A 72089-nucleotide genomic window follows, 5' to 3' on the forward strand; every position below is an offset into this window, starting at 1 on the left:
ATAGAGGGAGAAGCAGGCTCCCCGTGGGGAGCCCGATGTGGGACTTGATCCCAGGACCCGGGTCATGACCTGAGCCAAAGGCAGACATTCAGCCACTGAGCCCCCCAGGCGTCCCTACATCTCTATATTGTTAATAGTGATTAACTGTTAACAGGTGCAGAGGGGGTTATGGAAGATTTTCACTTTACACCTTATACTTTTTATTTTTTTATTTATTTTTTAAATCTTTTTTTTATTTTTATTTACTTATGATAGTCACAGAGAGAGAGAGGCAGAGACACAGGCAGAGGGAGAAGCAGGCTCCATGCACCAGGAGCCCGATGTGGGATTCGATCCCGGGTCTCCAGGATCGCGCCCTGGGCCAAAGGCAGGAGCCAAACCGCTGTGCCACCCAGGGATCCCTACACCTTATACTTTTTAAAAGAAAATCTTAAACAATGAGAAGAAAAATAACTTTAAAAAAATCAGTCACAAGCAGTACATTTAGGATTAATAGGTACTTTAATAAAGTCTTTGAATCAACTTTAAGAAGTAAGTCCTAAACATATAAATATTATTTTTGTTTTTGAGTTTATATTAAACTCAAACGAGGAACATGGAGGTTACTGATTAAACTGAAATTATTAACATCTCCAAGATGATGGTGAGACCATATTCATTTCCTTCAAATTAATATCAAAAGCAAATAAATGTATGTTTTTCTTTTTTTTTTTAATTTTTATTTATTTATGATAGTCATACAGAGAGAGAGAGAGAGGCAGAGACACAGGCAGAGGGAGAAGCAGGCTCCATGCACCAGGAGCCTGATGTGGGATTCGATCCCGGGTCTCCAGGATCGCGCCCTGGGCCAAAGGCAGGCGCCAAACCGCTGCGCCACCCAGGGATCCCTTTTTTTTTCTCTTTTTTTTTTTTTTTTAATTAAATGTATGTTTTTCTATGTCATTTGTTCTGACAATACATCTCACAGTGGTTTTTGTGGTTTGGTAAATAAATAGATGCAGAAATATATTTGTTAAATTAAAAAATATCTTTCTAAGTTGTGCTTTATGAAAAGACTATTAAAGGATGGTTATTTCTGAGCACCCAAATTATGGATTCTTATGGATTATTTCTATTTTCTTCTTACCCCCTTTCTATATTTTCCCAATTCTCCATAATAATCATGAATTACCTTTGCAATCAGAAAAAGGGTTTCTTTTTTTTTTAAACTGTTACATTAAGGGTGCCTATAAATATAATATAGTAAACATGATACATTTCAAGCTGCTTGCACTTTCTATATGACATCCAGTAGTTCTCTTTCCCACAGTGGCTGAAGTTTGCAGACTTTATTTACAAACTGGGACCAAATCACTTGCATAGTGATCACCTTGATCCCCATCTCTCTCCAAAATGACAAAGCAAGGTCCACTGAGCACAACCTGACAGTGTTTTAAATGGCATTACTAAAACAACTATGCAGGCTTTTCATTAGAATTCTACAGAACCACAAAGAAAGGTCAAAGCAAAGAGAAGCTGACTGTTAGAAAAACTGTAGCCTCTTACACCTTCTCATAGCCACAATCACATGGTATGAAGCAAATATTTTTAGGTTACATGGAGAAAATCTGAAGCTGCAGCCTTGGTGTGCAATGGGATGTGCAAAGAGAGACAGAGAGAGAAGAGGGTTTCTTAATGATTAAAGTTTTTGTGCAAAGGGTTTGAGATCCTTGGATAAAAGTTAAGTAAATACTGCATGACATGCACATTGTATGACAGCAAGTCATAATTATAGTTTGCTTTCAACCAACTGAAGCCTTTCTGTGTTTTCTGGTTTCAACTTCTAAGACTTATAAATTATTTCTGACTCATCAGCTTTTCACCCTAGGGGCAACTCACAAGCTCCATAAAAATGTGGATATTTTTCTTAAATCTATTTTCTAGCAAATGCATTCATTTTTTTTAGCCTCAGAATGTAAATTCCCACAATGAGGGGCAATTAAATAATACTTCTCTCCCTCTCGTATCTTCTCCTTTCTCTAAAAATGTCTATTTTTAATTAAAAGCACATATCCAAAGATTGGTTCTTCACTATAACTGGGGACCTGAAGCTAAGGAGACAGTTGGGAGCAGGATGGTAACAATGCTACTACTAGGTCAAAGTGCCCAACCTTGGCCCAACCGACACTTTGGGCTGGATAATTCCTTACTGTGAAAGGCTGTCCTGCACATTTTAGGATGTTCAACAATATCCCTGGCCTCTACACACCAGATGCCAGTCCCCAGATGTGACCACCAAAAAGTATCACCAAGATATTGCCAAATATCTCCTAGCACCAAAATCAATCCCAGTTGAGAACCACTGCACTAGGCCCCGAACCCTACAAAACCAAACGCTTTGTACCTTTGCCAATTCAAATTGTTCCTTTGACCTCAGAGTCAACCTCTACGTACCTACCTAACTACCAAACGTAAAATGAAGACACTCACAAACACCTTCACACTTTTCAAGTCGAAGCCCTTGAACATTGTCTAGAGTTCTTCCTCTGAGCCCTATGTAGTCAATTTGGCTTGGAGGAGAGAAGCAGGCACTGGTAACTTTCCCACCCTCCACAGACATCAGTGTTCATGCTTGTCACTTGCAATGTGCCTAAGTTCATGGTGTCTTGACTACTGAAGCTTATAAATACCCAGGGTTTTTTTTCATCTGCTAGTCACACTGAGACCCCAACCCATGCTCCCATGTGAATATTGTTTCAACCATAATTTGAATTCAATATGTTTATTTCGCCTTGCAATTCTCTCATTTGGTCCTTATGTAGGCAATTATGATCTAGGCTCAACATATTTATTTCCTGAAATTATCCTAGATTAGAACTAGGTAATGAAAACTGAGGATGGGATTTATAGAATAAAAAAAAAATCAATTCCTAATTCATTGCACAACAAAGAAACACATATCAGCTCGAATAAACTGTATTTTATGCATCTTAATATATGCAAGGGATGTTTATTTTCCCTACTTCAAATTACCTGGTATTTGAAGCACCAAGGAAAATGGGCAGAGGGAGTGATTCCTGTATGGAAGAAACATTATTAACAAATTCTGCTCTATGGGTAGCCCGGGTGGCTCAGTGGTTTAGCGCCACCTTCAGCCCCAGGGCGTGACCCCAGTGTCCCGGGATAGAGTCCCGGGTCCAGCTCCCTGCATGGAGCCTGCTTCTCCCTCTGCCTGTGCCTCTGCCTCTCTCTCTCTCTCTGTCTCTCATGAATAAATAAATAAAATCTTAAAAAACAAAAACAAACTCTTCTCTATGGAGAACTGTGACAAGTTGATTTACCATTACTAAATTAATAATCTTGAGTAAGTAAGCACCTTAGTCTCTGCTGGCCTGTTTCATTTTTGGTAAAATGTGAATGATAATACCTACCTTCAAGGGCATGTTGAATGAGATCATGTTTTAAGCTTTTAGCCTTGTGCCAGACATACAGGTTTTTTATTAATGTCATTTCTATACCACTTCCCGCCTTTGTTCCTAGCACCAAGCTAAATAATTTGTGAGATTCAGTGCAAAATAAAAAATTCTTGCTCAAAAATTATTAAGAATCTCAAGATGACAATACAAAACATTAAACCAAGTGAGGGGCCCTCGTGAGCAGGGGGCTCTCTGTGCTATTGCACAAGCTGTACTCTCATAAAGCCAGCCCTGCTTACTCCCCTAGGGTTCTCAACCTTCCCTTTGTCTATTCCACTAAATTAAAACCCCCTCTTCAATCTGACAATTGACAGGGAAATAAATGTCACTAACCAAATAGGGCTTGACTGTGTGTGTTGTTTTTCAATGCAGGCTCACTTTTACTCATATTGAGTGTCAGTGAGCCTAGTGCTATTATGAAGGACCTATTTTAATTTGCCATAGCATTTTAGGGGTTTGTTTCATTCTCAACACGAAGGAATTGAAAAAAAGGGGGGGGGGCATCCCCGGGTAGCTCAGAGGTTTAGTGCCGACTTCCGCCCAGGGCGTGACCCCCTAGTCTCGGGATCTAGTCCCATGTCGGGCTCCCGGTGCATGGAGCCTGCTTCTCCCTCTGCCTGTGTCTCTGCCTCTCTCTCTCTCTCTCTGTGACTATCATAAATAAATAAAAATTATAAAAAAAAAAAAGAAATTGGATGCTTGATGAGAGCCCAAGAGGTACTTAGTAGCTTGAGAGGCACTTACTTGAAAAGCTCTTTATCCAAATTATCCAACAGCTTTCGCAAAGAAAGCAGCACAGCTCGAAATATTTTAGATCCTGGACTGCAGACTTTTAAGGGACCAGTGTGGGCCGGATGTCTTAGAGTGAAACACCCACAGAGGAAGAGCTGGTCTGCAAACCAAGCCCCAGTTCTGTGGGTCATTCCTTCTTATGTTAAGGATGCACCAGCCTGTCCTTTAAAGGATTTGTCAAGGGTCTCATAACCTATTTGAAAGAACAGAATCCTGTCTTAAATAGGAGAAAAAAGAAAGGCAAAACATGTGTGTGAACGTAAGCACAAATACGTCCTCAGCAGACAGAAATGCTCCACCCCGTCTCTTGGAAGTCACGTGGGTGCTCGGCATCCTGGGGCATCCTCTGGCATCTTGGGGATATCCTCGGGCATCTTCGGGCCACCCTCGGAGCATCCTTGGGCATCTTCGGGGCATCCTCGGGCATATCCTCGGGGCATCCTCGGGCATCTTCGGGTCACCCTCGGGCATCTTTAGGGCATCCTCGAGGATCTTCGGGGCACCCTCGGGCATCTTTAGGGCATCCTCGAACATCTTCGGGGCATCCTCGGGCATCTTTGGGGCATCCTCGGGATATTCACGGGGCGTCCTCGGGCATCCTCGGGATATCCTCGGGGCATCCTCGGGTATCTTCAGGCATCCTCGGGCAACTTCGGAGCATCCTCGGGCATCCTCGGGGCGGCAAAGGGAATCAGCATTTGCGGAGCGCCTGCGGGGCACCCAGACTTTGCAGACACGGGAATGCGCAAGCATGTGTAGCTTTCGTGAGTTCATTCAACCTCCCGACACTGAAAACACCTTTTTTTCTGTCTTTGAGGCCGCGTTGGCCCGCGAACGCCCCGCCGTCGAGCCCACGGCCCGGGTCGCCCGGGTCACGCGCACAGCGAGGCGGAGGCTGGTTCCGAAACCCCCCGCTGCCACCCGACCTGAGCCGCTCAAGGATTCAGCCTGACCCGCCGCCGGCGCCTTGACCCCGCGAGGGACCCGCCCCACCCCAGGGCTCGCAGGCGCCGGGCGGCTGGGCCGAGGCCTCCTCCTCCCCGGGCTCCGCGGCCTCGCGGCTCCGCCCAGCACCCCACGGGGCCCCAGTTCGCTAAGTTATCCGGAAAACGGGCCGGCCTCTTTGTCAGACTAAAAAAGTTTAAATTTGTGGGATGGGCCTGACTCCAAAGATCTCACCAAAAACAAACATAAAAACCAAAAAAAAGCTGTTTCGGCCTGAAAGCCCGCCCTTCCGGCCTGCCCGGCACGCGGGCCCAGCGCGCGCCGAGCCGGCGGCCGCCCGGACTGCGCAGGCGTGGCGGCCGGGGGGGGCGGGGCGCGGTTTCCCTGGAGACCGGGCGGAAGCGGCCAGAGGCGGCCGGAAGCAGCGCGGCGGCGGCCCCGGCGACATGGAGCAGCGGCGGGCGGGGCCCGCGGAGGAAGCGGGCGGCGACGAGGCGGCGGAGGCGGGGGAGGCGGGCTGCAGCCCCGCGGCGGCCGCGCCGGAGGAGCCCGGCGGCCTCGGTCGGCGTCAATGAGGAGGGCGGGGCGGGCGCGAGGGAGGGTGCCGTCCGCGGCTGGGCGTTGGGCGGCCCAGACCCCGACGCCGGCGGCGTGGCCGCCTCGGGCTCGAGTGGGCGTGCGCGCTGCGGTGCCGCGGGGAGGGGCGGGCGGGAGGCGCGGACGGGCGCATGTGCGGGGCCGCCTCCGACCTCGGGGGGCTCCGCCTCTGACCTCGGGGACCCCGCCTCCTCCGACCTCGGTGGGGGGGGCTCCGCCTCTGTCCTCGGGGACCCCGACTATGGCCTGAGGGGGGGCACCGCCTGCGACCTGGGGAGTTCCCGCCCCTGACCTCGGGGACCCCTGCCTGCGACCTCGGGGTGCCCCGCCTCCTCCGACCTCGGGGGGCTCTGCCTCTGACCTCGGGGACCCCGCTTCCTTCGACCTCGGGGGCTCCGCCTCTGACCTCGGGGACCCTGCCTCCTCTGGCCTCGGGGGGGGGGGGCCGCCTGCGACCTGGGCGGGAACCCCCGCCTGCGACCTCGGGTTGGGAGGGTCCAGCCTCCGACCTCGGGGCTCGGGCGCGTAGCGCCCACCCCGGCCCGGCGCCTGGCTGCTCTCCCCACCCCCTACCCACTCCCCCTTTACACGTTTAACTCTTTTTTTTTTTTAAAGCTTTTCTTTTTTAAAGATTTTTATTTACTTATTCGTGGACACACACACACAGGCGGAGACACAGGCAGAGGGAGAAGCAGGCTCCATGCTGGGAGCCCGATGTGGGACTCGATCCCGGGGTCCCGGGGTCACGCCCTGGGCCGAAGGCAGATGCTCAACGGCTGGGCCACCCGGGCCGCCCCCCTGTTTTTCTTTTAAGATTATTTATTTATTTATTCATATGAGAGAGAGGCGGAGGGAGAAGCAGGGTCCCTGTGGGGAGCCCGGCGCGGGACTCGATCCGGTGACCCGGGGGTTGCAGAAGCGCGTCCGCCTTCTGCAGCGCGCGGCCCGGGCCGGCTGCGGTGCGTGTGGGCTCAGTTGGCGGAGAAGCGAGCGCAGGCCCCAAGGGGCGAACTGAGGCACAGACGCCACGCAGCTCCGCCGGGTTCCCCGTGAAAGTGCGGGTTCCCGTTGGGGCCACGGTAGCGCGTCACCCTTTAACCGGTTGAGGGCTGCACAGCCCTGCACCCTCCCCGCGCCTCCCCACCCCAGGACATGAGCTCCTTTTTAAAATTCAAAAAATAGTTATTTTTGTTTTTTTTTTTTCTTTTCCCATTTAACGAGTTCTTATAGGGAGCCTGTTAGATGCCAGGCGCCGTCCTAGACCCTGCGGATTCAGCCCCGAACTAGATGGCCCTGTTCCCCTGTGGTCCCTAAAGAGGCCTGGGGGCCATGGCCTGGCTTCTCTGCCTTTGTGTCTTTATGATTTTTTTTTTTTTTTTGATTTAAGGACATGCTACTTAGAATGATTTTTTTAGTTGGTTGAAATCAGCGTTTGAACTTCTCTGCCCCTTAGGCTTTAATCTAGATTTTTTTTAAATTTTATTTATTTATTTATTTATTATTATTTTTTTTTTTACCATAAACTTGCAAGCAACGGATTGCCTCTTGAATCTTCCGTTATCAACCAGGATAGGATTTTCGGCCTCCAGGTAGCAGGAGCCTGAGAGCAGTAAGAGTCCACAAAGAAATAGGAGCTGAACAGGACTGGAGACCCGACTGCACGTGCAGTTTCATCTCTATGATTTTTTTTCAGATGCATTGACCCATGAATCCAGGAAAAAAAAAGTCATTCTGCATTCTTCTTTCTCAGTTACCGTTTTTTTTAAAGAACTGCCCGTTACTCAGAGACGACCAGCAGCCTGAATATATTTATTTCTGTTTCTTTGCATGTGACGCGTTGCTTCACGATCAAGTGGTGCCCGAAGGAGGCCCTCCAGCCAGAGTCATAGTTCACGTGGACCTGGATTGCTTTTATGCACAAGTAGAAATGATCTCCAACCCTGAACTGAAGGGCAAACCTTTAGGTAACTCTGGGCGTTAGCAACAATTCCTTTTTGTATAAGAGTGCTAGCTATTCATTTATGTTGATTATATTCCGATTTATTAATCCTATTAAAGATTTTATAAGCAGTTCTTGAGGTACTTTGTAAACTCTCACGACCAGGTGTGAAACTGATAAGCCCTATTTAATGCTGGATTTTATACAAGTACTATAGCCAACTGAACATGAACAGAAAGACCATAATAAACTTGCAGTCTTGTTCTCAATGAAATTTATAATCCTCTTGTCTCAAAGTCTTACTACATTCTAGTGGAGTTTTCATCTATCCAGTTTTGAAATTAACTCTTGAATTGCACAACAGTTGGATTTTGAACAGACCCCTAAATACTTAAGGCATATAGGGTATAAGCTTTTCACAAAAACACAAGTATCATTTTGAATAAAAGGCAAAGAGAAACTTTATGTTGAGGATTTACTTATTAATATGTTGGCTTTTTTTTTTTTTAAAGATTCTATTTATTTATTCATGAGAGAGACACAGAGAGAGAGAGAGAGAGGGCGAAGCAGGCTCCAGGCAGGGAGCCCAATGTGGGACTCAATCCCGGGATCCTAGGACCACACCCTGAGCCGAAGGCAGGCACCAAACCACTGAGCCACCCAGGGATCCCTATGTTGGCTTGTATTTGGAAAAGTCACTTAAATTTCCAAAAATTTATTTTATGCATGTAGTAAGACTTTATCTTTTAATATAAACATAAAGGGCAATTCTGGTTCACCGGCTGCTAACCTCTCGTGCCTAGTTTGGTTTTGATAAATCCCAGTTCAACCCAGCCTGGTTGAACAAAGGGATGATTAGTTTTTAGTATGCCAGTACAGGTCTAAGATATTTAAACTTTCCCAAGGGCGTCAAGGAGTTAGGATTGGAGGATGTAAGTTTTCTCGTAAAGGCATTGTAATTAGTAGCAGTATAACACAAAGCTGCTATGTAGATAATGCTCAATAAAAAATTATTGTATGATTAAGACACAGGAATGAATGATTATCTGGAAGTGAGAAATGTGATGCTAAAAGTTTCTAGGAGAAAACAAAAGTAGTCTTTCAGTTATGCTCACCGAATGTGTGACTTTTTGGGCTGGTGACATACAGTGGTAAGTCTACCTTAATTTAATTCTGTATTAAGAGATTGCTTTTTTAGTTGAGCAAGTTACCAGTCCTATTTTTTATATAGTTCACTAATGAATCTTAAATTACTTTGACCCAGAGATTCTGTTTTGGGGCACAATCTGATACATCAAAAATCTTTATGTGAAATAATGTTTCTTGCCCTGTTTATAATATTTTAGAAACAAATGTCTGACATTGGTGGAATGGATGTAACCTTTTTCATTCTCCCACCTGTTTGCGTTTTACGTATGTTAGATGAACATTACTTTTATAATGGCAAATAAGTGGTCTGGTCAGCTTGTGTAAAGAGAAAATTAATTAATTTCATCAATCTTAAGCCACCACTAGTAAGCTAGAATTTTTATGATCTGTAGATCATAATTTAATCATTTTTGATAAGGAGGAGGCCTATTAATGATGCCTCACTGTCTAATATTTTCAGCTAATTACTGTGAAGAACAGTTTGATAATTACATTTATTGGGGATGGGAGAGATCTTTAATGATTACTGTAGTTTGACACTTGTAACAGAACATTGCTTTATATTCTTTGGAAAGTTTTTCTAGCAGAAACCAGTAATTAATTGTACTTAGTTATTTTCATCTGCCTTATTTTTTTGGTGAAATATGACATACACTTTATATAGAGCGAGTTAATTCAATGTAAATCAATCTGGTTTGTATTGTCTGAAAAAAAAATCCTAGAAGGATTTTATTTGTATCTTTTCACTGAAGACTCCAGAGAATATACTGATTTATGATAATTTTTGTTGAATTTTACTTAATAAAACTTTGATGAATGGAGGATTTGCTTTTTAAATGAGTAGAGCTTTTTATTCTTAAAATAGATTGCATTACAACTTATAATATGGAATTAGTAGATTTTATTTTAAAATATTTCTTTAATCCTGCTCAGTTTTCTCATAAAATATTTACTTTTTATAGGCGTTCAGCAGAAATATTTGGTAGTTACCTGCAACTATGAAGCTAGGAAACTTGGAGTTAAGAAACTAATGAATGTCAGAGATGCAAAAGAAAAATGTCCACAGCTGGTATTAGTTAATGGAGAAGACTTGACTCGTTACAGAGAGATGTCATATAAGGTTACAGGTACAGATCATGGGCAATGTACTTTCAGCATTAATTTGTATATAGGATGCCCATTCACTACATGAGTCTTTTAATTAGTAAAATGCCATAAATCACTTTTGTTTGCTAATGACTTTTATTTTGGATCTTGCCTGGTTTTAAAAACATTTTATACACATAAGAGGATGACTTCATATGAGCAATATTGACAAAAAAATGTATAGTTGGGAGAAATTTGGAGACTCTTATGACTGATATTTATATACTGTGAGAAAAAATGTAAAATAAGATTTGGAAACAAGATAATGGAAAGATATACCAAAGAAAGTAAAATACTTTTTTTTATTTTAAACTTAAATATGAAATTTATTTATTATTTATTTTTTAGATTTATTTATTCATGAGGGAGAGAGAGAGAGAGGCAGAGAGACAGGCAGAGGGAGAAGCAGGCTCCACGCAGGGAGCCTGATGTGGGACTCGATCCCGGTCTCCAGGATCACACCCTGGGCTGAAGGTGGACGCTCAACCACTGAGCCACCCGGGCTTCCCTTTAAATACCAAATTTAAATGAATTATGAGGAAATAACTGTACTTTGATGCACTGATATTTGGGAGAGGCTTCTCTGATATTTGATTAACCTAATTAAAAACTAGATTTGTTAAGAACTATTAGACAAAATAATGAGTATATTAATTTTTTCTTGGATTGTATACATACATGTATATGTACACTAAATATTATAGTATAGATAAACTCTTCCATATTAAGATTTGGGTTTGAATCTTAAGAGTTTTAGTAAATTATAGGAAAAATGAAAATGCATTTGTACTGGCATATTGCGAATATATAATAATTTAAAAACGTATAAGAATCAGCTATTCATCTTTTTTGTTATTGCTTTTGCTTGTTCTTTTATAAATTGGAGCAGTTTTCAGATGAAAGTGTTAAATATAATATCCAAAGCCCTTTCAAATTTACAAAAAAAAAGATATTTAAGAAAAATGGATGAAAGATATAAATAGGCAGTTGACAGAAAGAACAAACCCAATGTCCACAATTATGTGGGACAAAAATACTCAAATTCATTAGTAGCTAAGGAAATTTGAATTAGTGAGAGATTGTTTTATGTCCATCATACTTGCAAAAAATAAAGAACGTGAGAAAAAGTAGAAACAAAGCATTATACTTTTATAAAAAAGTACATAGAAACATTTTTTGAAATTAGAGATATATATTGTATGGTGAATTCAAGCCCCATGTTGGTGTAATTACATAATGACAAATATTCTAAGCATGATTTGTGCATTAATAAAAAATTTTTTCTTAATTTTCTCATAGTGTTTTCTGAGTTGAAGTAGGAAGATGGCTTAATAGTCCTATACTGAATTTAGCTCTGAGCTATTTATAATATATAATCTTGTTTATTTTATATTTTTCTACTATATATTATATTTTTATATGTTTTGGTCTAGATAGTTTTTTCTCTAATTACAAACTGCTCTCTTTGGCCTTGTATGTTTAATAAATGCATCTTATTCATGAAGTTTGACAGCAAAAAAAGAGATTAACTTCAGGAATAGGTTAATGATTTATCCCTGTGACCTAGTAATAGAACCTGTATAATCAATCAGTGCTCAGTGATCCACCAGCTTTGTGCATGGTCCCGTGTTTAATTTGCTTTTCTGCTTACTTAAAAATTATCCATTATTTTTCTTATATAGTATATACTTTTGAAACAAATTACAGAAATTGATGAGGGAAATGCAGTAGAATCCTTTTATGTGATCAAACATTGTCAGTCTCAGATAAATGGTTTTCTCTAGGTAGATTGGAAGGGATTTTTGGTGGTCACCAGGTCACATTATTAATCATTATTGTTTTCCCTGGATATTATCAAGTTGGCATAAATAAAATGGAGATATTTTTACTCTTTATGTAAAAAATGATCTGTATGTACTTTTATTTCTGAACTTTCATATTATAGGACTTTGAGAACTGCATTTTTATATAAGAAGGGACTAATAGTTTTCTGCCATCCTGCTGGTATCAATAGATGATAGAGAGAAGTGAAAATTCTTCTCAGTGATTTCAGAGTTAACTAGTTTTAATCCGAAAAATAAGAATTAATTGTCATTTTGAATTTATTTCAAATTTTTGTTCAGTTCAGTTTAGCAAGCATTTGACTTAAGGACAAGGTATTGTGTTAGGTGCTGGACATTTGAAGATATGTAATTCATGATCCATATCTACTCTTAAGTAATAAGTTGGTAGATGACTAATCAAAATTTTGCATTGTATATTTTGAAACTTAAGTGACCTTTTTTTATTCAGTAATTATTGGAAGTTTTATTTATTATTTTTTAACTATTTTATTTATTCATGAGAGACACAGAGAGAGGCAGAGACACAGGCAGAAGGAGAAGCAGGCTCCCCGCAACGAGGCCAGTGTGGGACTCGATCCCGGATTCCGGAATCACGCCCTGGGTCAAAGGCAGATGCTCAACCACTGAGTCACTCAGGCGTCCCAGTGGAAAACTTTATTAAAGATATTGTGGAAGTGTGAATATACATAAAACCCTTAACATATTTGATGTATTTTTAAGCACAAAATAGTTGAATCTATATTTTAGTTAGGACTTTAGATAACATCTGTGTGCCAATATTATTTCAATTTAGAGTTGCTGGAAGAATTTAGTCCAGTTGTTGAGAGACTTGGATTTGATGAAAATTTTGTGGATCTAACAGAAATGGTTGAGAAGAGACTACAGCAACTTCAAAGTGATGAACTTTCAGCACTGACTGTGTCAGGTCATGTTTATAATAATCAGTGTAAGTGAATTCCTCCTCTGTTTAATAACTAAAAGTACCTACTTTAAAATTTTTTCACTGAATTCAAGGAGTTCAATGAGTTGAATTTATCTTTCTGAAAATTTTATGGCTTTTGTTGTAGGTACAGCATATTTCAGTGATCGATCTCAAATGACTAAAATTAGGTATTGCTATTCCATATTAAGTAGGCAGAAAGTGAGATTTTGATGATCTGTAGCTTAGGGCTCCATGCTCTTTTCATTTCTTTGACACCTTTGGTGTTACCATTTCTTTTGTTTTGTTCTGTTTTTAAGATTTTATTTATTTATTCATGAGAGACACACACACACACAGAGAGAGAAGCAGAGACACAGGCAGAGGGAGAAGCAGGCTCCATGCAGGGAGCCCGACGTGGGACTTGATCCTGGGTCTCCAGGATCACACCCTGGGCCAAAGGTGGCGCTAAACCGCTGAGCCACTTGGGCTGCCCTGTGTTACCATTTCTTAAGAGCCATACCTCCTTAGGTCATCCTTAAGTTATAAGAGTTGCCATGATAATAGACTTTTTAGAAAAATTTTTGATTCTCCTAAAACTGTCTTTAAGCAAAAATTTGAAGTAAACTAAATTTGTTTTTTGTTGCCTCTTCTGCTTGTTCCCTTCTATTCCCCCAGGCATTAAGACACTTATGTTGCTCTCTGAGTTCTTGAGTTACCCCTGTGGAAGCTAGTCCAGGCCTACCTGGCATCTTTTGCAAGCTCATATTCAGTCAGTTTGACAATCTTTGCCAGCTCTTAGCAAGAAAACAGAATGGTCCATCTCCTTTACATATTAAAGTACAAATGACTAATGGTATTTCCAGAGATATTTGCATTTGAAAATAAGTGTCAATAAGCCCCAGTGAATATCTATTAAACTTTAAACACCTTGTAACTCTGCTGGTGACTTCCAAATCATACTACCATGGAAAACATGCTACTCTGCTTTTGTGTAAGACTTGCCCTGACCTTCTTGCTCCTGGGTCTCAGCATATGTGTCCTCTTATCGCTTTTTTGAGAGCTGGTGATCAGTCTCCAGTCTAGTTTTCTGCCATTCTGATATTAAAGAAGAAAAGGGGTAGAGCTACAATTCTCTTCTAGCAGAGGACATGAAGCTTTTCACATCTTTTGTACCATGTCACTTATAAGGACTGAATAGAAGAAGGTTCTAAGTAGGTTTCCGTATAATTTTTAAAGCAAATACAGAAAAAAAAAAATAAAGCAAATACAGTATTTGTTAGAACATATTACAGAGAGCTAGGTTTTCTTCTTCTTCTTTTTTTGTTTTAAAGATTTTATTTATTTATTCATGATAGACACAGAGAGAGAGAGAGAGAGAGAGAGAGAGAGAGAGAGAGAGGCAGGCTCCACACCGGGAGCCCCGATGCAGGACTCAATCCTGGGACTCCAGGATCACGCCCTGGGCCAAAGGCAGGCGCTAAACTGCTGAGCCACCCAGGGATCCCGAGAGCTAGGTTTTCTATCCTAAAGAGAAAATATCTAATTTGTTATGAATCTTTCCTCACAAGATTCTGTTAAAAATTTTTTTCAAACCTACAGAAAAGTTGACAGTAATACAATGAGAACACTAACTATGCCCTTCCTTGTAGATACACCCATTGTTATTTTCCTACATTTACTTTATATTGCTCCTTCTTTATTGATTGGTTGGTTGATTGATGACCTGTTTAAAGGTAACTTGCAGACATCATGACATTTCATCTGTAAATACTCCTGAAGATAAGGAGAGCCTCATATAATCCTAATACCATTTCACCCTGAAGAAAATGTTTCAGTATAATTTCCCTATACCCTTCATAAAAGATAAATTACATACAGATTAAGAATTGTTTTCAGTAGCACATATAGGTAGTGTGTGTAAAATTTAGATTCACACCTTTAAAGCTGTAATGTTAGCTCTTATTAATGTAATACTTCTACTTTTACGCTTGCTTATGATTAAACGTGAGTAAAAGTTTTACCAATATCAGTAGGGACTTTTTTTTAATGAGAGATCAGTTTTCACAATCCGTTAATCATTAAGCACTCCCAGCATGCATTCACTATCACAGGCACTAGGAATTCACTTCTGGAAGTTATTTACTTTACAGGATTTCTATGAAGAATCAAAGAGATGTGTTAAGTGGGTGACAGTATGGTGGTGTTGGAGAAAAGGGTTGGATATAGTTTAAACCCTGTGCGCCCCCCCCTTTTTAAAGATTTATTTATTTATTCATGAGAGACACAGACTGAGAGCAAGGCAGAGGGAGAAGCAGGCTCCCACAGGGAGCCTAATGTAGACAGGATCCTGACCTGAGCTGCAGGCAGGCACCCACCTGCTGAGCCACCCAGGCATCCCAAGCCCTATGTCCTTTTTAAACTCATTTGTAAAAAAAAAAATTGTGGTGACTTTTAATGATATTTGCTCTTTTTGTAGATATAAACCTGCATGACATCTTGCACATCAGATTACTTGTTGGATCTCAGATTGCAACAGAGATGCGGGAAGCCATGTATAATCAACTGGGTCTCACTGGCTGTGCTGGAGTGGCTTCTAATAAATTATTGGCAAAATTAGTTTCTGGTGTTTTTAAACCAAATCAACAAACAGTCTTACTACCTGAAAGTTCTCAAGTTCTCATTCAGAGCTTGAACCATGTAAAGGAAATGCCTGGTAAGACATTTATATTTGAAAAATATACATTAGTTTTCTTAAATTTTTTTTAATTTTAAAAATCATACTTAAATGTTATTAATTCTTAGAACCTGTATACTTGGCTCTTGGAGAACACCCAAAACCCTAATGTTCTTTAGGGAATCTGGGTTAAGAAATCAATGAAAGTACTTTTCTAGTTTCACCACTTTTTGTATAATTTGAATATGATCATGAAACTTATAACCTGGAAACACAGTCCTTTATTTTCAATCCCTGCTTTGTATCCTTAGATCATACACTGCATCTAGAGGGGGCATTGGCCTTTTACTAACTACTTTGGGATTATATGGAAAATCTTAGGGCTATAAGGGGCCCTTCAAAGCATTGAGGCCAAGTTCATGTCTTAAAGATGAGGAAACTAATTTTCTGAGTTTATTTTTTTTTAAATTTTTATTTATTTATGATAGAGAGAGAGAGGCAGAGACAGAGACATAGGCAGAGGGAGAAGCAGGCTCCATGCACCGGGAGCCCGATGTGGGATTCGATCCCGGGTCTCCAGGATTGCGCCCTGGGCCAAAGGCAGGCGCTAAACCACTGCGCCACCCAGGGATCCCGAGGAAACTAATTTTCTTGAGGGGATTAGTGACCTCAGGTCACGCGGCAAATTTCTGTCTTTGAAGGCCAGATATGGTTTTATAGACCATTAATAAAGGAGATGTTAAACTTCATTTCTATGGCATTGCTAGGGCGTAAGATGTTAGAATTCTGTGGAAGTGAATTTCTAAGATGGCTGAACCTTCAGATGTCATAACTTCATTTATTTAACCCATGTTTGTGTGATTACAAAATGTTTTGTACACTGCCTTGCTGTCATTAATATTGTATACCTTGAAGTTTTCTGGATGACACTGAGTCTGTGTTCTGACTACATCAGGTTGTAATAAATTGAGGACTGTATACCGTTCATATGACATTATTACTTGGCTTTACTTTTTGAGTACTTGCATTTATTTATTTTTATAGGCTTTCTCTTTTCTTTCCTATTGCCAGATTGCCAGCTCTCTTTTATTTCAGCTATGAAAATATCTGACACACTACTGATTTCCCCTCCACGGGGGCCTGAGGGGCTCAGTCGGTTAAACCTCTGACTCTTGATTTTGGGTCAGGTCGTGATCTCAGGATCATGAGTTCAAGCCCAGCATGGGGCTCCATGATCAACATAGAGTTTGCTTGAGATTCTCTCCTTCATCTTCTGCTCTTCCTACTCTTGCTCTTTTTTTCTCTTAAATGTTAAAAAAAAAAAAAATTATCCCTCCACATCCATTGCCTTTCAGTTACTTCTTTTACTGTGGTGGGAAATCAAAATACTGTAGAATTTTTCTTTTTAATGAGAAAAATAAAGGAGCACTAATTACCTGAGTATCTCAGGGTGCTAAAGTATTGACTGAGTTTTAGTGCAAGAACTTTTGATAAGAGTTTTGCTAATGAGTAGATTTTTTTGTTTGCTTCCTTGATCTTATTTTGGGATAGTAAATATTGCCAGATATGTCTTGTGGATAAATGTGTGATATTATGTGTAAGAATCAGGTTAGCTGACTAGCACATGCTAATTAATTTTGTTGCTGTAGTGACAGTCTTCCTTTGCATGAATAATAACCATTATTCTTGAATACTTCCAAGGTGTTATGTAACAGGTGGTAAACATTTCATTTTATCAAGACAGCATTTATTGGTTGTCTCCATATTTATTACGTTGTACTAGGGTTGTGAGGTTTCTGAAGTGGTTCATATAAGAGGTCCTGAGCAGAAGGATAGCCTAATTTTCAATAAAATTTAATCCTAGTGAAATATTCATTATGGAATTTAAAGATGTGTGTGTGTGTGTGTGTGTATGTAATATTTTAATTAGCTTTATTTTAAGGAGAAAAGCTACGCTAACACTGTACGTATTTCTTTTTGTCTAGGTATTGGCTATAAAACTGCCAAACGTCTTGAAGCTCTGGGTATCAGTAGTGTGCATGATCTTCAAACCTTTTCATCCAAAATATTAGAAAAAGAATTAGGAATTTCAGTTGCTCAGCGTATCCAGAAGCTCAGTTTTGGAGAGGATAACTCTCCTGTGACACCCTCAGGACCACCTCAGGTACCTGATAATGATTTTATTTTAATTGGGTACTGGTTGCCACATTATTTGAGATAAAGATTTCTGGCTTTAGTACTATGTTCTTACTATTCTAATTTGCTTACTAGGTTAGTATTGGTTTCTATCCTATGAGAACACTAATTTATTGAGTTAGTAAATTTTTTTTTTTAAGTAGGCTCTATGGTGGGCCTTGAACTCATGACCCTGAGATCAAGTGACCTGAGCTGAAATCAACAGCTGGATGCATGACTGACTGAGCCGCATAGGCATCCCTAGATTAGTAAATATTTTTAAATTGAATCTAAGAATTCGTATTTCTGTCTCAAGTTAGGTACCTTGCTTAAATACTACTTACAGCACATATTGCATATATTAGGCAAAATATTTTAATTTTTAAGAAATCTTGTTTTCCGAGTAGTCTAATGATTTAGGAAATGAATACAGGTATAATCGCCCAGTTAACACTGATTTTTTTTTTCCTATGTGACAGGCACTTTACTAAGTGCTTTATGTACCTTAGTCCATTTAATCTTTACAACAAAGCTTCGAGGTAGGTAGTGCTATTATTTGTTCATACCTTTTTCCCACTCTCCCATTCTTGTTTTAAAGATGAGGGTACTGTACTTCAGAAAGGTTAAATAACGTGTCTAAGGTTAAACTCAAATTCAAGTACTAGGAGATTAAGAGCCTCACTGTAAATGTAAAGTAAAGCTTGTAGTTGGTACTAGAGCTTTATAATTTTCTTGACTTTCTGGATACTTTCTAGTGGAGTATAGTAACCTGCAGATAAAAAGAGTTAATATAAAAGTGAACTAGGGACACCTGGGTGGCTCAGCGGTTTGGTGCCTGCCTTCAGCCCAGGGTATGGTCCCGGTCCTGGGTTTGAGTCCTACGTCAGACTCCCTGCATGGAGCCTACTTCTCCCTGTGCCTGTGTCTCTGCCTCTCTCTCTCTCTCTCTCTGTCTCTCTCTGTGTGTGTGTGTGTGTGCGTCTCATGAATAAATAAATAAAATCCTAAAAAAAAAATAAAAAAATAAAAGTGAACTAAATGGCTGAAATTAAGCACAAGAAGGAAGTTAATAAAGAATGTACTGAATATTTGGCATGCACACTTATAACTGGATATGCTTATTGGTTTACAATAATCCCTATTTGTGCTTCTTTGGTAGTCCTTTAGTGAAGAAGATTCATTTAAAAAGTGTTCATCAGAAGTCGAAGTTAAAAATAAGATTGAAGAACTACTTGCCAGTCTCTTGAACAGGTGATTTTCCATTTTGCCATATCGTTCTATATATTCTGTATAGAGTATATAGAAAGTATAGTTGATGTTCTATCTTGAAATTTATAGATTAACTGGAGACTGAACAGTGTAAAGAGAGATCACTTATCATTGAATTTCTCTACAATATAAACTGTTGCAAAAAATAGCAATAGATGCTCATAACTAAATATAATTCATTTTCATTAGTCTTAATTTTAGTAACATTGTGGTTATACTGTGGCTCTTAAGCTGCTCACAGTTACCTAAGAGGGTTTTATGGATATTTAGAATCTCTACACTTATAAATTTGTGATGATTGAGGATAGGAAATTGTGAAGAGCACCAGTGATGGAGAAAGTAGATGAACCCTCATATCTCCTTTGCATCAGACTATGTGAAAGAAGATAGACTCAGACAAAGGAATAGCTAAATGAGGCTATGTGTGTGCAGCCAGAGTGTGGTGTGTGCAGGGCCCTGGTCTGTAAATACATGAACGTGTCAGCTGCGTTATGAGTATACATATAGCATAGCATAAACCAAACAAGATGTTTAGTTTTCTGATGCTCTTTTACTATCATATATCTATTTCTCAGTATTCCATAGAAGAGTATTGTCTGTCTTCCTCCTATTTCTTAGACTTCTCAGGATAAGGTGGCAGGGGTCTAACAGTTTTGAGTAGCTGTGCTTCTGTAAATGAGGGTAGGATGGCTAACTATGACTGAGGAAAAAGGATTTTAGATGACTCTAAGTCTCAGTAAACTAATGGAGTAAAATTTCCTACAGTGTTACTGTCACATGCTGTGTGGTTCTCATGTCTTGAGCAGAGCCATGCACTCATCATTTGCTGCACACGACTGGGGCTGGCTGAGTGACCTAGCTTTGGTGATATAACTCAGGCTGGGCCTGTGAGTATGCTTCTGAAACTGGGTCATCTGCTTGGCTTCAGTTACTATGAGACTACTATGAAATGCCTGGCCCTTGGAAAGAGTTCTGCCCATAAAGAAACCACAAAAAAATTTTTGTAGGCTCTTATATTTGTAGAATCGACACAGAAATGAGGCTAGGTGCTCTAAACCTGTAAATTACCAAGTATGAACCATTTATCCGTGTCTCTGTTTTCTATCCCCTCTTCTTCAGTAACTGAGGTATAATACCATCTAAGTGACTGGCCAAAAAAAAAATTGTGCTTGTGTGAATGTATTTTCCCCTCTAGTTTAAGCTTGCTTAGAATATAACCTTTTGCTTATAAGTCTTAATTAATTATACAAACCAAGTCACACTCTAAATTATATAAGGACTTCATAGAAGAAGTTTAACTGGAAGATATTTAAACTAGTAACACATTTATAGGAACGATGTAAGATATTATCTTAGTAAGGCAGCAATCAAGATGTTTTGTGATAAAAAATTATCACAAAAATCCAAATTTTCCAGTTCAAAATATTTGAGTATGTTTAACACTGTACAATATTTTTATTTTATGTTTGTGATTTTTTAATGCATTGCCATATATATAAAAAGGAAAATATTATTTTTTAATGACATTCATTCTAGTAATTAGATTTTCTGCTTTTTAAGTGAATTTCTTTCTCATTAAAACCTTTGTTTCAACGCTAAAACCAAGGCCATTTAAATGGAACACTTTTTAAGACACATGTACATGTACGTCTTTAGTATATAATTGATGTTTCTTTTTTTTTAAAGATTTTATTTATTTATTCATGATAGACACAGAGAGAGAGAGAGAGAGAGAGAGAGAGGCAAAGACAAAAGCAGGCTCCATGCAGGGAGCCCGATGCTGGACTCGATCCCGGGACTACAGGATCATGCCTGGACCAAAGGCAGGCACCAAACTGCTTAGCCACCCAGGGATCCCCCCTATAATTGATGTTTCAAGTCATTGCTCTTATTTGCCATATAATGGTGATATTCCTGTTCCTTGTGTCTGTTCAGGGAGTGCTCTTTGACAAAAGTTATCTCATTTAAAACCTTTTTTTCTTTTTTGTAATCTTATTTTTTTTTCAGTATAAAAATTTCACATATTTGCCTCTGCCAGTGAACGAGTCTCTTAGTTTCTTAAATTTCCTGCTGATTTTAATATGTTGTTTTTAGTGATGTTTGTATTTGATTATAAAATGACTTGTTATATCTTATTTCCATTCTTTTCCTGATTTAACTCAATTCTGATTAAGGTCTGAGAGCTCTACATTTAAGATTTTAAAGCTTTGGTGCATACGCTTGGTGTAATTTGTTTGGGCCATTCAGGGCCTTTTACTGCTTACTGCCTAGTTATCAACCATGTTTATAATTGTTACAGTTGCTAAATTTGGTACCTCTATAGATTAAAAAAATCTTTAGGTAATACTTTACTTTCCTGTTTCTCCTTTCTCTTAACTTTTAGAGTATGCCAAGATGGAAGGAAGCCACATACAATCAGATTAATAATCCGTCGATATTCATCTGAGAATCACTGTAGCCGTGAGAGTCGTCAGTGCCCTATTCCATCACATATAATTCAGAAGTTGGGGACAGGTATGGGCTAATTTTCTAATAATTTAATTGGCAGGTTGAACTCTTAAAAGAACTAACTTTGAATTAGAAATATGATCCAAAGTTGTAGGGTCTTCACAGGGAGTTAGTGAGCTATTAAATACTTTCATTCTGTCAGGAATTTTCACAGGAAAACTGTGTTGGTTTTTATAGATAGTAAAAATGAAGATGCAGGGCAGCCCGGGTGGCTCAGCGGTTTAGCGCCGCCTTCAGCCCAGAGCCTAATCCTGGAAACCCGGGATTGAATCCCAGGTCAGGCTCCCTGCATGGAGCCTGCTTATCCCTCTGCCTGTGTCTCTGTCTCTGTCTTTGTCTCTCTCTCTGTGTCTCTCATGAATAAATTTTTAAAATCTTAAAAAAAAATATGCAGTTAATAGAGTTTCCCAAGTTCAAAGAAAACAAAACTATGATAATGTTATTATATGGCACAAGATAACTTCTTTATGGACATTTAGATTGTTTCCCTTTTTTGACTCTTAGGAAAATGATGCTATGAATATTTGCATTTGGGCAGATACATGTTTTTATCTTGGGTAGATTACAAAGACTGGAATTGCTGAGTTATGTGGTAAATTGAACTTTAAGAAACTGCCAAACAGGGGATCCCTGGATGGCGCAGCGGTTTAGCACCTGCCTTTGGCTCAGGGCGCGATCCTGGAGACCCGGGATCGAATCCCACGTCAGGCTCCCGGTGCATGGAGCCTGCTTCTCCCTCTGCCTATGTCTCTGCCTCTCTCTCTCTCTCTCTCTCTCTCTCTCACTGTGTGCCTATCATAAATAAATTAAAAAAAAAAAAAAGAAACTGCCAAACATTTTCCCAAAGTGAATATAACAGTTTATATTCTTAGCAAGAATGCATGAGGGTCCCAGGTTTTCATGTTCTCTCTCCCACTTAGTATTGTCAGATTCCTTTATTATAGTCATTCTTGTGGCCTAGTAGTGGTATTTCATTGTATTTTATGGGTTTTTTTCCTCCTCTTTTATGGATAATGCTTTTGATGTCCTATCTAAAAATTCTTTGTCTAACCCAAAGGCCATAGATTACCCCTCCATGTTTTCTTTTAGAAATTTATAGTTTTAAGCTTTAAAATTAGATCTAATTTGAGTAAATTTTTGTGTGTGGTGTGTGATAAGGGGCTTAATTCATTCTTTTGTATGTGGATATCCACTTGTTCCAACAGAATTTGTTAAATAGATTATTCTTTCTTGAATTGTCATGGCACCTTTGTCAAAAAACTAAGTAGTTTATTTCTTGATTTTCTTATTCCTTTTTTTTTTTTTTAAGATTTCATTTATTTATGAGATACACAGAGAGGGAGAGAGAGAGAGGCAGAGACACAGGCAGAGGGAGAAGCAGGCTCCCCCATGGGGAGCCTGATTAGGGACTTATCCCAGGACTCCAGGATTATGCCCTGGGCTGAAGGCAGCACTAAACCACTGAGCCACCCAGGGATCCCCTTGATTTTCTTATTCCATTGATCTGTATGGTTATCCTTATATCACTTCCACCCAATCTGATACTTTGTTATGTTTTGAAATTAAGTAGTGTAATTCCTTACCTTTGTTCTGTTTTGAATTGTTTTGGCTATTCATGATCCTGGGCTTTTTGTTTGGGAGAAGATTTTAAAATAGGAATTTGATTTTTTTTTATTTATTGTAGGTTTATTCAGATTTTCTATTTATTTTGAGTCAGTTTTAGTAATTTTAATTTTTTTAGGAATGTGTTCATTTCATTCAAGTTGTCTAGTTTGTTGGCATGAAATGGTCAATATTATTTTATTACAAGTGCCTGGGTGACTTAGTTCCCTTCAACTTGGGTCATGATCCTTGAGTCGAGGGATCAAGTCCATATTGGGCTCTCTGCTCAGCGAGGAGTAGGCTTCTCCCTCTCCTTGCTCGTGTTTTCTCTTTCACTTGCGCTCTCTCTCTCTCTCTCTCTCTCATAAATAAATAAATAAATAAAAATCTTTAAAAAAAAAAGATTCTGAACCAATAGAGCATAATGGTATAATTTATTAAAGCTGGGAGATGGGTACATAATGAATATCTCATCTCTATTTTTTAAAAAATTTCCCCTTGTAATCCTTCTAATTGTGGTAGGATCTGTAGTGATGTCTCTTCTTTCATTCCTGATTTTGGTAATGAAGGTATTCTTTTTTCTTTGTCATTCTAGCAAAGTTTATCTGAGTAAGCCTCACTCAAAGGTTTTATTGATTTAAGATCCAACTTTTGATGTCATTGGTTTCTCTGTTGTTTTCAACTTCCAATTTCATTTAATTCTGCTCTTTGTTTTGCCTTCTTCCTGCTTGCTTTAAGTTTAATTTTTCTTTTTCCCTGTTGTTTCATTTATTTTATACTCATTTTATAATAATTCAAGTTTAACATTACACATTTCTTTTTAGTAGTGCTTTAGGTGCTTTAGATTTGATGATTTCCCAAAATTCATTCTGTTGTTTTCTACCTTAATTTCATGTTGATCAGAGAACATATTTTGAGTAATTTCAGTCTGTCTAGATTTCTTGAGTGTAATTTTATTGCCTAGCATGTAGTCTATCCTGGAAAATTCACTATTTATATTTGAAAAGAAGAGTTGAGCAACACTGTCAAATCATTCTACCTAACTAAAATTTGTGGAAGACTCGAACAATATGGCATTTTTGAATGACAGTTTGTCTGGATATAATTTTTTTAATGATTTTATTTATTTATTGATTCATGATAGACATAGAGAGAGAGGCAGAGACACAGGCAGAGGGAGAAGCAGGCTCCATGCCAGGAGCCCAACATGGGACTCAATCCCCAGACTCCAGGATTGCGCCCTGGACCAAAGAGCACCAAAGGCAGGTGCCAAACCGCTGAGCCACCCAGGGATCCCCTGGATATAATTCTTGACTGTTTTTCTTTCTGTACTTTTTTTTTTTTAATTTTTATTTATTTATGATAGTCACACAGAGAGAGAGAGAGAGGCAGAGACACAGGCAGAGAGAGAAGCAGGCTCCATGCACCGGGAGCCCGACGTGGGATTTGATCCCGGGTCTCCAGGATCGCGCCCTGGGCCAAAGGCAGGCGCCAAACCGCTGCACCACCCAGGGATCCCTCGTTCTATACTTTGAATATACCATTCTGTTGTCTTCTGGTTTTCATAATTTGTGATGAGGAGTCAGCTCTTAATAGTTTTATCAGTCCCCTTCTAGTCAGGAGAGAATAACCACCAAAAATTTGAATAGAGAAAGCTTCACAGAATTATTAAACTGTGATAGGGGAGTGATTTTAAAGGTATAAAGAAGACTCTTAAGAGGTAACCAAGGACTGAGGAAAAGTACCTAATAAGGAAGAACGAACTTAGAAAGTCCCCTACCCCTCAAGGAGAAGGAGTGGTTGCAGAACACTGGATGGTGGAGAAATCTTTTGAATTACCTGGCCCAGAGCTTCTCCATAGTTACTGGACAGAGAGAAAACCATCCTCTGATCTGTGGATGAGCTGAAACTGGTTGGTAGGCACACAGAAGGAGTTGGGATATTGGGAGTTTCCTTACTGATGAGGCAGTGCATGTGTTGGCGTATGCAGTGTTCGTATTGGAAGATTCTGTTAACAACCCTTTAGGATACAGGCAAGCTGAGGCTCGTGGATGGTTGTGCTGAAGATATCTGTATTCTGTTAATGCAAAGGCAGAAGATACGGTGCCTGCATAGGAAGACCTGGAGGAAACAGCCATCTGAGGTTAGAGGCAAGTGAAGGCTGTTAGGTGGGTGTGCAGAATGAGTGGGAGCACTCTCCTGGTATGTATGGTATTTGAGTGGGTAGTACCATGGTATATAGTCACTAAGCTCAGGTTAGGGCTTGAGGTTACTGAGTGTTCCACATGTGTGTAGTATTGAAAACGCTATTAGATGTCCTCACACGTATGTATTACAAACCATGTAATGGGAGAAAGAAAAAGCAAATGGTAGTACATTGGAACCAGGAAGAGAAGCCACCTTTCTCCTTTAATAGTCTTCCAGTGTTCTCTAATGACAATGTGTAATGTCATATTCAGTGTGAAAAATTTTAGAATCCAGTGCATTATCACAGAGCAGGTACTGAAGGGTGAATTTGGAGCTGAGTTGTGGTATAACAATAGTAGTTGTATTGTTATTCTCATTTATGTGATGAGTTTTCTCTGTTTTTGTCTTTCATCAGTTTGACCATGATATGTCTAAGTGTGGAATCTTTGTATTTATCTTTCTTGGGATTTATTGAATTTCTTGATTCTGTAGATTTATTTTTTAATGAAATTTTGGGAGTTTTAGGCTCTTATTTCTTCAAGTCTTGCCCTTTTTTCCCCTACCATCTCCTCTGGGACTCCATTGTACATATGTCACTCACTATGCTTGATAATATCCTACAGGTATGTACAATTCTGTTCATTTTTCTTCAGTCTTTTTTCTCTTCTTTTTAGCTTGGATAATTTCTTTTTCCTTAAGGATTTTATTTTTTAGGTAATCTTTACACTCAATATGAAGCTCCAACTTATAACCCTGAAATCAAGAGTTGCATGCTATACTATACCAACTAAGTCAGCTAAGCACCCCAAGATTGGATAATTTCTATTGAGCTGTCTTCAAGTTCTCTTGATTCACCTCTTAATCTCAAAACGGCTATTGCCCATCTAATGATTTTATTTATTTTGGTTACCGTACTTTTTAACTCTAGACTCTCCATTTGGCTTGTTTGCATATTTGAGTCTGTTTCCTTAATGAAATTCTCCTTTTTTGGTAGTTAACATATTTTACTTAATTTTTAATTTTTATTTTTTTAAATGATTGTTTGAGAGAGAGAGAGAGAGTTGTTGAGCACAGGGGAAGAAGCAGAGGGAGATAATCTTCAAGCAGATTCCCTGCTGAGCTTGGAACCTCTAAGTAGGCTCAGTCCCATGACCCATGAGATCATGACCTGAGCCAAAACCGAGAGTCACATGGTTAACTGACTGACTGGTCCCTAAAATACTAGGCACTCCTCGTATTTTACTTTAATTCTTTAAAGTGGTTTTCTTTAATTCTTTTTTTTTTTTTTTTTTTTTTACAGATTTTATTTATTTTAGAGAGAGACAGAGACAGAGTATGTGTGCACAAGTGGAGGGAGAGGGAGAGAAGCAGATTCCTTGCTGAGCGTGGAGCCCAACTTGAGGCTTAGTCTCTTGATCCTGAGAGATCATGTCCTAAACTGAAATCAAGAGATGGAGGCTTACCCCACCGAGCCACATAGGCGTCCCTTTAGTTTTTTGAGCATATCTATAGTAGCAACTTTGAAGTCTGCTAAATGCAACTCAAAGTCCATATCTATTGACTGCTTTTTCCTCCTGACTAGAATCACACTCCTGTTTCTTCATACAATGTAATATTTGTTGGAAAGTGGACATTTTAGATAATGTATTTTAATAACTCTGGATTTGGATTTTTTTTTAAGATTTTATTCATTCATGAGAGAGAGAGAGAGGCAAAGACACAGGCAGAAGGAGAAGCACGCTCCATGCAGGGAGCCTGATGTGGGTGGGACTCAATCCCAGAACCCTGGGATCACACCCTGAGCCGAAGACAGATACTCAACCGCTGAGCCACCCAGGCATCCCTGGATTTTCTTCTTGTAGGCCTTTTTCCCTCCCTTTTCCTTTTCTAACTTGTCTGAATTTAAGCTGCAGAATCTCCCTCCCCTGTGATGTGTAGCCTTTGATTTCTCTGCATACCTTTCTTTTCTTTTCTTTTTTTTAATTTAAAATTTTTATTTTGGCTTCCTAGGTTACCCATGTCTGCATAGTTTAGTGGTTAGCCAAAGAGTGGTCAAAGCTTTTGTTCAAATGCTAGAGCCTGAAAGTCACCACATTAGTCACAAAGTCCAGTTGTTCTTTTTTTTTTTTTAAAGATTTTATTTATTTATTCCTGAGAGACAGAAAGAGAGAGAAGCAGAGACAGGCAGAGGGAGAAGCAGGCTCCATGCCGGGAGCCCGACGTAGGACTCCATCCCGGGACTCCAGCATCACGCCTTGGGCCACAGGCAAGCGCTAAACCGTTGAGCCACCCAGGGATCCCCACAAAGTCCAGTTTTATTATAGTTTTATGAGGAGAAGATTTTCTGACCTGATCACACTTGCATAATCAGAAGTCCCATATTTCAAATCTTTTGAAAACTTAAACTCATTTGGCCTTTAGTATTGGTGTGAGATTGTCCCAGTTTAGTATGTAATGTCAAGATGTCCCAATGATATCTGTTTATGATTTTAACTTCTTAATGCAAGCAGTATAAATTATATTAAGCTTTTAATGTTAATTGTGATATAATGTGCTTAAATATAGTCTTCTCAAATAATTTTGTTTAGGAAATTGCGATGTGATAACCCCAATGGTTGATATACTTATGAAACTTTTCCGAAATATGGTAAATGTGAAGATGCCATTTCATCTTACTCTTTTAAGTGTGTGCCTCTGTAACCTTAAAGCACTAAATACTTCTAAGAAAGGGACTATTGATTATTATTTGACACCATCATTATCAACAACTTCACGGTCTGGCAAGCGCAGTTTTGTAAGTACACTCTTGTTGGATTTGTGTGGTTAACTTACACGTTTTTTTTTTAAGATTTTATTTATTTATTCACAAGAGACATACAGAGAGAAAGGCAGAGACATAAGGAGGGGGAGGGGAAGCAGGCTTCATGCAGGGAGCCCGATGTGGGACTTGATCCTGGGACTCTGACATCATACCCTGAGCCAAAGGTAGATGATCAACCACTGAGCCACCCAGACGTCCCTTAATTTACAAATCTGTTTATGTTCCACTGATACAATTCAGAGATCCTTTTGGATGATATTGTTTGAATTTACTTGTATATATTACCTATCATATCATGGTTGCTAGCCATAAGTACTGTACTGTGATCTAAGAAGAAAACATAAGCATCACTGAATAAAAGAGAAAACCACTTTGGAAGTTCCTTGTTTTGGAAGTATTAAAACATTTTATAGCAACAGGAATATGATGAATATGAAAATATTGCTAGATATTGGAAATAAAATCTGTTTGTCTATTAATTTAAACATAAGCTAGCAGCATTCCCTCTCCCAATGTTTTTGTTAAAGTATTTGGTTTTGAAATTTGAAATTTTTTTTTTAAGATTTTATTTATTTATTCATGAGAGACACAGAGATAGAGAGAGAGAGGGAGGCAGAGACACAGGCAGAGGAAGGAGAGAGAGAGAGAGAGAGAGAGAGAGAGAGGCAGAAGAAGCAGGCTCCATGCAGGGAGCCCAACGTGGGACTCGATCCCGGGTCTCCAGGATCAGGCCCTGGGCTGAAGGCGGCGCTAAACCTCTGAGCCACCGGGGCTGCCCTATTTGGTTTTGAAATTACATTGAATTTTGATAGCAAGATTGATATGACTACTCATTCTAAATTGTAGAAATTAAGAGTGTGGCAATAGAGAAGCAGAGGCTGGTCATACTTTCAAGTGACTAAAATAAAACTCTATGTATGGCCATTTAGCAAATCTCTACTTACTAAATATGGGATGCTTTAAGAAATAATCATATTTTATTAAATTGTACTTGCCTGCAGTTAACTCTTAATTCAAAATGTTATTATTTTCTTTGTTTTAATGTTTAATCAGTATATTAGTAATATCTTCGTTAACATTTCAGTTTAAAAATGAGAACAGAATACTGTTACAGAAATAATCAGTGTCTCTTCAAATTGCTTTTTTTCTGTAGTTTTTATTCCCTTTATTAACTGAAATTTTAAAAAGTTACTTTTTATTTCTTATTTGGTAGAAACAGAATTAGAGTCTTTATAATGGTTTTAGGAAGGTAAACATAAATGAAAGTACCTTGTACATGTCTGGCATATGGTAAATACAGTGTCCCAGATCTCTTCTCCTTTTACTTTTTTTGCAGTTACTGTTGTGTTGATGTTTCCTGGGTTATTTATGACTGTGTATATATTTCATGGTACTTAAAACTAGAGGGAAAAAAAAAAGAAAAAAAAACTAGAGGGAAAATTTAAGTGAAAATTTTTATATAGAAAAATTATGCTAATTAGAACTGAAATTTAAATTTTTATTTTATGTAAATATAAATAGTACAATATCTTCATATCGATACTGGATTTTTACCATAGAAATATATATATTTTTTGTTAAATGTTACACTTCAGAATAGAGATTTTCAGGAAACTAGCCTCTGATGTTCTGTGCATATATATATTTTTAAGATACTTGTAGGCAAATCATTTACTTTTCTAGGCTACCGTTCCTTTATTCACAGAATTGTAAATTTGAAAACATGATTGTTAAGGTCCTTTCCAAGTTTCCAGATGCATACCTATCTTCTGGTTCAATACTATCTAGGAAGGAAACCTCTCTCTAGAATAGTGAATAAAGATGCACATAATAGTGTGACTAATGTGGTGGATTTATCATCTCTCGTTGTTTGGAATTGGCCAAAAGGATTGAAATTATTGAATAGGACAGAAACGTGTTGGTCAGGTAATAGTCCTCTTCAGCATCATGAATATTTAAAAAATATCAGATACCTTTAATTACTGTTATTCTTGTGTCCTAGAAAATGAAAGACAGTCATATGGAAGATTTTCCCAAAGACAAAGAAACAAATTGGGATTTTCTACCATCTGGAAGAATTGAAAGTACAAGAACTGGGGAAGCTCCACGAGATACTGCAGATTTTTCTAAAGAAAAAGACAGTGATGAATTTCCACTCCGCTCACTTCCTGAAGGCATTGACCAAGAAGTCTTTAAGGAGCTTCCAGTAGATATTCAAGAAGAGATCCTTTCTGGAAAATCTGGAGAAAAAGTTCAAGGCAAAGGAAGTTTGAATTGTCCATTACATGCCTCTAGAGGAGTATTATCTTTCTTTTCTACAAAACAAATGCAAGGTAGTCCCTTAAATCCTAAAGATCATTTATCCAATAGTAAACAGATATCGTCTGTATCTTCCTGTGAACCAGGAACATCAGGTTTAAATAGCAGTAGTTCCTCTTCTCCATCTAGTCAAAAGAATTATTCACATTATATAGACAGTAGATTACAAGATGAACGAATGAGTCAAGGACCTAAAGAATCTCAAGGATTTCATTTCTCAAATACAAACCCTGCTGTATCTATTTTCCATTCATTTCCAAATTTGCAGAGTGAGCAACTTTTCTCCAAGAACTGCTCTACAGATAGCCATAAGGAACCAGTAGTGACAGTCTCTCATCATGAAGGACTTAAAGAAAATAGAGAGCAAGATTCTAGTGATGAGAAAATTACCTTTCCTTCTGACGTTGATCCTGAAGTTTTCTATGAACTACCAGAAGAGGTACAAAAAGAGCTGTTGGCAGACTGGAAGAGAGCAGGATCAGATTTCCACAATGTACATAAATAAGCACGTTCAGAAAAAAGGTCTAAAAAGCAAAGGAAAGGCCATTGTTCTCAGATTTAGCAGTTTATTAAGCTCCTCTAAATTAAACACTAATAGATATTCAATAATGTAGAAATTCCAATATAAAATGTTCCAGATAAAAGCAAGTCTAGTTATGGGAAGTAAATTCTGACAAAGCATAACAATATTCATAACAGAAGAAATAATGTAAAATTATCTTATTTCTAAAGCTGTTTTATATTGCTTTTCAATAAAAAGAATATCATGGTTAGTATTAGTACATTTCCCATAAATCGGGGGTGGTGGTGGGGGAAGACATACATCTGTGTGTAAAACATAGACTAACAAATCATTGCTGTGACATAGCAAAGAACAATTTTTTTTTTCTGTGAAATAGGGAATGGCTCAAGAAATTCAGCCCGTTAGGAAACTTCCAGATAAGAAATTCTACTGCCAACTACTAAAAATACAGATATCTATGACTGAAGTATTGTGTACCATTTAATAATCTGATTTTTAAAAAAATACCAAAGCAATGTATATGCAACTAATGCTTCTGAGTATACACCAGAATCTGCTACAGTTACTAGTACAGAGGAGGCACTCAGTGAGTATCGAATGCATGGTGTGGCAGGGGCCAGTGCGAAGTTGGGCAGGAGTGTGTATGTTGTAGACAATTAGAAGGAACTCTCCATCCAGGTAGATTAAGGGAAAGATGGACACCAGAAAGGCACCGTGATAGGTTTTTCAGAATGTAGGTAATAGAAGAAGTCCATTTCCTTTGGGCTAGTCTATAAGGTTTTCAAATAATGATTAGATGTTTTTGCATCTTCTTATTTTTGGAGATGAGATTAAGGATGTCATACCCAAATCAAATGTATACAATCACTAAATCGATAGGTGTTCTCTTTTTCCCAAGTTTCTAGAACACATCAAAGTATACCTCAGCACTGATTTAGAAGAGTCCTGTTCTCAGGTTTATAACCTTGCAGATATAATCTAGTTGCAGATACAATCTAAAGAAAAGACAATAAAAATGAAGTATACAAATGTGAATAAAGAGTAATGTAAAGATACCTTCTTTTAGGTAAGAAGTTTTAATTTAGTTTTAGATTTCTTGAAATTTGAAAATTCCCTAACCAAGGATTTTTAACAGGGAGTTTGGGGTTATCAAAAACAGTAATTTGGAGCAAGAGCCTCAAAAGTTATTTATATGCAAATATTTAGTACTCTGGGTCAAGGATTATGAATTCGCTGCATGTTGCATACTGGTAAGGTTGTTAAACTGATAAAGTATATTACTTTAAATAATATATTTAAATTTTTTTCTAAGAATCCTTGTATTATTTCAGCTGAAATTATTAAACAGAAAGGTGTTTTTTTTTTTTTTTTAAAGGTTAAGAGTAAAACAATTTTGGCCAGTTTAAAAAGAGAAAAGTGGAAGTGTAGTTTCTGAAATGAGGATGCAGAGGTATTATTACAGCCTTGTCATTCATCCTGTGGCTTTAAATTACCTTTTCAACATCTTCGTGCCTTTGCATTCTGACAGTTTACCTTTTATTTCCATCTCCTTTTAATCCTTATTATTTTCCTTTGGTATTCCACAGATTAACTATAGTGTTTGGAGATGTGAATTTCCTTTTTTCCTAAGTATATATACTGGCTTCCACTTTCTTTCAATTCATGTTAATTCTTTAAGATATTTGACCACTGGTTCCTCAGATACTGCTTTTCTGTTCTTCTAGGACTCTGCACAAATGATGGACTTTCTTATTCCATCCTTCACATCCCTTAATCACATCATTCTCGGCATCTTGTTTATCTGCTGCATTTTGGTTAATTTCATCAGCTCTGCTCTTGTTCATTAATTTGTTTTTCAGCACTATCCAATCTACTGTTTATTTTTTATTTTTTTAAAGATTTTATGTATTCATGACAGACGCACAGAGAGAGAGAGAGGCAGAGACACAGGCAGAGGGAGAAGCAGGCTCCATGCAGGGAGCCCGATGTGGGACTCAATCCCGGGATTCCAGGATCAGGCTCTGGGCTGAAGGCAGCACTAAACCGCTGGGCCACCAGGGCTGCCCCTGATCTAATGTTTAAAACACTAATGATGCTTTTAATAATTATATTTTCATTTCATTTTTTTCTGATCTTCCCATTTATTCATTGTAGCCTCTTATAAGTCTGTTGCTAATTTTTAAAAACTCATTCTGTTTTTGATCATTTTAATATTTTCAGTGTTTGTAAGTCTGTTTTTGGATATTGTTGTGTGCCATTTTAGCCTGTTTCCTGGAGTGTGTTGCTGAGCTTAGTTTGTGGGAAGACAAAGGACCTAATCTGTGCATGCTTCCCTTCAGATATGATTTGCATCTGCTTCCAGTGAGTCAGTATGAACTCATTTGGTACCACTGGAGCCCCTTGAAGGGTCCTTCCTGCAGGCAGTTGTCTTAGTTTGTCTTATTTTCAGCTCCCCGACCTTGCTCCTGTCCCAAAGTTTTGTTTCCAGAGGTCAATTGCAGGCTGCTGTCAGCATTTATGGTCAGGTGAACCCCACCTTTCAAGTTTGCTTTTTGCCTGATACCTTCTGATGCTTTCCTGCTTGTTTCAGCTCAATTTTTGCCCCTTTGATTGTAGGGGATTGGGACCTGGAGATTTCCTTTGTATAGTTCAACCAACAATGAATTAAAAAGTCTTTTTTCTCCAGAATCTAGTGTTTTGTATTGGAGGAACTCTTTTTTAGAATTTTATTTATTTAATTGAGAAAGGGAGAGCACAAAGCAGGGGGAGCAGCAGAGGGAGAGGGAAAAGCAGACTCCTTGCTGAGCAGGGAGCCTGATATGGGACTCGATTCCAGGACCCCGGGATCATGACCTGAGCTGAAGGCAGATGCTCAACCCACTGAGTCACCCAGGGGCCCCACTATTAGAGGAACTTTTTTTTTCTTGGTTATTTTAAACAATTTTTATATGTACTTTTTTATTGGAGTTCAATTTGCCAACATATAGTATAAACAATCCAATCGTGAAATGGGCAAAAGACATGAACAGAAATGTCACCAAAGAAGACACACACATGGCCAAAAAGCACATGAGAAAATGCCCCGTATCACTGGCCATCAGGGACATACAAATCAAAAGCACCATAAGATCCCACCTCACCCCAGTGAGAATGGGGAAATTTAACAAGACAGGAAACCACAAATGGAGAGGATGTGGAGAAGGGGGAACCCTCCTGCACTGTTGGTGGGAATGTGAACTGATGCAGCCACTCTGGAAAACTGTGTGGAGGTTCCTCAAAGAGTTAAAAATAGACCTGCCCTACGACCCAGCAATTGCCCTGCTGGGGATTTACCCCAAAGATACAGATGCAGGGAAACGCCGGGACACCTGCACCCCGATGTTTCTAGCAGCAATGTCCACAATAGCCAAACTGTGGGAGGAGCCTCGGTGTCCACCAACAGATGATGGATAAAGAAGATGCAGTCTATATATACAATTGGAGGAACTCTTAAGAGTATTTGTCCTACCATAATGCAAAAGTGCAAATCTAGTGGGATTCATTTTTTCCATATTTTCTACTTTTTTCTCTTTTTCTATGCTATACTTTTTCATCCTTTTTTGGATTACTTGAATTTTCAAAATATATTTTCCCTTGGCTGATTTAAAATGTAAACATTTTAAGTACTTCTGATTACCCTTTTAATATGCGTGGGTGCTTGTTTGGCTGAGGTCAGGATATCCGGGTCCTAGGATCAAGCCAGTGTTGGCTCCCTACTCAGGAGAGAGTCTGCTTCTCCCTCTGCCCCTCCCTCTGCCCCTTTCTCGGCGCCTGCTCATGTGCTCTCTCAAAATCTTCAAAAAAAATTTAACATGCCTAACATCCAAAAATAGCAAACATATGTGCTTTCTTTCTAAACAACATAAAGATGTTAAAATATGTTAATTTTAATCAATTCCTCTACTTCATTAGCCTCCAAATTGGATATTATTGGTATTTTATAGAGTTAATGTTTAGGTTTGCACACAGGATTATCTTTTTCTTTTTTTTAACTTGCATCTCAGGCATTCATTCCTTCAAAGTAGAATTCACTTTCTAAAATTGTGTCTTTAAAACTGGATTTTGAACTGACTTCTTTGGGCTGGGCTGTTTTGAGAGGTTCACTTTTATCTTTGGAGATCTGCAGTTCTTATTATATGTCTAGCTACAGATTTCTTATGTTTGGGATTTAGTTGCTTTCTGAATCTGCAGATTTATGTCTTCATCAAATCTGGATTAATTTCAATATTTAAAAACATTTTATCGTGAAATTTATATACAGAAAAGTGCATACGTAAGTTAATGGGTAATTATAAGCAACAACTGTTTAACTTGGTTGAGAAATAAAACATATCAAGTGATCAGGGAGTCCAGAGGGTTTTTTTGTTTGTTTTTGGTTATGTAACTGAACTCAAGGGGTTCTCTGTTGGGGGTACACCACATTGAACACAGCGCAAGGAAATGTTGAAAGCAAAGAACTTTTTATTGCTTGTCACAAGTAAGAGGACAAGGAGTTAGCTCACAAGGAACTGTCTCACCATGCTACTAGAGCAGGAAGCTTTTATTCAGTGTAAGGGTGGGAGGAGGGAGCTTCCGAAGGCACTTTTGTTTGAATTGCGCAAGCCTAGCATGTCAAAAGGGTAGTGCATACATCATGTGTTCAAAAAATGGCAGAAAACTCCACCCATAGAAGGAGATCTTATTATCATAATGAGATAAAGGTACTTTAGGACAACTCCAGAGGGCTTCTGCCCTGCTCCAGCTCCATCCAGTCCAGCTCCGACTAGCTCAGATAGGGGGCTCCCAGGAGACGGATAACCTAGCAAGACACCTAGCAAGCTATCAGGCCAAACACCTGGTTGAGCTTCTACTTAGCTGGAACTATGGGTTCTGCAAAACAAAACCCCGTTCCTTCCCTACTTTTGTGCCTTCCCCCTCCCTTCTGCTGCCAACATTCAGGCCTCTTCTTTGGGTAACTCTGTTGTATCCTAGCTAACAGTTGTTTTCTTGTTAAAATTAGATACAATTGGCATAACATTATTTCAGGTGTACAATATAATTATTTGGTACTTGTATATATATTGCAAAATGATCACCATAGTAAGTCCAGCATCTGTCACCATTCATAGTTAAATTTTTTTTTTCCTTGTGATGAGAACTTTTAAGATCTTAGGAAACCCAGAGTTTTTCTTAGGATTTCAGTATGTTGGGAAGGTTTAGGAAATTATTGACCTTGTGGTTAAAATCAGTCTCCGGGTCCCCAGGGCCCCTCCCCCTCCCTGAATGTCAGGATGGTTCTAAGTCTTAACATTCTAATCATGTGGCGATCTTTCTGGTCTGGACCACTGCATCCTAAGCCTGCTTCCTGTTGGCATAGGTATCCAGGGCTCCTCATGAGTCACATCATTTAGCATACTCTATGTTGAGTAAAAAAGACACTTAGATTACTTGGGAAATTCTAAGGGTTTTAGGAGCTCCATGCCAGGAACCCCGGACAAAGGCCACATAAATTCTACTGCGGAATATTTTGAAATAAGTTTTGAGATGTTTTATGACCCCAAATGTGCCCTACCTTAGTAGATGTTCTGTGTACACTTGAATGTGTGTTTTGCTGTTGGATGGAATATTATTGTATAAATATCAATGAGCTTTATTTTGTTAGTGTTCAAGTCTTCTGTATCCTGATTTTTTATTGTCTATTATTGAGAGAAGAGTATTCAAATCTCCAACTATAATTATAAATATCTTTTTCTCCTTGCAGTTTATCAATTTTTGTTTCATGTTTTTTTTATTTTAATATATTTTTAAAATTCTGTTTAAATTCAGTTTGCCAACATACAGTATGATACCCAGTGCTTATCTCATTGCATCATGTTATTTGAAGATACATTTAGGGCTATCATGTTTTGATGAATTGGCTCCTTTATCATTCTGAAATGACCTTCTTTAACCCTGATAAATTCTTTGCTCTGGAAGCCAGTTTCCTGATAAAAGCCAGTTTTTTAAACAAGTAGTTTTTTAAAAAAGTAATGTTAGACTAGTGTCATTTCCCATCCTTTTAACCTATTTGTTTATATAAAAAATGATGTTTTGTGGGGGCTATACAACTGAATGCTTTTTCATTCAGTCTGACATCTTTAACTTTTTTTAAGATTTTATTTATTCATGAGACACAGAGAGAGAGAGAGAGAAAGAGAGAGGCAGAGACACAGGCAAAGGGAGAAGCAGGCTCCATGCAGGGAGCCCGATGTAGGACTCAATCCCAGGACTCCAGGATCACACCCTAGGCTGAAGACAGTTGCTCAACTGCTGAGCCATCAGGCGTCCCAGTATCTTTGCCTTTTAAGTGAGGTTTTTGATTTATATGGTGACTGATACAGTTTTGTTTAAATATACCAGTCCACTATTTCTGGTTTTTTTCCCGTGTTCTTTGCCCCTTCCCTCCCCTTTTTTCTCTTCAGGCTTTTACTGGGATTATTATTTTTTTAATAATTATTTTATCTCCTTTATTGGCTTGTTACCTGTAACTCTTTGCTTTGCTGTCTTGGTGGTTGCTTTAGGGTTGATACTAAACATCTCTAACTACTACTTTATGTTTAGGGCCCTTACACTAATATACTTCCATTTCTCCCCAATCAGCCTTTGTGCTTTTTTTACCATACATTTTACTGCTCCATACATTGTAACCCCAGCGTAGATTTTTAATTATTTTTATTTTTGCTTTATACAATCAAATTTTAAATATTTTGTCTTAATGTGCATGTGGGTGGGGAGAGGGACAGTGGAGGACGGAGAAGGAAAGGGAGAGAAACTCAAGCAGACTCCACACAGCGTGGCACCCAACACTTGGCTCAATCTCACAATCCTGAGCTCATGACCCGAGCTGAAATCAAGAGTCAGACACTCAGCCAACTGAACCACCCAGATGCCCCTATAAAATCAAATTTTAAAGAGATTTAAAAATGGGGAGAAAAATGCTGTTAAATATACCCACATTTCTAGTCTCCTCATTTCTTTGTGTAGATCCATATTTCCATCTGGTATCTTTTTTTTTTTTCTGCATGTTAGACTTTCTTTAACATATTTTTGTAGTATAAATTTGCTGGACATGAATTCTTTCAGCATTCTTTTGGCTTATGTCTTATGTCTTTATATTTTGAAGATAGTTTTGCTGGGCATAGAATTCTAAATTGTGTGGGTTCTTTTGTGTTTTTTTTTTCCCATATTTTATTTGTTTTTTTTTTTTTGTTTCGTTTTTTTTTTTTTTTTTTTTTTTTTTTGATGGGGGAGGTTAGGGGTCTGCTTGCCTTTAAGGTTTTCTCTTTATAACTGGTTTTAAGAAGTTTGATGATATTCTTTGGTATAGTTTTATTCATATTTATTGTGCTAAGTATTTGTCAAGCTTCTGGAATCTCTTATAGTTTTCATCAAATTTGGAAAAATTTCAGCCATTGCTTATTCAAATATTTGTATACCCCCTACTGTCTTCTTTGGGGACTTGAATAAGATATTTCTAGGGTGCTTCAAGTTGTCTCCTAGCTCACTGATGCTCAGTTATTTTTTTTGTCTTTTCTATCTCTCTGTTATCTTTTAGATAGGTTTCATTGCTCTGTCTTCAAGGTCACTATTTCTTCCATAATAATTTGTCTGCTGTTACTTCTATTCATTATGGTTTTCATGTCAGACATTTTATTTCATTGGATATCTGATTTGGGTTGTTTTTGTATCTTCCATGTCTCTACTGTGGAATACTTATAATATTAACTAAAATTGTTTTAAGGTCTTTTTCTGCTAACTGATATCTGTGTCACTTCTGCAACTATTTCTGTTCATTTGCTTTTCTCCTCATTATGGGTCATATTTTTCTGCTGTGTGCTGCTTGGTTATTTTTTTTTTAATGAAGTCTTTAAGATTTTATCTATTTATTAGAGAAAGCAGAAGCAGAAGGGAAGGGCAGAGGGAGAGGGAGAAGCAGACTCCCTGCTAAGCAGGAAGCCTGACCTGGGGCTCAATGCCAGGACCCTGAGATCATGACCTGAACTATCCAGGCACCTCATAAAATGTTTTGCAGTAGTTGTGAATTTTGCCATGTTGCATAACGGGTGTTTTGTTTTTCTGTGAATATTCACGAATTTGGTTCTTAGTCACTTTAATGGCTTATTTTATTAGGTAAAACCAGAGCAGCATTTAGTCTAGGGACAATTTACCCCACTATGAAGCAAAATCCTTTTGAGGATTGTATTATATGTCCTGTGATTTGTAAGGTTTTCTGCTTGGACTGGTCATAACATAAAATATCTCTGGTCCTGTGTGGATTCAGGAGATAGCTCCCCCTGCTTTTTTGAGGTGGTTCCTTCCCCTATGTTGGGTAATTCCTTCACATGCATGTACTAATCAGTACTCAGCTGAAGATTCAAAAGGTATTCTCTCTCTAGTACTCTGCTCTCTGAACTCTAGTCATCTTGGTGCCTCTAGATTCCTGGCTTTCTCTCCTTAGTTCACAGAAGACTGCTAGGTTTTCTCTGGCTTATCCCTTCCAGAACTCCACCTTGGAAATTCCTTCAGAGAAGTAAGCTAGGGAAATTGTCAGGTGTCATTTGCAGACTTTTCATTTTTGCTGTTTATATATATTATATATATATATATATATAATATTTATATTATTTAATAAACATATATAAAATATTTATCTTAAAAATATATATATTTTAAGATTTTATTTATTCATGAGATACACAGAGACCTAGGCAAAGAGAGAAGCAGGCTTCATGCAGGGAGCCCAATGTCGGACTTGATCCTGGGACTCCAGGATCACACCCTGGGCTGAAAGTGGAGCTTCACTGCTGAGCCATCCAGGTGTCCCTATATATGTGTATGTGTGTGTGTGTGTGTATTTAGAGATCACTGGGACAAGAATTTCTTGTTCTCTAAATGTTTCTATAGTATACTTTCTTGTTTCTTGGATACAGTATTTTATTATCTAAAATTGTTACTCATAGAAATGCCTAAGATTTCATCATACTACAAAATCTCTCTTGAAGTTTATTTTATTTGTTTCATTAAAAGTACAGGACTAGGGACGCCTGGGTGGCTCAGCAGTTGAGCAGTTGAGTGTCTGCCTTCGACTCGGGGCGTGGCAGTTAGAAAAAACACCACAATTTTTGAAAGGTGAAAAATGCAATGTCTTTAAAAAAATTTACATGATGAAAGTGACATGGAGGCCTGCCGTTTTGACTATTTTCTGCTGACAAGGCTGTGCAAACACGAGTCATTTTTGTAATGATATCACTCAGTCTGTTCTCCAGTTTTCTGGAGAGAGAATTTTTACGGAGTTGGTGACTGGACTGTTTGCTCCAGTGCCCAGTCACTAATTCATAGATGTCAAGAAGTATTTGTGGGAGTCAAAGTAGGGATTTCCTGGTGTTTGAACTATAGCTGTAATATGTGTTCTTGCATGTAGTAGTGCCAATGTAGACTTAGAGGTAGTAGTCCTTCTGGCAGGATGCCTCCATGGTGTTCTGGGAGACACCCCTTGGCCGAAAACCTGCCCATCTAACTTTTCCAACAGTGCTCTAAGTTCCAAGTTAGCTGTATTAAATCCATCCCTTTTTACTTAAAATACCTAGATTGTTTCTTTTCTGTCCTGCTCCTAGAGTGATACAAAGTTTTATTTCACTTTCTTAAAAACTACTTGAGCCTTTTCTTACACTCTGTATTAAACCAGTTTATTAGTCCTGTCTTTATTTTACTTATTTTAAACATAGTCCTATTGATTCTGGATTAGGTAATACAAATGTTTGAATTCTTGGGTGGAGGACTTGGATTCTTATTTATTCTTTATTCTGACGACTTATTCATGCTGGTCTTTTTTCTCAGGTATTCTATAATTTTGGATTGTGGATGCATACTTGTTGGGCTTTATTTGTGGGACTCCTATAAAGTCTGGGTACAGGTGTGTCCCTCCCAAAAGTATTCACACTTGCTTCTGCCAGCCTTTGGGAAACCATAACCTTGGACCACCTTAATTTCTCATCTGTAGAATAAAACCCTAGATTTGGACAGACTGTGGGGATGGTTTTGCAAAGGATACTTTTACCTTCTCCCCTCAGCCAATCCATTTATCTTTTGTTTTATGGTCAGATTATTTTTTTCTAATTCACCATTTTACTGAAAGGATCATCCTGCGAGATTCCTGGGCCATCTTATCCCAGTTACCTTCCTTGGATGAGTCCGAGGTTTTGTCCTTTGTCTATAAACTTAGATTGATTTATTTTGTTTTCTTATTTGTCACATTTCTCCCTTTGGCATACTCTTTCCACTTGTAAATGATTGAGTTGTGTGGAATTCACTCTCTTATCTCATAGTATCATAATATTACCTGTTCTTTCTTTTTTTTTTTTTTGGAACAAAGAGCTATAATCTTCATATATAACCTTGTTCTCCTATAAGGTTGATTGACATTAACAATATTGCCTTTCAAAGAGTTCTGCTTTTGATATGTACAGGTAAGGCTTTCATAATTTGGTGATATTTGGATATCTTTTATTTCCTGAATTATATTTATTATATATTAGATATATTAAAATTTAAAGTATTGAAAAAATATTTCTAAAACATGCTAAAATACTTTGAGAAAACTGTTAACTTCTTTCAAATGTTGTTTTGGTCCGGAAGATGGAACTTCTGTAGAGAGTTTAGGCAAGAATTTTTAATATAGTAAATTAGATGCTTACAAAATTTATTGCATTGCTGACAGAGTGGGTTCTGGGCTTGGCCTCCAGAAACACATCTGAGGACTAGATAGAACCAATCCACCAGGTAAGCTTTCTGATTTGAAGCCATTGGTGATACTATGAATTCAAGGAGCTGAAATTAACATGCTGTCACCACTGCCACTGCTTGACATCTGGAAAGCTATAGAACAGTTATCTACAGTTGTGTCCCAGTGATCAGGAACAAGAAACCAAGAAGATGCTGCTGCCTTGGTCATTGACGCACCCACCTCTTGGCACAGAAGAATCTGGCAGGTGGACACTGGAACACAGAAGAAAAGCGTCACTTTTCCTTGTTCTTGCTGGCCAGCAGAAACAACAAAAAAATAGGAAAAATGGCCTCTGCCTCACTCAGCTCTCATAAAACTTCATTCAATGGGTGTAACCTAATTTGCAACCAAAGACTAGGTGTAATCAATTCCTGGGATGCATTTTTTTTTTAGCTTTCCATCCTCTTTAGTTAGAAGCAAGATGGAATGGAGGTGAGCAAGCCAGTTCACAGAATCTGTCCATTACAGATGTGTGTGTATGTCTATGTGTTCATGTGAATATGTATGTATATAATATATATAATATAATGCATATACATAGTTACATAACTACATATAATTATATAAGTACAGATATAGGTATATTTACATATAATTGTATAAGTACTATATACATATATAATGTATATATGAATTTATAAATGAATTATATAATTACTATTGAATACATAATTATATATAATATATGCCATGTAAATATATATTATATAACTTATATAAATTACTATTAAATTTTTTAAAGTTATTACAATATGTTATAGTGGCAATTTTTTAATGTCATATTACAAACTTGTACTGTGATGAGATTCATCCTGGAGTTGATTTATCTAAACCAAGCTTACATGGATGCAGATATATTGTAGGTAGAGAAACTTGAGAAATTGATAGAATATTTAATCTTTAGATTTAGCCAGATTGTAGTATTCTAAGTGTCATCAACTTTTTTTGATATAACACCCTAGCAGTAAAAAGAATGGAGAGCCATACACTCCCAGTATTTGTATTATTTAACTAGGGATACAATAATTTAGCTTTAGTTTTGGTATTTGGCCAAATTCAGTTATTTTGTTTTGGGACAATTGAATAATCATCTACTTTAGCACCATTTGTGGCTTTACTGAAATTGTGCATGATATTACCACATGATTATATAGGTTGCCAATCATATCTAAGCAGTGTTAATGATTCTAGTCATAAAAATAAGTCATATTTAGATTTATTATTAGCATCTGAGTATTCAATTTCAAATATAAGCAAGCTTTCTAGATATAACCAAATAAAATCTCATGAGCTTCCTCTTGTAATTCCATCAGAGTATAAATTTGTGATTATTATTACAAAGTAAAGTATTGGAGTAATTGATGAGTATGAAAACTATTTTACTTAGAAAACAACTAATTTTTAAATTATTGAATAGAGAAAGAGATTGGTAGAAGATGTGTGTATGTGTACAGTTTACACACTGGATTATTACTCAGCCATAAAACATTAAATCTTGCCATTTGTGAAAACATGGGAATTGTGCTAAGTGAAATAAGTCAGGCAGAGAAAGACTAGAACCATATGATTTCATTGATAGTGGAATCTGAAAAACAAAATGAGCAAATAAAAGAGACAGACTCATAGATATAGAGAACAAACTGGTGGTTGCCAGAGAGGAGGGAGTTGGGGAATGAGTGAAATAGGTGAAGGGGATTAAGAGGCACAAACTTCCAGTGATAAAATAAGTCACAGAGAGGAAAAGTTCAGCATAGGGAATATAGTCAGTATTATTGTGATCATGGTGACAAGCGGTGACTACACTTATCATGGTGGGCCCTGAGTAATGTATAGAATTGTTGAATCACTATAATGTATACTTGAAACTTGCATAAACTTGTATGTCAACCTTACTTCAATAATACATATTTTAAAAGACTGAGTTAATACGGATCATGAGAGGGTGAAATTACTCGATAACTTTATGATGAACATACAATTTTTTTTTGAGTCAACAAAAAAAAATGTGTGGTTATTTGTGTTGTAGCATTATTTGGGAAATAGATTACAACTACCCAAGTTGGTACTGAAGGTGGGGAGCTGGACAACAAAAACCTAAAGGATATGCAGTAGTAAGGTGAGAAACTGCTGAAGCTGGAATAATGGTGATGAAATTGCTTTATTAAGAAGCTGTTATGAAACATTTGATAAAACAGCTGTTTGTGCTATCTTAGAAAACAAACCTAATGAACTTCTGGCTTTGGGCAAGGATGTCTCCAGGCAAAGTGAAGAAAGTGCCATCTGGTGGTGTTTAGCTGCATAGGTTAAAGTGTACTAATGAGAAAGAGCTGAGCTAAGAAGGAAGAAGGAAGGGAGGAAGGAAAGAAGGAAGAAAGGGAAGAAGGGAGGAAAGGGCTGGTTAGGTTGTAAGCCGAAGTTAAAGGTTATATTATAGAGAGAGCCAGAGTTACTAAATTGGAAAGGTAAAGTGTTCTTATTTCCAGCCAGCTCAACTAGCAAAGTCTCAAATTAAGACATGGACACACATCAAACCTTCAAATCAAGATTATGACTATCAGATATTTTGATAAGATGTCTGAGTTAAGGTGGTACTGAGTAGATTCTTAAGTGGACAAAAGCCTAAGGGTGTGGCCCCACAGAAGCCTGATCCAAAAGTAGCAATAAGAAAATATAAAGAAGCATATGTTGATACCAATTATAGGTATGGCTTTTGAGTGTGTAATGGACCATAACCAGACAAGAAAGCTAAAAAGTTTTAAAGAAAGTGGTAACAAAAAACAAAAACTTCTTGGGCTAAAAGATGATCATACTGTAAAAATGTCTCTTGGCCCTTGACTTCCTTCGGCAGGAAGCCGCTTGAGAAAGTAACTGAGCGGCAATCAGGGATCATTTCTTCAGAAAAAATAAAGGAGGGTGGTAGGAAAAGGACACCTTAGATAGGATAACGAAAAGCTGTAGGGAATGGTGAGTCAGGCAGAGACTCCCAGAGAGCAAGTAGGAGATTGGGCTCCAATCAGAAAACATTTCCCCCCTGCCAGAGAGGTAGGCACGGTAGGGTAGCAGCTCTGTTAGGAAGTAGCGAGTATATGCTTTCCTTTCTCCCCTCTTTCCAGTGAAACTATTTATTGTGGTCATTCTGTTCTCTTTTAATTATTATATATTGTGTGTGTGTGGAGGCAGAGGGACAGGTGACTTGTCTTTGTATTTCATAGATCTCTGGATCAAGAGGAGCTGCATATGGACCTGTCGTATTTCACGAAATCCTAGACTTGAGGGCTCATGCAGTGATTGTAGGAGAACTGTGGGGGTCCTACAATGAGTGAATGTGTTTTGCATGTGGAAAGAATGTGATTGTGGCCAGAGGGTGAACCATCCTAGAACAGTTGCATTAGTTGTCTCACTTCTCCACCTCTCGTATTCATACTCCTTTACCATATGATTCTACAGTTTCACTAAAAGGGCAGATTTGATTTCTTTGCTTATTGATGATGAGTTTAGCCATGTGACTTGCTTTGCCCAGTGGGATGTTAGACTTGAAAAAAGCACAGTGTTTCCACTTCCTCCCTTTGCCTTCATCATAAGAACATGCCTAGGCTAGGCTGCTGGAAGAGGAGACAAAGCACAGCCCAGACTTTCCAGGTGTCCTCCTTTCCCAGATGACCCAAAGCCAATAGCTGGGCATGTGAGAGAGCCCAGATAGCTGATGCCAGGCTAATTTCCCCACGGACCTAGCAGATAAATAAAGGCACCCATCATGTGCCCCTGTGGTTTCGTGATCGTCTATTATACATTTACTGCGGTAATTGGTAATCATATAATTCATTATAGTGTATTTGATGAATCATCTTCCTCACAAAGTATACAACAAAGAAAGTGTTAGTGAAAAATGTGGTAGTTAAAACTTACTTTCTTCTGACCCATTAAATCTCAAAACAATCTTTAAATGGAGGATAAAAAAAAACTTAAAACAACTTATTAAGATGATTATATGTAGACTGCCACTTGAACCTGTGTGTTTTATAGTATCAAATATGTATAGCGTCTGCAGGTATAGTCTAGTAGCTGACAAAACTGAGAAATTATTTTTCCCTGCACTCTGTCCCACTTTAAAGTGTTGATGTCTAAATTTTTTAAACAAAGTTGTAATAAATATTTTTGGATGAAACCTCAGATTTATCCTTATATCCCAATTCACTTTATGATGGTGATAATAGAAACTGGCCCAAAACTTGTTTATTATTGAAGAATAACTGACATATAATAGTTTCAGACTCATAACTGATTTGATATTTCTATACATTATGAAATAGTCACGATAAGTCTAGTTACCATCTGTCACCATATAAAGTTGTTACAATATTATTGACTATATTCCCTACGCTGTCCATTGCATCTCTATGTCTTGTTTATACTATAATGGAGAGATTATACCTCTTAATCCCCGTCACCTGTTTTGTCCATTCCTCCACCCCCTCTGGCAACCATCAATTTGTTCTCTGTATCTTGGCATCTGTTTTCTTTGTTCATTCTTTTTTTAGGTCCCACCACACATAAGCGAAATCATATGGCATTTGTCTTTGTCTGACTTATTTCACTTAGCATAATACCCTCTAGGTCCATCCATGTTGGTACAAAAGGCAGGATTTCATGCCTTTTTTTGGGGGGGGGCTAATATTCCATTGTGTAAATATATATACATCTTTATGCCTTTGTCTTGACTAGATTTTGGCTATTGTACATGATGCTGTGATTGAACATTGGGGTACATGTCTTTTCAAATTAGTGTTGTCATTTTCTTTGGAAAAAATACCTAGAAGTGGAGTTGCTGGATTCTATGAGAGTTTTTTTTTTTTAATTTTTTGAGGATGCTCCATACTGTTTTCCATAGTGGCTGCAGCAGTGGGCATGAGGTTCTTCTCACCAACACTTGTTAGTGCAGAATTGCTGAACTATTTTTGTTTTTCATATTATTTGGATGGTAAAACCAAAGTTTTATATGGGATTTTTGTTATTATAGGTGGTACCTTCTACAATTCCTAGCTATTAAGAGGTAATTGAGATGGTAAAACATAATATATAGGGATAATGACAGGACAAGGAGAAGGAATCAAAGATACAGTACTTAGTTTTATTTTTTTGGTATTATGCTTTACCTTAAATAGGATACAAACTTATTAAATATATTATCTTCCTGTTTGTATAATGGAGAAAACAGTTTCAAAAATTGTCTTTCTTGGAATATATGTACTGTTTTAAAATGTGTAATTTTGTGATTTGTGTGTTTATGGCTAAAAGGCTCACATTCTTCTGAAAGTGCAGTCTAAAGTGGAAAACAGTAAAAGTGGCATATTCCCAAAGTAAGGCACATCCTAAATCACAGTATAATTGCATCTTTCATTATGTCTTTTGAGAATTTTATTAGGGAAGGTAAAATACTCAGAGTCTGCAGAGTTTTAGGGAGACCAGCCTTCAAGGAGTTGGGGACAGAAGTCTGACTTCCCTTAGTTAAGCTGCTCTTCAAAACTGCAGTGGTTTTCTACATATTTCCCAGCGTCTTTCCCACTATGCCCTCCCGTCTCCCACCCCACCAGGTTTCCATGCATCCTTTCTCACACAAAGGAGGCTAGAAGAACTTCTGAAGCTAGAAGGTGATTATTAAAGGGGTTAGTTACTTTGCTATGAAAAATCGAATCATTCTTCATGAGAAAGGAACTTCTGCATCATCTTACACTTGAATTTTGGCATAATTTTCTGTGAAACATCAGAAGCTGTTCAAGCCACAGCTCCAAAAAGGTGTGTACCTCTCTGTATTTGAGATTTGGCATATAATATTTATAAACAAAAGCAGAGTTTTTCATGGGGCTGAATTTATCCTTAACAGTCTTTCCATACAACCAGATTAGAAACTTGACTAGAAGATTGCTTATAAAGAGTGTTAAACAGGTTCTCATAATGTAAATGTACCAACTATATATTGGTAAATAATGAGCTCTATGTTAGGCCATTAAAAATCAATTTTTTTGATATTGACCAAAAGATAGCCTTATAATATTGATTTTTATGATACTACAGGATAGCCTTATAGCTTATAACTTTATGACTCATTCAATTGGGGGGGGGGCTTGGATACGATTTTACATTTTTTTCCATTTTGAGATAATTGTATATTTGCATGTAGTTATAAAAAGATAATGCAGAGAGATGTCATATTCCCTTCACCCAGTTTCCCCAATCGGTAGTATCTTGTGTAACTGTAGTATGATGTCACAATCAGGAAATCTACATTGGCACAATCCACTGATTTTAACCAGATGTGTCCAGTTTTACATGCACTAATTTATGTGTGTGTGTTTGTGTTCTCAACTCTGTGCAGTTTTATCACATGCAGAATCATATGACCATCATCACAGTCAACACACAGAACAGGCTTACCACAAGGATCCCTCCAACCCTTTCAAAGCCACAGCCACATGCTTGCCCCCACTCCTTGATCCCAACAAGTCTCTATTTGTTTTCCATATCATTTTGTCAGTTCAAGAATGTCCTATAAATGGGATAATATACTAATTTAACCTTTGAGGTTGGCTTTTTTCACTCAGCAGTACTTCCTTGAGACCCCCTAAGTTGTATCAATAGATCGTTCCTTTGTACTGCCCAGTAGTGTTCCATGTATGGATTACTAGTTTGTTCACTTGTTAAAGGATATGTGAGTTGTTGCCTACTTGGGGCTATTTATAATAAAATAAAAGTGCTGTGAATATTTGTTGGCAGGTACAGGTTTTTTGTTTTGTTTTGTTTTTTTAGAGCGAGAGCTGAGTTGGGGAGGGGCAGGAGGAGAGGGAGAGAGAAACTTAATCAGGCTCCACGCCCATCTCACAGCCCTGAGACCATGACCTGAGCTGAAGTCAAGAGTCAGACACTTAACTGACTGAGCCACTCAGGTGCCCCTGTGTACAGGCTTTTATATGCACATTTGCATTTGTATACACATGCAGTTGCTGGGTTGCATAGTAAATGCATAGTAAATTTTGTAAGACACTGCCGTAGTCTTTTTCAGAGTAGCTGTACCTTTTTACATTTCCACCTGCCCTGTATTAGTGTTCCAGTTTCTCCACATCCTCACTAATTACATGTTGATGTAATCTCGATTTTTAAAAATTTTAGTCATTCTGACAAGTGGGTATCGATAACTCAGTGTGGTTATTATTTGCATTTACCTAATGGCCAGTGATCTCTTTTTGTGAATTTCTTTGCCATCTACATACCATCTTCATCTTAACTGAAATGTCTTTGGTCCATTTTCTAATAGGATTTTTAAAAAGATCTATTTATTTTAGAAAGAGGGGAGGGACAGAGGTGGAGGGAGAGACTCCCCACTGAGCACGGAGCCCAGTGCTGGCTCAATCTCATGACCCTGAAATCATAACCTAAGCTGAAATCAAGAGTCAGGTGCTTGACTGAGCCACCCAGGCAACTCTCTCATAGGATTTTTTTTTTATACTGTTTGAGTTTTAAAAGCTGTTTACATATTCTAGATTCAAGTCTTTGACAGAAATACCTTGCGAATATTTTGTCCCAGGCTGTGGCCTGTCTTTTCATTTTCTCCACGGGGTCCTTCCTAGAGTATACATTTTTAAATTTTGACTAACGTCATTGGCTACTGAAACAAATCACCACAAATTCGGTGGCTTAAAAAAGCCAGAAATTTATTTTCTCATAGTCTGGAGACCAGAAGTCTAAGATCAAAGTGTCAGCAGCCTACTCCGAAGGCTCAGGGGACAATCTTCCTTGCCTCTTCCACCTCTCGGTGGCTCTAAGTGTCCGTTGGCTTGTGGCTGCAAAACTCCAATCCCTGACTCTCTTCTCCTCCTCCACTGTGTCTCTCTTCTGCACATCCCTTGTAAGGATACTTGATTAGATTTAGGGCCCACTCAGATAATCCAGAATGATTTCATTCTGAGGGCCTTAATTACACCTGCAAAAATCCTTTCTCAAAATAAGGTCACATTCAAGGTTCCGGGGATTTGACAAGGACATATTTTTGGAGACCACCATCCAACACACTTACAGAGGAGAAACCATGGAATACTGGAATACATTGGGTGGGCATGGAGGTGCAGCACCCTATCCTGCTGGGCCCTGGTGACCCCGGGGATCAGGAAAGGGCAGTGAACAGTGACCCACCCTTCTTTGCACTAGCTGGCTAAGTCTTGTTGCCTCCGAGGTGGGGTTAGATGCTTACTCTGCCCCCGGGCCCCAAATGATGCGTGGTCACACTAAGGGAGGCGTACGGGGTCTCTATCAGACCCTGGAGGGACATCAAAGGACCACTACCTACTTTTGCTGAGTAGAAGATGGAAAATCATCTGGTTGGTCAGCCTACACCACCTGGAAGGGTAGTCATAGTGCTACTTCTGCTCAACTTCATCAGAGCAGCACCACCTGCTTCTGCGGGATGGAAACAAGGTGGAGTGTAAGATCATCTCTCTGCCCACTGAAACCAGAGAGTGAGTGGGTGCAGTTTTAGGTTGATGTTTGGCTGCTGTAGAATTTTGTTCCATTAGGTCACCCTTTTGTTCATAGCTACTCCTACAGCTAGGAAGAACAGGCTTTTTCTGGAAGCTTTTTGTTATTGTTCCTGCCTGTTGGTGGTTCCAGGTTGGAGGCTTCTGCAGTGACTTGTCTGGAATATATGGAAGGCAATAAGGAGACTCAGACAATGATTGCTGTGTCATTCCTCAAGTCTGAAGGTCCCTGGGCAGTTTGCCTTCTTTTCACCTCTGCTTGAATCTTCATATTCTTATATGCAGAATCTTTTAGTTTTAAGAGGAAGGATTTGGGAGGAATGGGTTACTACATCTTGGCCAGAACCAAAAGTTGATTCATGATGCATTTTTTTTTTAAGATTTTATTTATTTATTCATGAGAGACACAGAGAGAGGCAGAGACAGGCAGAGGGAGAAGCAGGCTCCATGGCTCCATGCAGGGAGCCCCATGCGGGACTCCATCCTAGGACCCATGGATCATGACCTAAGCCAAAGGCAGACGCTCAACCACTGAGCCACCCAAGTGCCCCTGGTGATTTATTTCTAATTCATCATGCAGATCTAAAAAGATCTCAAACACAGGCTAAAAACTTATAAACTTCTATTAATCCCTGATTCACTCAATTTTAAATTTTAGATATCATTCTTCATACATTCTATTGGAATTCTTCTCAGTTTTTATGTTCCTATCTCCTACAATGATCAATTTAAACAGTAAATGAAGAAAAAACAATTTAAAATATATTTTAATTTTTAATTAATGCTGACTTCTGACTGCGTATTTTTTCTTACTGATTCTTTTACAGAGCATTTTCCAGGGGAAAAAAGCAACAGATAAAAGTGCATTAAGAACATTTGTTATTAACATCATTCTTATATGAGATTAAAAGCTATATTTAATGCTGTTCTCTTGTACAACTATGAGTTCTTATTTTCACAAAGTGCCTTCAGTAATTTGTACAAGGATATTGTCTAGAATAGTGTAACAGTATTTATGCATACTGACTTGGAAGTAAACTGCAGTCATTGCCACACATGCTTTCTACGGCCTTAATTCTTTAGGAACGATGAGTGACCACCCTGATGGTGTCCGCATCCCGATGGACTTCTCAGCGCCTTTATTCCGTCCTTTGCATTGAGGATGAAGCTTACCAAGTTGGAAGGCATGGTTGCTTCAATTATGGATGGGGACAATTTTCCTCTCATTTCTGTCTGAATAAACATCACTAGTTTGGAATGTGCTGGGTTCCTGTAAACAAAGGAAGAGTTAAAAAAATATAAAGATTTTTAAAATTTGTCCATTGAGCGTCTAAGTTTATAGATACCAGGATTCTTGTCTTGTTTACCATGGATTCCCTCCATAGTGCTTATGACAGAACAGTTACTGAGGAGGGAGGAGGGAAGGATGCAAAAAAGGGGCCGAGTGGTTTGCACTCATAAACATCGTACATAAAAAAATTAAGTAGCCAGACAACCTGTTAAGTCTTCAGTCAGCTTTTCCTTTTTGTCATCTTAACTTTTAAATCACAAAATTAATGTATGCTTATAAAAATTTAAACAATTTTCATAATTATTCTCCTTATTATGTTCTCCAGAGATCATCACTGTACCTTTTGCTGCATCTTCTTAGACTACTGTCTGTGTATACAGGAAGAGAGCATGCATATGTGCGGATGTGGATACCTACCCCACACATATACACAATGTACAGACTTTTGTCTTTACAAAAATGACCTACTTTTCTGTAACTAGTTTTATTTTCCCTCTTAGTAGGTATCAAGCACTTTTTTCTGTTGATACATACATATCTGCTTAATTGTTTTTCATGACTGCATATAGTATTCGTCTATGTAACCAATCCTTTATTGACTATCATTTTGATTATTTCTCTTTTTACCACTATAAAGCTGCACTAAAACGTCTTTGTAATGTATACATATGCACTTCTACAAGTACATGAAACTTCTAGGTCAAAGGTTTTGTGCATTTAACATTTTGAAATGTTCTTTCCAAATGACATTAGGAAGACTAGTATTTTATATTCTAACTCAGTAATCTTCAAACTGGAGTATGTGAAGACTTTCCAAAGGGTATGCGAGGATGAATAACACTTAAGGGAATGAATTTTCAAATCTCTAATTTCCTTTTCCCTACATTGATCTGAGACTGTCTCTGATGGAGATGAAGGCTCCTCCTTTCCCACCAGCCTGTTCATATCATCCTTCTGTTGCTTTACAGAACAAAGGTATACCTGTCATCTTCCCTGAATAGCACCAAATGATACTACGGTGCTTTACTCTGGCATTTAAAAATCTCTGAGATGCCAAAGGGAAAATCTGATCTACCGGAAGTGAATTGAGAAAGTGAATGACTAATGACTGGATAATAAATTCTTACCAAGTCATGTTGTCAATTCTTTGCTTTCAATAACATTTAAGGGTCTAACTTAGTTGTCAGCTGATAAGTCATTAAAAATAGTATTTGACTCTAGATTGTTATGTAATTTATGGTACACAACACAAAAGAATTTCAAGACATTTAATGACAGTCCTGGAATTATACTCTTTTCATTTTAGCGCAGTTATATAAACAAACCTTTTGAGTGCTTACATTCATAAAAATGCAGAAGAGTGAACAATAGTAAGTACAATCTCATTTTACCAGTATTACCAATTACAGGTAAATTAGTTGTAATTGTTAGAAGAATGTACTCTGGAATGGTTTGAAGCTGAGCTTTGCTATTACCTATGTTTAACCTCGAAAAAATTACTTAGTCTTTCTGGACTTCCATTTTCGTTTCTGCAAAAAGACAGTAGTACTACCTACACTTCATGGGGCTGTTGGGATGACCAAATGAATCAATATATGTAAACTGTTTATATAGTGCCTAGAACCAAGTTAAGTGCTACCTAAGTTTTGCTAATAATAAAAGGTGTGTTTTCAGTAAGTTTGTTTTTATATTTAATAGTTATGTAAAATCTGGTAATATATTTTTTATTTTGATCATGTAATAATAATTTAGTACCCATATATTTTGTGACATTTAGATACTTAAGATCACAAAGAAAATGGATTTTTAAAATTAAACACTTATGTTTGCAAAGAAGAATTACAGGGTGATTAGTAAAAGAATAAAATAATCCAAATATAAAATATATTCTATTAGGATTAAATTATGTGAGGGAGAAAAAGTAAGAGTGTGGGAGCAATGAGAAAATCGATTATGTAAATTTCTGACTGTTAAAGGTTGTATGTATTTTGAAGCTGATAGTTATAATAGGTTTCCAATTATGGTATTTAGAATTTATTGGATATGTTTATAAGAGTTACATAACACTTTTTTTAGAGTGTCAATATTTAGAGTGCTAAAAATTGCACCCTCCTATTTAATCCTATGAAAATTTTAGTAACTTAAAAATGTGCAAGGTGGAGTACAGTTTTACAAAATTCTTTTGGAGGGGTATGAAGACCACTGCTTCAACAAATCACTGAGGGTCCATTTTCTTCTACTCTTGTCTATGGAGAGTTTAGACTATTTTCTTGGTGTCCCAGTGGCTAGATTGAGAATATTCACTAGCTGCTGGAAAGGTCTTAAATCTCTATTTGAGTTTGCTAGGGCTTTACATGCTTAAGGAAACCTTTCCAGTATTTACTAGAGAGCACCTTTACTACTTATAAGTTTTAGAAGCTTACTACATGACATTTACAAACGTGGGCTGCCCAAAATGTTGTGCTGCATGAAAAGAGAAGGTACAAAGGAATCACTTTTTTGTTGGTACCTTTCCCTGAGACTATGAATGAGGCTATATCTTTTCCTCTGATAGGATGCTAGGCAGAGCTCGCACCCTAGATGGGATATCTAGATCAGAGCTTTTGTCCCACGTTTCTCGTAGCAGAAAGGGAAAGTTGACAAGATGCAAGAAGGGGACTCAGCCTGTGAAGCGCAGATCAGAGTGTGTAGCTTCTCAACTACAGTCCTTCCCAGCTGTTGATTTATGCAACTGATCTGAAGCAGGAATCCTTGTTTTGTTTTCTTCTGCTGTGGAGAATAAAGTCTTGACCATAGTTTCAAAGTTAACACGTGGGAGGAAAGACCATGTATCGCCATCATCACCATCTGCACCGATGATCCTATTAATGTACGTAATTGTGAATTTCTTTCAGTTCTCTAATTCAGTAGAGAAAATATTAAGAATACAGTCTATAATGTAATTTTGACTTTCTTTTAATTGTAATTTTTGACTTTCTTCTCATTTTTTTTTTATCCTTCTATTGAGAGATTTATATCTGGCCAATATAAAATTTTACATGTTTTTATGCGCCAGTATCTTTTACTTGTATGAAATCATTTAACAAAAAAAACTTAAGGAATTTGTGAAATGATATACATTGAATTAATGTACATCCATTCACAAAATGTGTATCTTTTATGTTACCATTCATCCCTAGGCTGCTCACCTATAGGCAGTGACTCCTTTGATTTCTCTAGCTCTTTTCAAATTTACCTACTGTAGGTCTCATTCTGCAGGTATTTGTAGGTAGTCCACTGGAAAGAATTCATTTAAGGTAAAGCATTCATTACTGATAAATGTGAGTGTATTATAATTCTATTTATTAATTTACAAAAATTCCTTAAAATTCACAGAAGTAACTCTAATGGGGAAATAAAAAGCATCAAGTTAAGGTTAACTGGGAGTGAGGGGACAGAAGGGAATGTGTATGTGTGACTAGTCCCAGAGACCTCAAATTATACTTTATAGGGAATTATCTATTCTGATTATTAAAATACTTATAAAATTTATTTTTTAATTGCGCTTAGGGGCAATTTTTTTCCTAACAGAATATGCTGGCACACACTTCTACCAATGAATTAGGAATCCTTTAGTTAAGAAATCACAAACTGAACTGAAAAACTTGTTAAAATAAATAAATGCAAGTAACACTTACTCTTGCAGAGGAGAACATATATAGCCACAAGCATGGTTATAACCACGGACATAATTTGAAGATGGAGGATATGCTGGAAAATCCACACTGTTAGCTAAGCGATTTAAAAAAAAAAAAGTTTTAATGAAGCCTGTTCCACAAAGATGAAAAGTTTTATTTCAAGTAGCATATTTTTAAAATTGTATGCGATAGCATTTAAATTAGTTATTTTCAGCACTGATATTAATTTTATATGTGTGTATGTTTGTACATATTCATATGTACACAGATCAAAATTGTGAATATGCCAGTATGAGCACTATTGTCCTCTCAAATTTTCTCCTGTTAGTATCTCTAAAGATGCTATTACCCTTTACATAAAACAAAAAGTATCATTTAATTACTTTCTGAGATTTGAAGCAAAAGAAGAAATCACAAAGGAAAAGACTATTCCGTTAGGATAGTGGGTTTGTAGTTCTTTTTTGGTTAATAGTTATCTATTTATTTATTATTTAGGGTTAGATCCTTTTAAATCTACTTATTTTTTAAGTTTTTATTTGAATTCCAGTTGCTTAACATACAGTGGAATATTAGTTTCAGGTGTAGAATATAAGTGATTCAACATTTATATACAACATGTTAATCATTTTTTAAATAAAATATTTGATATGGTTATTTGGTCTATTAACGAAGATAGTTTAAATGCTCTTTTCTGCTGGGGCACCTGGGTGGTTCAGTCGGATAAGTATCAGACTGTTGGTTTTGGCTCAGGTCCTGATCTCAAGGTGCTGGGATCCAGCCCTGGGTCAGGCTCCATGCCCAGTGTGGAGCTGGCTTGGGATTATCTCTGCCGGCTTCCCCCTGCACTCACTCACTCTTCTTCTAAAGTAAATAAATACATCTTTTAAAAAATGCTCTTTCTGCCAATTCCCTGTAGCTAATTCAAAGTATAATTAAAAGTCAGTAGAGTATGTTTTAGCAATTATGCAGCATAACTATATTGTATGTAAATGTAAAACGGAGCTGATTTGATTATGATTAAGTTTGTGATAATTATATAGACACTTTCTAAAAATATTTTTAAAAATATATTTGTGGGACAGCCCAGGTGGCTCAGCAGCATAGCGCCACCTTCAGCCCAGGGCCTGACCCCGGGGGTCCTGAGATTGAGTCCCCTATCCGGCTCCCTGCAAGGAGCCTACTTCTCCCTCTGCCTGTGTCTCCGCCTCTTTCTCTCTCTGTGTCTCTCATGAATAAATAAATAAAATCTTTAAATATATATATATATATATATTTGTTTTTTCTGTGCAACTGATTCCTGCTCTTGTCAGAAAAGATTGATTTTCCTGTATGATTTTAACATAAGCAGTCAATTCTATGGGAAATGCAATGTCAAACACTGGCTTAGGAACAGCTTAAGAGACAAATGTGGCTGAATGCATTTCCCATATTCATGACCTGTTCATCACCTCATCAGAGCCTGTTGTGTTGGCATAAAGGTACGGCCAGAGGTGATATTAGTATTTTGTCTCTGTTTAAAATATGGAGATTATCCTTGTCTTTCTTTAAAACTTTTTTTGTTATATCACAAACTAGTATGGGTCTTTTGTGAGGCATGTGGGATGACAGCACAGATTTTGAAAGTCAGAAGACGTGAGTTTTAATTCTGGTTCAGGTGCTTATTAGCCATATAACTGTATCACTTAGTTTCCTCACTGGTGAAATAATGCACACAAAATATTTAGCTTAAAACAAGCTGTACAATAAGTTAAATAACAAATGGAACATTAAGAAAACCTAATATTCATCAAAAATTCATTTAAGAAAACTGCTTAAGGCAGATTTAGTATCGATCACCGGATGATTGAGTACTACTACTATTTGTTGATTGTAACTTCCATAATTCTTTTTTACCTTCCCTCTGATCGCTAAAAAGGAGATTAAAATGGTCTGCTTCAAAATATAGAAAACAACAGATCTAGAATGCAGACACCCAGTATTTTGTGCTGGAGGCAGTGAATAAAATTTATGTGCTCTCATTTAAGAAGGAGACAGCTCAGTGACAACTGTATGAACCTACAAGAGACAGCTACAGGGAAGGGACGAATCTCAGGCCTTAGCGGCACACTGCAATACACTGTGTTCGAGTGAGGACTGTTAGGAGGACCATGACGCATCTGGACTCTGAGCCTTAGAGTCCTACAGAGGTAGCAGAGCAACGGAAACCGTGCTGGAAAATAATTAACAGCACTTAACTGTCCTATCCCCAAGCAGTTTACAATAGGGAAAGCTATTCAGATAGGAATGGTGAGATTAAATTGAAATCTGGAGAAAAATGGCTCTAGGCCACTGTCCTACCAAAGTCCCTTCACCAGAAGTTCCTTCATCTATGTGAGTCCAAAGATCTTTGTGGTATGAACTGGTATGTTTTAAGTGAACGAAGCAAGTTAGGAAATGATCACCTGTTTGCATTTTATAGAGTGACACATTTTTGGGAGGGCTAAGGATATAACAAAATCTCCAATTTCTGAAAGAAATATAAGGGACAGCCCGGGCGGCTCAGCGGTTTAGCGCCACCTTCAGCCCAGGTTGTGATCCTGGGAGACCCGGGATTGAGTCCCAGCATGGAGCCTGCTTCTCCCTCTGCCTGTGTCTCTGCCTCTCTCTCTCTCTCATTAATAAATAAATCTTAAAAAAAAATAAATATAAGCACATTTATGTAAAGACTTGTCTAAAGAAAATTTCTTCAGGAATTTTATCTTACTGGATATGCCCATTCTACACAATTCAAGTATAATATTATGTATCCAAAAATTAACTTTGTATCTAGATTAGCTATATATCATATAAGCTATATATATATCATATAAGCTATGTATATATATCATATAAGCTATATATACATATAAGATGTATATGCTGTGAAGTTTTAGTTTATAAGCACCTGTCTATACCTAGTCCTGCATGCTATAAGCTGCAAGAAGGCCAAGAGATACCATAATTATTTACTGATGTTAATGGCACCTCCGGAGTTGGGTAAAATGTCAGGCTTCTTTGTCTATACTATACATATATTTACTGGTCTCACTAAGTAAAAAAAAATAAAAATTAAAAATTAATTGAACACACACAGTACCTTCCAAACTGAGTTAAAGGAAAACACATTTATTAATGACTCATAAGAATTCCAAAATGTGGGCAAATTGTTCCAACTTACAACTGATAATATCCATATTCCCTTCACAGCGCTTGAAGTACACTAAGTCGACAAAGTCCCGGGGGGAGATTGAGCCCATGGCAAAGCTTTGTGTGATGGTATGACATATGCATGTGTCCTGCAACAAATCAAACCATAAAGATTGCAGCAGTTACTTAATATCTATTCTTTGTATCACTTCACAAAGCATTTCACTGAGTACGGTTAGCTACTTTTTGGAAAAAGCAGGGATTTGAAATCATAAGAGCTTATCAAATCAGCTTGCATTTTCACTGTTAGAGGAACATTGTATCTATAAGTGCAAGGTAACAAAAGCAAAAGTGAACAAGTGGGACTACATCTAACTAAAAAGCTCTGCACAGCAAAGGATACTATAAATAAAAAGGCCATGCTACAAGGGGAGAAAGTCATTTGCAAATCATGTACCTGGTAAAGCATTAATTAAGTGCAGAAAATTCAGAATGGAATCTTGTTATCATCTACTCTTTAAATTTTTATTTTTTTAAATATATTTTTTTATTTTTTTATTTTATTTTTTTTTAATTTTTATTTATTTATGATAGTCACAGAGAGAGAGAGAGAGGCAGAGACACAGGCAGAGGGAGAAGCAGGCTCCATGCACCGGGAGCCCGACGTGGGATTCGATCCGGGGTCTCCAGGATCGCGCCCTGGGCCAAAGGCAGGCGCCAAACCGCTGCGCCACCCAGGGATCCTTTAAAGATTTTTTAAAAATTTATTTATTCATGAAAGACAGAGAGAGAGAGAGAGAGAGGCAGAGACACAGGCAGAGGGAGAAGCAGGCTCCACGCAGGGAGACTGACGTGGGACTCGTCCCGGGTCTCCAGGACCACACCCTGGACCTAAGGTGGCACTAAATCGTTGAGCCACCTGGGCTGCTACCCTTTAAATTTTTAGATGAAGAAACTGAAGCCTAACAGATTAAATCACATGCAAAACTGGAGATAAGGGCAGAACTAAACCCCATGTTCCTGATTCCCAGGACAGAACTATTCCTCCCAGTCCACACCAGCCAGATAATATATTCTAAAGAATATATTGGTTTAGCACCCGTGGGGTAAGGCCTAAAATTAAAGACTGGTGTTCTGTGCTGCCTGGACATCTGCTGAAATCAGGAGAGTCTTGACTGGCCCAGCTGCAAGTTACTCTCCCCATCTGTCCTCCAGGTGAGGGCCCTAAGCCAAACAGCACTCCTGAGCAGCAGGATCAGGCCACTTCCCACCTGTGCCCCGCTGCGATGCAAAACTATTCCAACAACCAAGCATAGCCTCCTGTAGGAGTCGGGTCAGGCCAACCTCTGGGTACTACAAAGTGGGTCTTGCACAACCCCTGACTATCCACTCCGGGCCTGGGTGCAACTCCCAGGCCACATCGCGTGGCACGGCGTGACCTGGAGTGCTGAGCCTGCACGCTACCCCTCGGCACTGCTGCCCCAGCATCCACTTTGGGGCCACTCACGGGGAGCTAAGCATGTGCCTTAGAAGTCGCCACCGAGTCACAAGCGAGGGTCAGCTCCCGAGGGAACCTCCTCGCCTTCGGCCTTCCCCTCGGGGCTCCCTGACAGTGGCGCCTGCACTTTACAGAATGCCCCGCCCTCCTTGTTGGGATCCAGCCTGACCCAGGATTCCCAGAGCGCTGCACCTGCAGGCACAGACCACGGCCCCGGACTCCGGCTCCCATGCCCCCCCCCCCGGGGCTCCTGGAAGCAGGCTGTGACGCCTTCAGGGACTGGTGACCAATGCACTTCTCTGTTTCAATTTCTCCTGTCGTCTTTGGTTGAAACGTGGCTCACCATCCGGCACCGCGGGCTCCGCTTCACAAAGGCCGATGTAAGTCGAAGGGCTGTCTCCTGGGCTATGACGATGATTACCAAACTGCTGACCTCATTTGCCTAGTGTCAGACGTCCTATGTTTGATCACCCCCATAACCCCAGAGCAGGAATCCCTCCCGCCCTCATTTTTTTTTTTTTTAGATTTTATTTATTTATTCATGAGAGAGAGAGAGAGAGAGACAGAGACAGAGACACAGGCAGAGGGAGAAGCAGGCTCCACGCAGGGAGCCCAACGTGAGACTGGATCCTGGGTACCCAGGATCAGGCCCTGGGCTGAAAGCAGCGCTAAACCGCTGAGCCACCTGGGCTGCCCCCCTCCCTCCCTCAGTAGTGGGGGTAAATGAGTCAGTAAGAAACATGCCCAGAGATGCATATTATGAAATTCATAGGAGGGTAAAATAATTCTTAGACTGCAATGCTACTCAGAGGTAATGTAGTATATTGGAAAAGGCACAGAATTTGGAATCAGGAGATCAAGCATGAAGTCATGGCTCTACCACATATTGGCTGTAGTGACCTTGGGCAAATCACATATTTTCTCTGAATCTGTTAAGGTTTTTTGATGCCAAATCTAGTATTCTTTCCATTATTAAAGTTGACTTGCAGCAAAGCAGACATGTATGAAGTATGAATGGAACTGTGTAATTAGTATCACAGAGTCATGAGGGGGAACAGTCCAGTGTTTGAATTTCATTCATGATGGACTGTTTCTCAAACTGTAAGTTTAAATCCCAGGAGGGTAATGGACAGGTGTTTCTTGTGCATAGGAACTTCAGGACCGCTCTACAAAACGGAATATTTACCTTCCTGGGCTTTTCCACAACCTCTCCTCACTCCCAAGCTTTAAAATCAATTTAGGGGCAGCCTGGGGTAGCCCAGCAGTTTAGCGCCACCTTCAGCCCAGGGCGCAATCCTGGAGTCCCGGGATCCAGTCCCACATCGGGCTCCCTGCATGGAGCCTGCTTCTCCCTCTGCCTGTGTCTCTGCCTCTCTCTCTCTCTCTCTCTCTGTATCCTCATGAATAAATAAAATCTTTAAAATAAATAAATAAAATAAATTTAATAAAATGAGGTAAAGGTAACTTACAGAGTTCTAACTAAATAATGTGATGGCAGATATGTGGGACATTGTTTTCACGTGTGGAATGTGGCTTGGAGACACAAAGAACCAAAGACCCAGTGACCTGAAATTTTACAAATGCAACTGTTTGTGAAAATCATAAAGGTTTGCTATATGACTCAATTTTTAAAAACAGTTTATTGAGGGATCTTTGAGTGGCTCAGCGGTTAAGCATCTGCCTTCGGCTCAGGACATGAACCTGGAGTCCCGGGATCAAGTCCCACATCGGGCTCCCTGCTTCTCCCTCCTCCTGTGTCTCTGCCTCTCTCTGTGTGTCTCTCATGAATAAATAAAATCTTTTAAAAAAATTACATGCTGTTTGCTCTTGAGTCTTTACAGTATGTGTCTGCGTTGCTCTTGTTATCTAATGTATTATAACCAAGATAAATCTACTGACTTCCCATCAAAGAAGGCATGCTTAATCTTTTTCTTCCACCTAATGGGGGAGGTGAATACAGTAACTCCCTTCAAGACTAAAGACACATCTGCAAGAGCTGGCTAGATTCAGAATGTGCTAAGCCTTTACAACAGAATCAGGCTAATTGGCATTAAACTTTTGATTAATAATGAGGGAAGTTTTAAGACTTTTACAAAGATTTCAATTCGAGTCTATAAAATATGAAGTGTCTACATCATATAAGTTAATATACTCAAATCACTAATAAAACTAAAATACATTGATACAGCAAGAGTCCAATATCAAACAATAAATTACCGAATCAATCCTGTGTACCATATTGTACACTTTTAATGCTTTATCCCATGTAACTCTGTTTTCAGGTTTGTAGAGGAAATCAGATAGGTTAGTTGTCGATTCTGGAATCACTCCTTCAACACGATATCTATAGTTAAAATAGAGAAAATTCAAAATTTAACATGTTTAGTCTAAGCTCAAAATACAATGCTATCATAGTATAAAGTAGGCTAATTTAGCAAGTAACAGGAAAAACACTTGTAGGTAGTATCAGCAATTCAAAACACTAATATTCAACTGCAATTAGCCAGGTTTATTTAAATAAGCATTAAATAATATAAGTTATTTCAAAATGTATTTTTCTACAAATCTATAGTGTTTTATAGTCGTCTTTTTAGAAGGGCTACAACCTTCTTTTAGAGATTTTCTAAAATCTTTTTCATAAATATTTATTTACCTGTGGTATTTATCATAAGCCAAACGCAACTGATGAGACGTTTGTATGGTTACACATATAGTATCTTGTGGCCCCAAATCTTTCATTTTTTAAAAGATTTTATTTATTTACTCATAAGAGACACACAGAGAGAGAAAGGCAGAGACACAGGCTTCTTGCAGGGAGCCCGATGTGGGACCCCAGGATCACACCCTGAGCTGAAGGCAGATGCTCAACTGCTGAGCCACTCAGGTAACTGTTGTAGCACCAATTCTTAATTTAAGGATGTGATGTGGTCTAAAGCAGTAATCAGCAATTTTTTCACACCAGATAGTATATAATTTAGGCTTTGCAGGTGACCATCATCTACGTTGCAACTATTAACTTTGCAGTAAAGCAGCCACAGACAATATACGAGGAATGGGCATGTCTGTATTACAACTTAACCTTATTCATAAACCATGACTTTTGAATTTCATTTATTTTTCACATGTCAGGATTTGGGCAACTAACTGACCTTCGTGTTTGTCCATCACTGATATTAGGTGTGAGAAAACTGGATTTAGGGGCACCTGGATGGCTCAGCAGTTGAGCGTATGCCTTTGGCTCTGGCGTGATCCTGGAGTCCCAGGATCGAGTCCCACATCGGGCTCCCCTCAGGGAGCCTGCTTCTCCCTATGCTTGTGTCTCTGCCTCTCTCTGTGTCTCTCATGAATAAATAAAATTTTTTAAAAAAATCCAAAACTGATTTGGTCAGAAATCTATTATCCAGGCCAGTATTTCAGAAGCATATTCCTGGTCAAAAACATTTGGAAAAGTTTGACTTAACATTAGGTTTTTTTTTACTCTAGGATTTCTCAGACCTTAGGGGGAATTTCTGCAAGAGAATACAGTCTGGAGTATTTTGAAAAACTTATCTGAGGGGCACCTGTCTGTTTGGCTCAGTCGGGTGAGCAACTATTGATTTCAGCTCCGGTCATGATCTCAGGGTGCTGGGATGGAGCCCTATATCAGCTCCCTACTCAGCGGGGAGTCTACTTCTCCCTTTCTCTCTCCCTCTGCCTCTCCCCCTGCTTATACTCATGCACATTCTCTCTCTCTTTCAAATAAGTAAAATCTTAAAAAAAAGAAAAGAAAAGAAAAACTTATTTGATAATGCAACCCATTTCCCACCTCAAGGCATTTTGAGGGATTACATTTCTCCCAGATACTACTTTGCCAATTAGCACTGGACCATGCTATATATTCCCAAAGCCTGTAATGCTTACACTCTGTTGCACATTCTAATTCATATGCAGATGTTTCTCATATTTACAATTTAAATAAAATGTGAAGCTTTCTTTGATGTACCGGAAAAGTTTTAAGCTTCCCTAGATTTTCCCCATGAATTGATTGCAATCTCACTTTCCTCTCACTCCAGGCCAGGGGAAGTAAACTTTTGACTGATGCAGACCAACCTGACCAACATGTTCAGACTAACTTCCTTTGTAGGAATCTCAATATCTGCCACAGGGAATACAGAATAATAGAGGTATTTTGAAAGATATAAAGTGCTCCAGTCATACTCTCCTTGCATTAGCAAACATGGCAAATTTAGAAGCATCAGAGTTGTGCTTGAGAAAACAAGCATGCAAAATTGAATTTTATTACCTTTTACCAACCTTAATTTTAAACCTGTGTTTGATATTTACTGAACTACAGCACAACTATAAAAAAGAACTAGGGCAGCCCAGGTGGCTCGGCGGTTTAGCGCCGCCTTCAGCCCAGGGCCTGATCCTGGAGTCCAGGGATCAAGTCCCACATCGGGCTCCCTGCATGGAGCCTGCTTCTCCCTCTGCCTGTGTCTCTGCCTCTCTTTCTGTGTGTGTCTCTCATGAATAAATAAAATCTTAAAAAAAAAAAAAACAAACTAAAAAAGACAGTTTTCCAAAACCAGTGTGTGACAGGTAGTCTCTACCGTGGGTCCCAGTGATCCCCACTTCCTGGTACTCACACTTGTGGATTCCCCTTCCCGTGAGTCAGGGCTGGTTCTACTGATTCACTTCTAATAAACTGAATATTCCAAAAGTTATGGGAGGTCACTTCCAGGATTGGGTTGCAGAAAGGCTTTGGCTTCTGACTGGTTTGCTCCTTCTCTTGTTCTCTCCCAGAACCTCACTGTGAGGTATGCAAACTGTCATGTTGTGAGTAGCCCTATGGAGCAGTCCATATGTCAAGGAGCTGAGGAAGGCTTCCAGCCAACAACCATGTATGTGAGCCTGGAAGCAGAGCTGCCTTTAGCTGAGACCAAAGCCTCAGTTGACACCTTGATTGCAGCCTGGTAAGAATCTTTGAGACAGAGGCACCAGGCTAAGCAACATCTGGGTTCCTGACCCACAGGTTCCATAGGATAATAAATGTTAAGTCTCTAAGACATGGGGTAAGATATTTTCGTACATTAATAAATAACTACTATATAGTACATATAAATTTCCCACTTAAAATGTGAGTGCAGAAAGTTCCAATTTTTGTTTAGTTTTGCATGCAAGAGTATAATGCCTCTGATAAAAAAAATCTCAATAAAGCTTTAAAACAGCCCAATTGGGGTTATTCCCTGAATGGCTCTAGGCATGGCATAGCACCTTGCATACAAATATCCAAGTATTATTGAATGAATAAATAACTCCCAAAGTTTCCTTGATGCATAGGTTGCTGTCTATACTTGTCTGATCTGTAAGCACCAAAAAGCTTATCCAAGAGCTTATTCCTCTAGTATGACTGGGCTTGACTTTATCCACTCCCCTTCTTAGTCAATATTTGAAAGTGCTGCTATTAGAGTCATTAATTATTTAGATAATGAAGGCAGGGATCATCTTCCTGATAATTATTAAAATGAATAGGATAAAGCATGCCAGTTTTACTTTATAGTAGAAAACTGGATTGAGACAAAAGATAAGTAAATTCTAGTTAAATGATAAAAGAGCAAGAAATACAAAATGAAGTAGATGAGAGAGTAGACTCCAAAAAAATTGAATGTGATTTCGATAACATGATAATCTGTTTGCATTAATATGATATCGTGGGCAATGAAAGAACAACTCTTAAGAATAAGGTTAAGAATGTCAGCATAATTACCCTCAGTGTAGTTGTATTTGAAAAAACAGGATCCTCAGAAATATCCTTAGAGGCAGCTTTCAGAAAACATTATATATATCAGCAAGAGAAATAAATTGGGGGAAATAAACTATTTTTTTAGTGGTTCATTTAATGGAAAGGCTAAGTGTTTGAAAGGCCACAAAATATTAGTGTTATCAAGAAAATACCCATTTGCTTTTATAGTAATTATCTCATGAGGTAGTAATTATTTCTTTCTTGAAAGATTTTTTTCCTAATTGTCTTCAAGTTTGAAAATGATTAGATGGTACACAATTGCTCTAATTTATTAATATCACATTTCAACCCAGTGACTTTATAAGACTTTATAATTAATTTCTATTTCCTGATTACTATCAAGCAATGTTATAGCTAATGAAGCGGCACTGAATTCAAACAACTATAAAAAGGAACTTGTACTCACAGATTTCCATGGAATTTTTTAGAAGCCTTGCTGGAAACAGTTATCTTTTTCTCAAAGGGGAATAAAAATCCAGAAATAAATTAGCTGTCAGATATGGAAAAAAGTGAAAAGTAAAAACAAACAAACAAAAAGTAAAAATGTATTATTTGGTTCGTAAAAGAAAATATCTTTAAAAGTCTTAATGAATCACTTCTCATTAAGAAATAAACTCTTAAAAAAAAAAAAAAAAAAAAAAAAGGGTTCCCTGGGTGGTGCAGCGGTTTGGCGCCTGCCTTTGGCCCAGGGCGCGATCCTGGAGACCCGGGATCGAATCCCACATCAGGCTCCCGGTGCATGGAGCCTGCTTCTCCCTCTGCCTATGTCTCTGCCTCTCTCTCTCTCTCTCTCTCTCTGTGACTATCATAAATAAATAAAAATTAAAATAAATAAATAAATAAATAAATAAATAAAAGAAATAAACTCTTGAAACACATTTAACTTTTTTTCTTACTGAAGTCTTAACCACTTTCCAGCCTGTTGTGTCTTGATTGTATCCTAAAATTTCTAGTGCAGTTTCTTGGGCAAGTGCCTTATAGTCCATTTACCTGCAAAGTTGTAAAAACAGACAACTGGTAAGAATATAATCATACAAAACAATTTTAAAATGCTGTATTACATTTTAAGACTATTTCTACAGTCTCTCACAGAGTAATGAACAATAATTTTTTATTAAGTTTTTACTTAATAATTGCTAAGTGTGTACATGCATGAATTCCTTCTTCCTTATCTTTCAAACAAGAAAATGTGGTATAGTACGAAGAGCAGGCTTTGGACTCAAAGAGACCCGGGTTGAATCCTGTCTGCCACTAATTGTGAACCACATTATTTAATATTTCCATTTTCCCATTTTCTGGGATAATAGCTAACTCTGCAAAATTAATGAGATAATGCACTTTAATGTCCTATCCCATTACCTGCCATGTAATAGCCATTCAATAAATCATTAATATTTCTAAGAGCTTAATCATATTTTATTTATCTTGTAAAGCATCATAATCTGTTGATCCAGTGTTCCTGGGACTAAGTCTTTTTTAAGTGACGGCAGTGGCACTAAAGAATCTGACCCTTGGCTTCCTCTCCAAAGGCAACTCTTACCTGTCTTCTCTTCCACTCAGCTCCAATCATATTGACCTGGCTGTTCCTCAAATACAATTAAGCATCTTCCTACCTCAGGATCTTTGTACTTGCTGTTCCTTTGTACTTGCTTGTAATATTCTTCCCAAATGAATGACAGACTCCTCTTCATTGGTGACTTTGTTGAAACATTGCCTCTTCAGACAGGATCAAGGTCAAATCAATTCAATATGAACATATTTACTGAACCCCTTACTAGGGATTAGGTACTATGGAGGTGTGGCAAACGCAACTGAGCAAGATACTATTTCTGTTCTGAATGAGTTCAGGAAACTGAAGTCTCATTGGTCCTTTGGCTCATTATCTAGTTTTCCCTTAGAGGAAGCTGGCTTATGGTAGAAGGAATGTGACAACAGACAGCTGGATTCAAATCCTAACTTTGCTGCTCATCACCAACTAAATTATTTTGAATAAATTGTTTAACCTTTGAATAGAATGAGGACAGTAATATCCATCTCATGGGGTCATTATAAAGATGAATTAATATATGCAAAAGTGACTGAAACTGTGGACCCCTTCTTGATCAGAAACATTAGTTTCTTTGCTCAAAATGACACACTTAAATCTATCTTTTTAAAAAAATTCTCCAAAGAGGGCAGCCCGGGTGGCTCAGCAGTTTAGAGCCTTCAGCCCAGGATGTGATTGATCCTGGAGTCCCGGGGATTGAGATCCAGGTCAGGCTCCCTGCATGGAGCCTGCTTCTTGTGTCTCTGCCTCTCCATCTGTGTCTCTCATGAATAAATAAATTATAAATCTCCCAGGGATCCCCACTTCCTGGTACTCATACTTGTGGATTCCCCTTCCCGTGAGTCAGGGCTGGTTCTACTGATTCACTTCTAATAAACTGAATATTCCAAAAGTTATGGGAGGTCACTTCCAGGATTGGGTTGCAGAAAGGCTTTGGCTTCTGACTGGTTTGCTCCTTCTCTTGTTCTCTCCCAGAACCTCACTGTGAGGTATGCAAACTGTCATGTTGTGAGTAGCCCTATGGAGCAGTCCATATGTCAAGGAGCTGAGGAAGGCTTCCAGCCAACAACCATGTATGTGAGCCTGGAAGCAGAGCTGCCTTTAGCTGAGACCAAAGCCTCAGTTGACACCTTGATTGCAGCCTGGTAAGAATCTTTGAGACAGAGGCACCAGGCTAAGCAACATCTGGGTTCCTGACCCACAGGTTCCATAGGATAATAAATGTTAAGTCTCTAAGACATGGGGTAAGATATTTTCGTACATTAATAAATAACTACTATATAGTACATATAAATTTCCCACTTAAAATGTGAGTGCAGAAAGTTCCAATTTTTGTTTAGTTTTGCATGCAAGAGTATAATGCCTCTGATAAAAAAAATCTCAATAAAGCTTTAAAACAGCCCAATTGGGGTTATTCCCTGAATGGCTCTAGGCATGGCATAGCACCTTGCATACAAATATCCAAGTATTATTGAATGAATAAATAACTCCCAAAGTTTCCTTGATGCATAGGTTGCTGTCTATACTTGTCTGATCTGTAAGCACCAAAAAGCTTATCCAAGAGCTTATTCCTCTAGTATGACTGGGCTTGACTTTATCCACTCCCCTTCTTAGTCAATATTTGAAAGTGCTGCTATTAGAGTCATTAATTATTTAGATAATGAAGGCAGGGATCATCTTCCTGATAATTATTAAAATGAATAGGATAAAGCATGCCAGTTTTACTTTATAGTAGAAAACTGGATTGAGACAAAAGATAAGTAAATTCTAGTTAAATGATAAAAGAGCAAGAAATACAAAATGAAGTAGATGAGAGAGTAGACTCCAAAAAAATTGAATGTGATTTCGATAACATGATAATCTGTTTGCATTAATATGATATCGTGGGCAATGAAAGAACAACTCTTAAGAATAAGGTTAAGAATGTCAGCATAATTACCCTCAGTGTAGTTGTATTTGAAAAAACAGGATCCTCAGAAATATCCTTAGAGGCAGCTTTCAGAAAACATTATATATATCAGCAAGAGAAATAAATTGGGGGAAATAAACTATTTTTTTAGTGGTTCATTTAATGGAAAGGCTAAGTGTTTGAAAGGCCACAAAATATTAGTGTTATCAAGAAAATACCCATTTGCTTTTATAGTAATTATCTCATGAGGTAGTAATTATTTCTTTCTTGAAAGATTTTTTTCCTAATTGTCTTCAAGTTTGAAAATGATTAGATGGTACACAATTGCTCTAATTTATTAATATCACATTTCAACCCAGTGACTTTATAAGACTTTATAATTAATTTCTATTTCCTGATTACTATCAAGCAATGTTATAGCTAATGAAGCGGCACTGAATTCAAACAACTATAAAAAGGAACTTGTACTCACAGATTTCCATGGAATTTTTTAGAAGCCTTGCTGGAAACAGTTATCTTTTTCTCAAAGGGGAATAAAAATCCAGAAATAAATTAGCTGTCAGATATGGAAAAAAGTGAAAAGTAAAAACAAACAAACAAAAAGTAAAAATGTATTATTTGGTTCGTAAAAGAAAATATCTTTAAAAGTCTTAATGAATCACTTCTCATTAAGAAATAAACTCTTAAAAAAAAAAAAAAAAAAAAAAGGGTTCCCTGGGTGGTGCAGCGGTTTGGCGCCTGCCTTTGGCCCAGGGCGCGATCCTGGAGACCCGGGATCGAATCCCACATCAGGCTCCCGGTGCATGGAGCCTGCTTCTCCCTCTGCCTATGTCTCTGCCTCTCTCTCTCTCTCTCTCTCTCTGTGACTATCATAAATAAATAAAAATTAAAATAAATAAATAAATAAATAAATAAATAAAAGAAATAAACTCTTGAAACACATTTAACTTTTTTTCTTACTGAAGTCTTAACCACTTTCCAGCCTGTTGTGTCTTGATTGTATCCTAAAATTTCTAGTGCAGTTTCTTGGGCAAGTGCCTTATAGTCCATTTACCTGCAAAGTTGTAAAAACAGACAACTGGTAAGAATATAATCATACAAAACAATTTTAAAATGCTGTATTACATTTTAAGACTATTTCTACAGTCTCTCACAGAGTAATGAACAATAATTTTTTATTAAGTTTTTACTTAATAATTGCTAAGTGTGTACATGCATGAATTCCTTCTTCCTTATCTTTCAAACAAGAAAATGTGGTATAGTACGAAGAGCAGGCTTTGGACTCAAAGAGACCCGGGTTGAATCCTGTCTGCCACTAATTGTGAACCACATTATTTAATATTTCCATTTTCCCATTTTCTGGGATAATAGCTAACTCTGCAAAATTAATGAGATAATGCACTTTAATGTCCTATCCCATTACCTGCCATGTAATAGCCATTCAATAAATCATTAATATTTCTAAGAGCTTAATCATATTTTATTTATCTTGTAAAGCATCATAATCTGTTGATCCAGTGTTCCTGGGACTAAGTCTTTTTTAAGTGACGGCAGTGGCACTAAAGAATCTGACCCTTGGCTTCCTCTCCAAAGGCAACTCTTACCTGTCTTCTCTTCCACTCAGCTCCAATCATATTGACCTGGCTGTTCCTCAAATACAATTAAGCATCTTCCTACCTCAGGATCTTTGTACTTGCTGTTCCTTTGTACTTGCTTGTAATATTCTTCCCAAATGAATGACAGACTCCTCTTCATTGGTGACTTTGTTGAAACATTGCCTCTTCAGACAGGATCAAGGTCAAATCAATTCAATATGAACATATTTACTGAACCCCTTACTAGGGATTAGGTACTATGGAGGTGTGGCAAACGCAACTGAGCAAGATACTATTTCTGTTCTGAATGAGTTCAGGAAACTGAAGTCTCATTGGTCCTTTGGCTCATTATCTAGTTTTCCCTTAGAGGAAGCTGGCTTATGGTAGAAGGAATGTGACAACAGACAGCTGGATTCAAATCCTAACTTTGCTGCTCATCACCAACTAAATTATTTTGAATAAATTGTTTAACCTTTGAATAGAATGAGGACAGTAATATCCATCTCATGGGGTCATTATAAAGATGAATTAATATATGCAAAAGTGACTGAAACTGTGGGACCCCTTCTTGATCAGAAACATTAGTTTCTTTGCTCAAAATGACACACTTAAATCTATCTTTTTAAAAAAATTCTCCAAAGAGGGCAGCCCGGGTGGCTCAGCAGTTTAGAGCCTTCAGCCCAGGATGTGATTGATCCTGGAGTCCCGGGATTGAGATCCAGGTCAGGCTCCCTGCATGGAGCCTGCTTCTTGTGTCTCTGCCTCTCCATCTGTGTCTCTCATGAATAAATAAATAAAATCTTTTAAAAAAAATTCCCCAAAGAGCTGCCTCAATAAACCTCCTTAAAGTTCAATTATCAGAACTATGTCTTAACTGGCTCTCACTTAAAGCCCTAGGTTGGCTCCTAAACCCGCTTTCTCTTGTTTAGTCCTCCAGCAAGGCATAACGCCTAGTTGACATCTCTATTTGAAAAGCTTTACTAAACCATTACAACTCCTTTTAACCCAGTCGACTTTTGGTTTCTTTACCTTTCCTAATCAATCTAGTCCAGAATTTTAATAATTATTGGGACTCTTCTCCAAATCCTTGTGGAGCTCTCCATCTCTCTTAACCTGTGAAGGAACAGAGTAGAATTATTTTGATCCCGTGAATTAGGTCAGCATATTTGATCATTGCCTTTCCAATTTTCTCAGCGTCCTTTACTTTCACTTCATGTCCTCATTAGGAAACACTTGCTATACTCGCCCATGATGAGAGAAAAAGGCAATAAGAGAAATGTTAATAAAAGGGTTTATGAAAAGGACCTTTAAGAAATTATCTTAAAAGAAATAAAAAAAGAAGGACGGGTTAAGAAGACATTCAGGTGGAATGGAAATAAAGATGTGTGGGAAGC

The 72089-nt window shown here is 38.2% G+C and overlaps 2 protein-coding genes across 24 annotated transcripts in view; one reads left to right on the forward strand and one right to left on the reverse strand.

Annotated features, from left to right (window-relative positions):
* Positions 1–5695: 5695 nt before the first annotated feature.
* Positions 5696–33697, forward strand: POLI (DNA polymerase iota). Of its 6 annotated transcripts, XM_041739798.1 has the most exons (10): positions 5696–5753; positions 7643–7753; positions 9840–10004; positions 12661–12813; positions 15266–15502; positions 17449–17627; positions 18798–18889; positions 21291–21421; positions 27793–27998; positions 30028–33697. In XM_041739798.1, the coding sequence occupies exons 2-10, from the start codon at positions 7717–7719 to the stop codon at positions 30847–30849; spliced, it is 2022 nt and encodes a 673-aa protein (XP_041595732.1). In that variant the 5' UTR covers positions 5696–5753; positions 7643–7716; the 3' UTR covers positions 30850–33697. The 6 variants fall into 6 exon arrangements, with proteins under 6 accessions (XP_041595732.1, XP_041595733.1, XP_041595730.1 ...); XM_041739799.1 differs by lacking the exon at positions 9840–10004; XM_041739796.1 differs by lacking the exon at positions 5696–5753 and having other exon boundaries at positions 6576–7753.
* Positions 33698–50993: 17296 nt separating this feature from the next.
* The window catches only part of STARD6 (StAR related lipid transfer domain containing 6), a 22017-nt gene continuing 921 nt past the window's right edge, over positions 50994–72089 (reverse strand). For 3 of the 18 annotated variants that reach the window (XM_041739902.1, XM_041739900.1, XM_041739901.1), the window contains exons 2-8: positions 71725–71808; positions 70061–70154; positions 66052–66101; positions 62081–62207; positions 58397–58514; positions 55201–55294; positions 50994–51502 (exon numbers count right to left, since the gene is read on the reverse strand). In XM_041739902.1, the coding sequence (XP_041595836.1) occupies positions 51304–51502; positions 55201–55294; positions 58397–58514; positions 62081–62207; positions 66052–66101; positions 70061–70150 (678 nt within the window). In that variant the 5' untranslated portion in view covers positions 70151–70154; positions 71725–71808 and the 3' untranslated portion in view covers positions 50994–51303. Of the gene's footprint in view, positions 51503–55200; positions 55295–58396; positions 58515–62080; positions 62208–66051; positions 66131–66537; positions 67729–69572; positions 69623–70060 lie in introns of those variants that run through there. The other 15 variants (XM_041739898.1, XM_041739896.1, XM_041739895.1 and 12 more) reach the window with 13 other exon arrangements.

Source organism: Vulpes lagopus, chromosome 24 (assembly GCF_018345385.1).
Source record: "Vulpes lagopus strain Blue_001 chromosome 24, ASM1834538v1, whole genome shotgun sequence".
Taxonomy (NCBI): domain Eukaryota; kingdom Metazoa; phylum Chordata; class Mammalia; order Carnivora; family Canidae; genus Vulpes; species Vulpes lagopus.

Coding starts and splice junctions, on each gene's coding strand:
- POLI (XM_041739796.1), top strand. CDS start 7,495: ATGAATCCAGGAAAAAAAAAGTCATTCTGCATTCTTCTTTCTCAGTTA. Junction 10,005..12,660: donor GATGTCATATAAGGTTACAG/GTACAGATCATG, acceptor ATTTCAATTTAG/AGTTGCTGGAAGAATTTAGT. Junction 17,628..18,797: donor CACCCTCAGGACCACCTCAG/GTACCTGATAAT, acceptor CTTCTTTGGTAG/TCCTTTAGTGAAGAAGATTC.